The sequence below is a fragment of the Salvelinus namaycush genome, chromosome 30 (genome assembly GCF_016432855.1).
Source record: "Salvelinus namaycush isolate Seneca chromosome 30, SaNama_1.0, whole genome shotgun sequence".
Classification (NCBI taxonomy): Eukaryota; Metazoa; Chordata; class Actinopteri; order Salmoniformes; family Salmonidae; genus Salvelinus; species Salvelinus namaycush.
In genome coordinates, this window is record NC_052336.1 from 1,853,581 (window position 1) to 1,925,669 (window position 72,089).

The 72,089-nt window shown below is 45.5% G+C and overlaps 2 protein-coding genes across 2 annotated transcripts; both read right to left on the reverse strand.

Moving 5' to 3' along the window:
• Positions 1–3,610: 3,610 nt before the first annotated feature.
• Positions 3,611–58,914, reverse strand: LOC120024760 (vacuolar protein sorting-associated protein 13C-like). Its single transcript, XM_038969046.1, has 9 exons — positions 58,753–58,914; positions 54,069–54,112; positions 52,537–52,579; positions 29,954–30,049; positions 12,580–12,681; positions 4,581–4,693; positions 4,173–4,232; positions 4,002–4,061; positions 3,611–3,733 (listed from the first exon to the last, which is right to left on the reverse strand). Exons 1-9 carry the CDS (start codon positions 58,850–58,852, stop codon positions 3,611–3,613), a joined length of 741 nt encoding a protein of 246 aa, XP_038824974.1. The 5' UTR covers positions 58,853–58,914.
• Positions 58,915–60,138: 1,224 nt separating this feature from the next.
• LOC120025281 (C2 calcium-dependent domain-containing protein 4C-like) lies at positions 60,139–62,456 on the reverse strand. Its single transcript, XM_038969774.1, has 2 exons — positions 61,918–62,456; positions 60,139–61,610 (listed from the first exon to the last, which is right to left on the reverse strand). The coding sequence occupies exon 2, from the start codon at positions 61,581–61,583 to the stop codon at positions 60,180–60,182; it is 1,404 nt and encodes a 467-aa protein (XP_038825702.1). The 5' UTR covers positions 61,584–61,610; positions 61,918–62,456; the 3' UTR covers positions 60,139–60,179.
• Positions 62,457–72,089: the final 9,633 nt, after the last annotated feature.

A 72,089-nucleotide genomic window follows, 5' to 3' on the forward strand; every position in this document is an offset into this window, starting at 1 on the left:
ATTACCACTATCTCTTCCTGCTAAAGACAGTGGTTCATTTCCTGATAAAGACAGAGGTTCATTACCACTATCTCTTCCTAATAAAGACAGAGAGGTTCATTACCACTATCTCTTCCTGATAAAGACAGAGGTTCATTTCCTGATAAAGACAGAGGTTCATTACCACTATATCTTCCTAATAAAGACAGAGAGGTTCATTACCACTATCTCTTCCTAATAAAGACAGAGAGGTTCATTACCTCTTCCTGATAAAGACAGAAAGGTTCATTACCAGTATCTCTTCCTAATAAAGACAGAGAGGTTCATTACCAGTATATCTTCCTGATAAAGACAGAGAGGTTCATTACCACTATCTCTTCCTGATAAAGACAGAGAGGTTCATTACCACTATCTCTTCCTGATAAAGACAGAGAGGTTCATTACCACTATCTCTTCCTGATAAAGACAGAAAGGTTCATTACCACTATCTCTTCCTGATAAAGACAGTGGTTCATTTCCTGATAAAGACAGAGGTTCATTACCACTATCTCTTCCTAATAAGACAGAGAGGTTCATTACCAGTATTCCTGATAAGCAAGAGAGGTTCATTACCACTATCTCTTCCTGATAAAGACAGAAAGGTTCATTACCACTATCTCTTCCTGATAAAGACAGAGAGGTTCATTACCAGTATCTCTTCCTGATAAAGACAGAGAGGTTCATTACCACTATCTCTTCCTGATAAAGACAGAGAGGTTCATTTCCTGATAAAGACAGAGGTTCATTACCACTATATCTTCCTAATAAAGACAGAGAGGTTCATTACCACTATCTCTTCCTAATAAAGACAGAGAGGTTCATTACCTCTTCCTGATAAAGACAGAAAGGTTCATTACCAGTATCTCTTCCTAATAAAGACAGAGAGGTTCATTACCAGTATATCTTCCTGATAAAGACAGAGAGGTTCATTACCACTATCTCTTCCTGATAAAGACAGAGAGGTTCATTACCACTATCTCTTCCTGATAAAGACAGAGAGGTTCATTACCACTATCTCTTCTGATAAAGACAGAAAGGTTCATTACCACTATCTCTTCTGATAAAGACAGTGGTTCATTTCCTGATAAAGACAGAGGTCATTACCACTATCTCTTCCTAATAAAGACAGAGAGGTTCATTACCAGTATCTCTTCCTGATAAAGACAGAGAGGTTCATTACCACTATCTCTTCCTGATAAAGACAGAAAGGTTCATTACCACTATCTCTTCCTGATAAAGACAGAGAGGTTCATTACCAGTATCTCTTCCTGATAAAGACAGAGAGGTTCATTACCACTATCTCTTCCTAATAAAGACAGAGGTTCATTACCACTATCTCTTCCTGATAAAGACAGAGAGGTTCATTACCACTATCTCTTCCTGGTGAAGACAGAGAGGTTCATTACCAGTATATCTTCCTAATAAAGACAGAAAGGTTCATTACCACTATCTCTTCCTGATAAAGACAGAGAGGTTCATTTCCTGATAAAGACAGAGGTTCATTACCACTATATCTTCCTAATAAAGACAGAGAGGTTCATTACCACTATCTCTTCCTGATAAAGACAGAGAGGTTCATTACCACTATCTCTTCCTGATGAAGACAGAGAGGTTCATTACCAGTATATCTTCCTAATAAAGACAGAAAGGTTCATTACCACTATCTCTTCCTGATAAAGACAGAGAGGTTCATTTCCTGATAAAGACAGAGGTTCATTACCAGTATCTCTTCCTAATAAAGACAGAGAGGTTCATTACCAGTATATCTTCCTGATAAAGACAGAGAGGTTCATTACCACATCTCTTCCTGATAAAGACAGAGAGGTTCATTACCAGTATCTCTTCCTGATAAAGACAGAGGTTCATTACCACTATCTCTTCCTGATAAAGACAGAGAGGTTCATTACCAGTATCTCTTCCTGATAAAGACAGAGAGGTTCATTACCACTATCTCTCCTGATAAAGACAGAGAGGTTCATTACCACCATCTCTTCCTGATAAAGACAGAGAGGTTCATTACCACCATCTCTTCCTGATAAAGACAGAGAGGTTCATTACCACTATCTCTTCCTGATAAAGACAGAGAGGTTCATTACCACTATCTCTTCCTGATAAAGACAGAGAGGTTCATTACCACTATCTCTTCCTGATAAAGACAGAGAGGTTCATTACCACTATCTCTTCCTGATAAAGACAGAGAGGTTCATTACCACTATCTCTTCCTGATAAAGACAGAGGTTCATTACCACTATCTCTTCCTGATAAAGACAGTGGTTCATTTCCTGATAAAGACAGAGGTTCATTACCACTATCTCTTCCTAATAAAGACAGAGAGGTTCATTACCACTATCTCTTCCTAATAAAGACAGAGAGGTTCATTACCACTATCTCTTCCTGATAAAGACAGAGAGGTTCATTACCACTATCTCTTCCTGATAAAGACAGAGGTTCATTTCCTGATAAAGACAGAGGTTCATTACCACTATCTCTTCCTAATAAGACAGAGAGGTCATTACCACATTCTTCCTGATAAAGACAGAGGTTCATTACCACTATCTCTTCCTGATAAAGACAGAGAGGTTCATTACCACTATCTCTTCCTGATAAAGACAGAAAGGTTCATTACCACTATCTCTTCCTGATAAAGACAGTGGTTCATTTCCTGATAAAGACAGAGGTTCATTACCACTATCTCTTCCTAATAAAGACAGAGAGGTTCATTACCAGTATCTCTTCCTGATAAAGACAGAGAGGTTCATTACCACTATCTCTTCCTGATAAAGACAGAAAGGTTCATTACCACTATCTCTTCCTGATAAAGACAGAGAGGTTCATTACCAGTATCTCTTCCTGATAAAGACAGAGAGGTTCATTACCACTATCTCTTCCTAATAAAGACAGAGAGGTTCATTACCACTATCTCTTCCTGATAAAGACAGAGAGGTTCATTACCACTATCTCTTCCTGATAAAGACAGAGAGGTTCATTACCACTATCTCTTCCTGATAAAGACAGAGAGGTTCATTACCAGTATCTCTTCCTGATAAAGACAGAGAGGTTCATTACCACTATCTCTTCCTGATAAAGACAGAAAGGTTCATTACCAGTATCTCTTCCTGATAAAGACAGAGCGGTTCATTACCACTATCTCTTCCTGATAAAGACAGAGAGGTTCATTACCAGTATCTCTTCCTGATAAAGACAGAGAGGTTCATTACCAGTATCTCTTCATGATAAAGACAGAGAGGTTCATTACCACTATCTCTTCCTAATAAAGACAGAGAGGTTCATTACCACTATCTCTTCATGATAAAGACAGAGAGGTTCATTACCACTATCTCTTCATGATAAAGACAGAAAGGTTCATTACCAGTATCTCTTCCTGATAAAGACAGAGAGGTTCATTACCACCATCTCTTCCTGATAAAGACAGAGAGGTTCATTACCAGTATCTCTTCCTAATAAAGACAGAGAGGTTCATTACCACTATCTCTTCATGATAAAGACAGAGGTTCATTACCACTATCTCTTCCTGATAAAGACAGAGAGGTTCATTACCAGTATCTCTTCCTGATAAAGACAGAGAGGTTCATTACCAGTATATCTTCCTGATAAAGACAGAGAGGTTCATTACCAGTATCTCTTCCCAGGAGCCTTTATAGAAGATGGGGCTGTTGACGTTCCAGTAGGCACACAGACATTCTAAACGGCCCAGCTGGAAACAGAGAGAGGACAGGAAGTCAACAGAGAGAGGACAGGAAGTCAACTGGGCACTGGGTCATATCAACAATGTCACCCCGACGTTACAAATCAACAACATACAGCACAGCTTTGCCCTGAAATCGGTTAGGCCTTCCATGAAGCAGCTGTGTGAGCCACAGAACTATGTGCCTACAGTGGCAGTGTTACCTTGGAGCAGAATGACAAGAGATCCTAACAATATCGACATGTATTCATTTAACGCTCCACAAACCGGTCGTTACCTTGTAGATGATTCTGGCTGCCTCGTTCAGAATACACCCCTTCCAGTTCTCATCGGTCGTCTACAAACAAAAATCACAAGACAAATGAACGAGCAGAATGACATATCAGAAAGACTCATCACGTCTTGTCAACCAGTGTGTGTGTGTGTGTGTGTGTGTGTGTGTGTGTACCTGTAGACTCAGCTCAGCCAGGGTGACTCCCATAGAGACGGGCTGCTGGGGGTCTAATATCTGGAACACACAAACCATAGAGACAATCACACAACGTCCCATAATGCACTGGGAGACAGGAAGAACTAGGAAAGGATGTGAGGAAATGAGACAAGGAGACAAAAATAGTAAGTGAGGAAAGGAGACAAGGAGAGGATGTGAGGAGAGGAGTTGAGGGGACAAGGAGAGACAGTGACGAGAGGAGATGCGGAAAGGAGACAAGGATATGAGGTGAGGAGAAAAAAAGAGAGGTGAGGAAAGGAGATGAGGAAAGATGAGGAGAGGCAGTGAGGAGAAGACAGGGAAAGGAGACAAAGAGAGAGGGGGCTGTGAGAGGAGGAGTATTGTCCCCCAGCTCTAGAAACTAACATCGTCCTCATATCTGATATGGATGCTGGTGATCTTGACTTGTAGGTTCTTGATGACTTGCGTGGCCAGCTTCTCAGCAAACGTGTCCTTCTTCTCATCTTTCTGAGGCTTTTCTGAAATGACCAGAACAAGCTACTCAGGCAGCTGATAATGACCAGAACAAGCCACTCAGGGCAGCTGATAATGACCAGAACAAGCTACTCAGGCAGCTGATAATGACCAGAACAAGCCACTCAGGCAGCCGATAATGACCAGAACAAGCTACTCAGGCAGCCGATAATGACCAGAACAAGCCACTCAGGCAGCCGATAATGACCAGAAAAGCACTCAGGCAGCCGTATGACCAAAGCTACTCAGGCAGCCGATAATGACCAGAACAAGCTACTCAGGCAGCCGATAATGACCAGAACAAGCTACTCAGGCAGCCGATAATGACCAGAACAAGCTACTCAGGCAGCCGATAATGACCAGAACAAGCTACTCAGGCAGCTGATAATGACCAGAACAAGCTCCTCAGGCAGCTGATAATGACCAGAACAAGCTCCTCAGGCAGCTGATAATGACCAGAACAAGCTCCTCAGGCAGCTGATAATGACCAGAACAAGCTCCTCAGGCAGCTGATAATGACCAGAACAAGCTACTCAGGCAGCTGATAATGACCAGAACAAGCCACTCAGGCAGCTGATAATGACCAGAACAAGCCACTCAGGAAAGCTGATAATGACCAGAACAAGCTACTCAGGCAGCTGATAATGACCAGAACAAGCTACTCAGGCAGCTGATAATGACCAGAACAAGCCACTCAGGCAGCTGATAATGACCAGAACAAGCCACTCAGGCAGCTGATAATGACCAGAACAAGCCACTCAGGCAGCTGATAATGACCAGAACAAGCCACTCAGGGCAGCTGATAATGACCAGAACAAGCCACTCAGGCAGCTGATAATGACCAGAACAAGCCACTCAGGCAGCTGATAATGACCAGAACAAGCCACTCAGGCAGCTGATAATGACCAGAACAAGCCACTCAGGCAGCTGATAATGACCAGAACAAGCCACTCAGGCAGCTGATAATGACCAGAACAAGCCACTCAGGCAGCTGATAATGACCAGAACAAGCCACTCAGGCAGCTGATAATGACCAGAACAAGCCACTCAGGCAGCTGATAATGACCAGAACAAGCCACTCAGGCAGCTGATAATGACCAGAACAAGCCACTCAGGCAGCTGATAATGACCAGAACAAGCTACTCAGGCAGCTGATAATGACCAGAACAAGCTACTCAGGCAGCTGATAATGACCAGAACAAGCTACTCAGGCAGCTGATAATGACCAGAACAAGCTACTCAGGCAGCTGATAATGACCAGAACAAGCTACTCAGGCAGCTGATAATGACCAGAACAAGCTACTCAGGCAGCTGATAATGACCAGAACAAGCTACTCAGGCAGCTGATAATGACCAGAACAAGCTACTCAGGCAGCTGATAATGACCAGAACAAGCTACTCAGGCAGCTGATAATGACCAGAACAAGCTACTCAGGCAGCTGATAATGACCAGAACAAGCTACTCAGGCAGCTGATAATGACCAGAACAAGCTACTCAGGCAGCTGATAATGACCAGAACAAGCTACTCAGGCAGCTGATAATGACCAGAACAAGCTACTCAGGCAGCTGATAATGACCAGAACAAGCCACTCAGGCAGCCGATAATGACCAGAACAAGCTACTCAGGCAGCCGATAATGACCAGAACAAGCCACTCAGGCAGCTGATAATGACCAGAACAAGCTACTCAGGCAGCTGATAATGACCAGAACAAGCTACTCAGGCAGCTGATAATGACCAGAACAAGCCACTCAGGCAGCTGATAATGACCAGAACAAGCTACTCAGGTAGCTGATAATGACCAGAACAAGCTACTCAGGCAGCTGATAATGACCAGAACAAGCCACTCAGGCAGCTGATAATGACCAGAACAAGCTACTCAGGCAGCTGATAATGACCAGAACAAGCTACTCAGGCAGCTGATAATGACCAGAACAAGCTACTCAGGCAGCTGATAATGACCAGAACAAGCTACTCAGGCAGCTGATAATGACCAGAACAAGCTACTCAGGCAGCTGATAATGACCAGAACAAGCTACTCAGGTAGCTGATAATGACCAGAACAAGCTACTCAGGCAGCTGATAACGTGTACTGGTTGAAATCCACACAAGTCATTGGAAGATTTAAGAGGATGTCTTTTGGTCAATACTACTGTCACAACACACAATCACATTGACGATCACAATCACTTGAATGCGCACAATCACGCAACACACGTACCTACCTTGTTTGTTATCATGCCGTTTTAAAGATTTTAGACTCTTGAAGCCTTTTTTGTGTTTTTTAATCTTAAATCCTTGATGATTAACGCAGCATTAACAGAGGAATAGCTGTTAGTGGACAGTCAGAACAACAGAGACATGACAACCAGACATCAGAGCATGCAGAATAGGTTGATGACAAACAACAGTGACAACCAGACATCAGAGCAGGCAGAATAGGTTGATGACAAACAACAGTGACAACCAGACATCAGAGCAGGCAGAATAGGTTGATGACAAACAACAGTGACAACCAGACATCAGAACTGGTTGCCTGGCTGGTCCACTACAGAACAGAACCTAAGGCCTGGCTGGTCCACTACAGAACAGAACCTAATGCCTGGCTGGTCCACTACAGAACATAACCTAAGGCCTGGCTGGTCCACTACAGAACATAACCTAATGCCTGGCTGGTCCACTACAGAACAGAACCTAAGGCCTGGCTGGTCCACTACAGAACAGAACCTAATGCCTGGCTGGTCCACTACAGAACATAACCTAATGCCTGGCTGGTCCACTACAGAACATAACCTAAGGCCTGGCTGGTCCACTACAGAACATAACCTAATGCCTGGCTGGTCCACTACAGAACAGAACCTAAGGCCTGGCTGGTCCACTACAGAACAGAACCTAAGGCCTGGCTGGTCCACTACAGAACATAACCTAATGCCTGGCTGGTCCACTACAGAACATAACCTAAGGCCTGGCTGGTCCACTACAGAACATAACCTAATGCCTGGCTGGTCCACTACAGAACATAACCTAATGCCTGGCTGGTCCACTACAGAACATAACCTAATGCCTGGCTGGTCCACTACAGAACATAACCTAATGCCTGGCTGGTCCACTACAGAACATAACCTAATGCCTGGCTGGTCCGCTACAGAACATAACCTAATACCTGGCTGGTCCACTACAGAACATAACCTAAGGCCTGGCTGGTCCACTACAGAACAGAACCTAAGGCCTGGCTGGTCCACTACAGAACAGCACCTAAGGCCTGGCTGGTCCACTACAGAACAGAACCTAATGCCTGGCTGGTCCACTACAGAACATAACCTAAGGCCTGGCTGGTCCACTACAGAACATAACCTAAGGCCTGGCTGGTCCACTACAGAACAGAACCTAAGGCCTGGCTGGTCCACTACAGAACAGAACCTAAGGCCTGGCTGGTCCACTACAGAACAGAACTTAAGGCCTGGCTGGTCCACTACAGAACAGAACCTAAGGCCTGGCTGGTCCACTACAGAACAGCACCTAATGCCTGGCTGGTCCACTACAGAACATAACCTAAGGCCTGGCTGGTCCACTACAGAACAGAACCTAAGGCCTGTCTGGTCCACTACAGAAACTAATACCTGGCTGGTCCACTACAGTACAGAACAGAACCTAAGGCCTGGCTGGTCCACTACAGAACCTAATGCCTGGCTGGTCCACTACAGTACAGTACAGAACCTAATGCCTGGCTGGTCCACTACAGAACAGAACCTAATGCCTGGCTGGTCCACTACAGAACAAAACCTAATGCCTGACTAGTTCACTACAGTACAGAACAGTACCTAATGCCAGGCTGGTCCACTACAGAACAGAACTTAATGCCTGGCCAGTCTACTACAGTACAGAACCTAATGCCTGGCTGGTCCACTACAGAACAGAACCTAATGCCTGGCTGGTCCACTACAGAACAGAACCTAATGCCTGGCTGGTCCACTACAGAACAGAACCTAATGCCTGACTAGTCCACTACAGAACATAACCTAATGCCTGGCTGGTCCACTACAGAACCTAATGACTGGCTGGTCCGCTACAGAACAGAACCTAATGCCTGGCTGGTCCACTACAGAACAGAACCTAATGCCTGGCTGGTCCACTACATAACAGAACCTAATACCTGGCTGGTCCACTACATAACCTAATACCTGGCTGGACCACTACAGAACAGAACCTACCATGCTGAGGCTCCTTATACACAACACTTTCCAGATTAAACAGCAGCTCTCCCGTCTGAGAGTCTACGTGTCCCGTGAGGTGAGCAGCACAAATTAAACAGTAGAGAGAGAGAGTAGTGGTCAGATTAAATACACCATCAGCAGGACAAGGTAAACAGTAGAGAGAGAGAGTAGTGGTCAGACTAAATACACCATCAGCAGGACAAGGTAAACAGTAGAGAGAGAGAGTAGTGGTCAGACTAAATACACCATCAGCAGGACAAGGTAAACAGTAGAGAGAGAGAGCAGTGGTCAGATTAAATACACCATCAGCAGGACAAGGTAAACAGTAGAGAGAGAGAGCAGTGGTCAGATTAAATACACCATCAGCAGGACAAGGTAAACAGTAGAGAGAGAGAGCAGTGGTCAGATTAAATACACCATCAGCAGGACAAGGTAAACAGTAGAGAGAGAGAGCAGTGGTCAGACTAAATACACCATCAGCAGCACAAGGTAAACAGTAGAGAGAGAGAGTAGTGGTCAGATTAAATACACCATCAGCAGGACAAGGTAAACAGTAGAGAGAGAGAGCAGTGGTCAGATTAAATACACCATCAGCAGGACAAGGTAAACAGTAGAGAGAGAGTAGTGGTCAGATTAAATACACCATCAGCAGGACAAGGTAAACAGTAGAGAGAGAGAGTAGTGGTCAGACTAAATACACCATCAGCAGGACAAGGTAAACAGTAGAGAGAGAGAGCAGTGGTCAGATTAAATACACCATCAGCAGGACAAGGTAAACAGTAGAGAGAGAGTAGTGGTCAGACTAAATACACCATCAGCAGGACAAGGTAAACAGTAGAGAGAGAGAGTAGTGGTCAGATTAAATACACCATCAGCAGGACAAGGTAAACAGTAGAGAGAGAGTGTAGTGGTCAGACTAAATACACCATCAGCAGGACAAGGTAAACAGTAGAGAGAGAGAGTAGTGGTCAGATTAAATACACCATCAGCAGGACAAGGTAAACAGTAGAGAGAGAGAGAGTAGTGGTCAGATTAAATACACCATCAGCAGGACAAGGTAAACAGTAGAGAGAGAGTGTAGTGGTCAGACTAAATACACCATCAGCAAGACAAGGTAAACAGTAGAGAGAGAGAGTAGTGGTCAGACTAAATACACCATCAGCAGGACAAGGTAAACAGTAGAGAGAGAGAGTAGTGGTCAGATTAAATACACCATCAGCAGGACAAGGTAAACAGTAGAGAGAGAGAGTAGTGGTCAGATTAAATACACCATCAGCAGGACAAGGTAAACAGTAGAGAGAGAGAGAGTAGTGGTCAGATTAAATACACCATCAGCAGGACAAGGTAAACAGTAGAGAGAGAGAGAGTAGTGGTCAGATTAAATACACCATCAGCAGGACAAGGTAAACAGTAGAGAGAGAGTAGTGGTCAGATTAAATACACCATCAGCAGGACAAGGTAAACAGTAGAGAGAGAGAGAGTAGTGGTCAGATTAAATACACCATCAGCAGGACAAGGTAAACAGTAGAGAGAGAGAGAGCAGTGGTCAGATTAAATACACCATCAGCAGGACAAGGTAAACAGTAGAGAGAGAGAGTAGTGGTCAGACTAAATACACCATCAGCAGGACAAGGTAAACAGTAGAGAGAGAGAGCAGTGGTCAGATTAAATACACCATCAGCAGGACAAGGTAAACAGTAGAGAGAGAGAGTAGTGGTCAGATTAAAGACACCATCAGCAGGACAAGGTAAACAGTAGAGAGAGAGTGTAGTGGTCAGACTAAATACACCATCAGCAGGACAAGGTAAACAGTAGAGAGAGAGAGTAGTGGTCAGATTAAATACACCATCAGCAGGACAAGGTAAACAGTAGAGAGAGAGAGTAGTGGTCAGATTAAATACACCATCAGCAGGACAAGGTAAACAGTAGAGAGAGAGAGTAGTGGTCAGATTAAATACACCATCAGCAGGACAAGGTAAACAGTAGAGAGAGAGAGTAGTGGTCAGATTAAATACACCATCAGCAGGACAAGGTAAACAGTAGAGAGAGAGTAGTGGTCAGATTAAATACACCATCAGCAGCACAAGGTAAACAGTAGAGAGAGAGAGCAGTGGTCAGATTAAATACACCATCAGCAGGACAAGGTAAACAGTAGAGAGAGAGAGTAGTGGTCAGATTAAATACACCATCAGCAGGACAAGGTAAACAGTAGAGAGAGAGAGCAGTGGTCAGACTAAATACACCATCAGCAGGACAAGGTAAACAGTAGAGAGAGAGAGCAGTGGTCAGATTAAATACACCATCAGCAGGACAAGGTAAACAGTAGAGAGAGAGAGTAGTGGTCAGATTAAATACACCATCAGCAGGACAAGGTAAACAGTAGAGAGAGAGAGAGTAGTGGTCAGATTAAATACACCATCAGCAGGACAAGGTAAACAGTAGAGAGAGAGAGAGTAGTGGTCAGACTAAATACACCATCAGCAGGACAAGGTAAACAGTAGAGAGAGAGAGTAGTGGTCAGACTAAATACACCATCAGCAGGACAAGGTAAACAGTAGAGAGAGAGAGCAGTGGTCAGATTAAATACAACATCAGCAGGACAAGGTAAACAGTAGAGAGAGAGAGTAGTGGTCAGATTAAATACACCATCAGCAGGACAAGGTAAACAGTAGAGAGAGAGAGCAGTGGTCAGACTAAATACACCATCAGCAGGACAAGGTAAACAGTAGAGAGAGAGAGTAGTGGTCAGATTAAATACACCATCAGCAGGACAAGGTAAACAGTAGAGAGAGAGAGTAGTGGTCAGATTAAATACACCATCAGCAGGACAAGGTAAACAGTAGAGAGAGAGAGAGTAGTGGTCAGATTAAATACACCATCAGCAGGACAAGGTAAACAGTAGAGAGAGAGTAGTGGTCAGACTAAATACACCATCAGCAGGACAAGGTAAACAGTAGAGAGAGAGAGTAGTGGTCAGATTAAATACACCATCAGCAGCACAAGGTAAACAGTAGAGAGAGAGAGTAGTGGTCAGACTAAATACACCATCAGCAGCACAAGGTAAACAGTAGAGAGAGAGAGTAGTGGTCAGACTAAATACACCATCAGCAGGACAAGGTAAACAGTAGAGAGAGAGAGTAGTGGTCAGATTAAATACACAATCAGCAGGACAAGGTAAACAGTAGAGAGAGAGAGTAGTGGTCAGATTAAATACACCATCAGCAGGACAAGGTAAACAGTAGAGAGAGAGAGCAGTGGTCAGATTAAATACACCATCAGCAGGACAAGGTAAACAGTAGAGAGAGAGAGAGTAGTGGTCAGATTAAATACACCATCAGCAGGACAAGGTAAACAGTAGAGAGAGAGAGTAGTGGTCAGATTAAAGACACCATCAGCAGGACAAGGTAAACAGTAGAGAGAGAACCCTAGTCCACTAGTTTAACTCCCGCCTCCTCACCTCTGTGATGTCAGTCCACTAGTTTAACTCCTGTCTCCTCACCTCACCTCTGTGGTGTCAGTCCACTAGTTTAACTCCTGTCTCCTCACCTCTGTGATGTCAGTCCACTAGTTTAACTCCCGCCTCCTCACCTCTGTGATGTCAGTCCACTAGTTTAACTCCTGTCTCCTCACCTCACCTCTGTGGTGTCAGTCCACTAGTTTAACTCCTGTCTCCTCACCTCTGCGAGCAGCCATCAGTAGCGCCTCCTCAATGCGCTGCAGCTCCTTCTGCTTGGCCTCCTGCTGGTAACGCTCCTCCTTCGCGGCGTCATACTTTATCGCTTTGAAACAACACAACATGGACATAGTTAATAAACACAACGGGTGTTGGAATTACAATATTCAGGGCTTCAGGTGATGTTTGGTCCTTAAATCACTTTGAAACAACACAACATGGACATAGTTAATAAACACAACGGGTGTTGGAATTACAATATTCAGGGCTTCAGGTGATGTTTGGTCCTTAAATCACTTTGAAACAACACAACATGGACATAGTTAATAAACACAACGGGTGTTGGAATTACAATATTCAGGGCTTCAGGTGATGTTTGGTCCTTAAATCACTTTGAAACAACACAACATGGACATAGTTAATAAACACAACGGGTGTTGGAATTACAATATTCAGGGCTTCAGGTGATGTTTGGTCCTTAAATCACTTTGAAACAACACAACATGGACATAGTTAATAAACACAACGGGTGTTGGAATTACAATATTCAGGGCTTCAGGTGATGTTTGGTCCTTAAATCACTTTGAAACAACACAACATGGACATAGTTAATAAACACAACGGGTGTTGGAATTACAATATTCAGGGCTTCAGGTGATGTTTGGTCCTTAAATCACTTTGAACAAGACAACATGACAACCTAGTGGATACACACAGAACTGTTGATAGAACAAGACAACATGGCAACCTAGTGGATACACACAGAACTGTTGATAGAACAAGACAACATGACAACCTAGTGGATACACACAGAACTGTTGATAGAACAAGACAACATGACAACCTAGTGGATACACACAGAACTGTTGATAGAACATGACAACATGACAACCTAGTGGATACACATAGAACTGTTGATAGAACAAGACAACATGACAACCTAGTGGATACACATATAACTGTTGAAAGAACAAGACAACATGACAACCTAGTGGATACACATAGAACTGTTGATAGAACAAGACAACATGACAACCTAGTGGATACACATATAACTGTTGATAGAACAAGACAACATGACAACCTAGTGGATACACATATAACTGTTGATAGAACAAGACAACATGACTACACATAGAACTGTTGATAGAACAAGACAACATGACAACCTAGTGGATACATACAGAACTGTTGATGGAACAAGACAACATGACAACCTAGTGGATACACACAGAACTGTTGAAAGAACAAGACAACATGACAACCTAGTGGATACACATAGAACTGTTGATAGAACAAGACAACATGACTACCTAGTGGATACACACAGAACTGTTGAAAGAACAAGACAACATGACAACCTAGTGGATACACACAGAACTGTTGATAGAACAAGACAACATGACAACCTAGTGGATACACATAGAACTGTTGATAGAACAAGACAACATGACAACCTAGTGGATACACACAGAACTGTTGATAGAACAAGACAACATGACTAGCTAGTGGATACACACAGAACTGTTGATAGAACAAGACAACCTAGTGGATACACACAGAACTGTTGATAGAACAAGACAACATGACTAGCTAGTGGATACACATAGAACTGTTGATAGAACAAGACAACATGACAACCTAGTGGATACACACAGAACTGTTGAAAGAACAAGACAACATGACAACCTAGTGGATACACATAGAACTGTTGATAGAACAAGACAACATGACTACACATAGAACTGTTGATAGAACAAGACAACATGACAACCTAGTAGATACATACAGAACTGTTGATAGAACAAGACAACATGACTAGCTAGTGGATACACACAGAACTGTTGATAGAACAAGACAACATGACTAGCTAGTGGATACACACAGAACTGTTGATAGAACAAGACAACATGACAACCTAGTGGATACACACAGAACTGCTGATAGAACAAGACACCATGACAACCTAGTGGATACACACAGAACTGTTGATAGAACAAGACAACATGACTAGCTAGTGGATACACACAGAACTGTTGATAGAACAAGACAACATGACTAGCTAGTGGATACACACAGAACTGTTGATAGAACAAGACAACATGACAACCTAGTGGATACACACAGAACTGCTGATAGAACAAGACAACATGACTACACATAGAACTGTTGATAGAACAAGACAACATGACAACCTAGTGGACACACACAGAACTGTTGATAGAACAAGACAACATGACTAGCTAGTGGATACACACAGAACTGTTGATAGAACAAGACAACATGACTAGCTAGTGGATACACACAGAACTGTTGATAGAACAAGACAACATGACTAGCTAGTGGATACACACAGAACTGTTGATAGAACAAGACAACATGACAACCTAGTGGATACACACAGAACTGTTGATAGAACAAGACAACATGACTAGCTAGTGGATACACACAGAACTGTTGATAGAACAAGACAACATGACAACCTAGTGGATACACACAGAACTGTTGATAGAACAAGACAACATGACTAGCTAGTGGATACACACAGAACTGTTGATAGAACAAGACAACATGACTAGCTAGTGGATACACACAGAACTGCTGATAGAACAAGACAACATGACAACCTAGTGGATACACACAGAACTGCTGATAGAACAAGACAACATAGTGGACACACACAGAACTGTTGATAGAACAAGACAACATGACTAGCTAGTGGATACACACAGAACTGCTGATAGAACAAGACAACATGACTACACATAGAACAAGACAACATGACAATCTAGTGGATACACACAGAACTGTTGATAGAACAAGACAACATGACAACCTAGTGGATACACACAGAACTGCTGATAGTAACATACATACAGTACAGTTCTGGAAAACAGTTCAGTTAACCTGCTGTTGGCATTTCAACATGCAGAGCTTTAGTTACATGTTGGACTGTGTGGATTGAACCATGGATAGACTATAGGCTTACTTTCACTGTATGAACCCAGATTAAGTTTAGTCCTAGATTTAAGAGGTGTGTTTTTTTGTCCAGGAAAATGTTGATCTTGGTCTGGGAAACCATCCCAAAAATAAGAAGAGACTTGCTTGGGCCGAGAAACATGAGCAATGGACATTAGACAAAATTTGAGATTTTTGGTTCCAACCGGCGTGTCTTTGTGAGACGCAAAGTAGGTGAACGGATGATCTCCGCATGTGTGGTTCCCAGCGTGAAGCATGGAGGAGGAGGTGCGATGGTGTGGAGGTTCTTTGCTGGGGACACGGTCTGTGATTTATTTAGAATTCAAGGTACACTTAACCAGCATGGCTACCACAGCATTCTGCAGCGATACGCCATCCCATCTGATTTGCACTTACTGGGACTATCATTTGTTTTTCAATTTCCCAAAACACCTCCAGGCTGTGTAAAGGGCTATTTGACCAAGAAGGAGAGTGATGGAGTGCTGCATCAGATGACCTGGCCTCCACAATCACCTGACCTCAACCCAACAAGTGCTCAGCATATGTGGTAACTGTTGGAAAAGCAAGACTGTTGGAAAAGCATTCCAGGTGACTACCTCACAAAGGTGGTTGAGAGAATGACAAGAGTGTGCAAAGCTGTCCCCCCCAGGACAGTATTACAGTGGGGGGGGAAAGTATTTAGTCAGCCACCAATTGTGCAAGTTCTCCCACTTAAAAAGATGAGAGAGGCCAGTAATTTTCATCATAGGTACACTTCAACTATGACAGACAAAATGAGAAGAAAAAAAATCCAGAAAATCATATTGTAGGATTTTTAATGAATTGATTTGCAAATTATGGTGGAAAATAAGTACTCCCAGTTCTGAGGAGGCCCATTGTTCTATGCACTATGACATACATCCTCCCAGTTCTGAGGTCATTGTTCTATTCACTATGACATACATCCTCCCAGTTCTGAGGAGGCCCATTGTTCTATTCACAATGACATACATCCTCTAGGTTCTGAGGAGGCCCATTGTTCTATTCACTATGACATACATCCTCCCAGTTCTGAGGTCATTGTTCTATTCACTATGACATACATCCTCTAGGTTCTGAGGAGGCCCATTGTTCTATTCACTATGACATACATCCTCCCAGTTCTGAGGAGGCCCATTGTTCTATTCACTATGACATACATCCTCTAGGTTCTGAGGAGGCCCATTGTTCTATTCACTATGACATACATCCTCTAGGTTCTGAGGAGGCCCATTGTTCTATTCACTATGACATACATCCTCTAGGTTCTGAGGAGGCCCATTGTTCTATTCACTATGACATACATCCTCTAGGTTCTGAGGAGGCCCATTGTTCTATTCACTATGACATACATCCTCTAGGTTGAGGAGGCCCATTGTTCTATTCACTATGACATACATCCTCTAGGTTCTGAGGAGGCCCATTGTTCTATTCACTATGACATACATCCTCTAGGTTCTGAGGAGGCCCATTGTTCTATTCACTATGACATACATCCTCTAGGTTCTGAGGAGGCCCATTGTTCTATTCACTATGACATACATCCTCTAGGTTCTGAGGAGGCCCATTGTTCTATTCACTATGACATACATCCTCCCAGTTCTGAGGTCATTGTTCTATTCACTATGACATACATCCTCTAGGTTCTGAGGAGGCCCATTGTTCTATTCACTATGACATACATCCTCTAGGTTCTGAGGAGGCCCATTGTTCTATTCACTATGACATACATCCTCTAGGTTCTGAGGAGGCCCATTGTTCTATTCACTATGACATACATCCTCTAGGTTCTGAGGAGGCCCATTGTTCTATTCACTATGACATACATCCTCTAGGTTCTGAGGAGGCCCATTGTTCTATTCACTATGACATACATCCTCTAGGTTCTGAGGAGGCCCATTGTTCTATTCACTATGACATACATCCTCTAGGTTCTGAGGAGACCCATTGTTCTATTCACTATGACATACATCCTCTAGGTTCTGAGGAGGCCCATTGTTCTATTCACTATGACATACATCCTCTAGGTTCTGAGGAGGCCCATTGTTCTATTCACTATGACATACATCCTCTAGGTTCTGAGGAGGCCCATTGTTCTATTCACTATGACATACATCCTCTAGGTTCTGAGGAGGCCCATTGTTCTATTCACTATGACATACATCCTCTAGGTTCTGAGGAGGCCCATTGTTCTATTCACTATGACATACATCCTCTAGGTTCTGAGGAGGCTCAACTGAGTCACAAATTCACAGGTAACAGATTTCAATCCAGTAGCTATTTGTTGCTTTTTTCAGGTTTTTGCTCTCAAAGTGACACTTTATTTTATAGAAAAATAGAATGTTCTAAGTTTATAACAATGCTTAAACCACATCGGGAGACCACTTTTGACTTCTGGGAAAATCAAAGTTTTTTTATTTTAAATTCAAGTGTGCAGGCACCTAATACTGTTGTTTGGTTAGTGGGGTTTCTGTAGCGCACTTGAGATGGAGTATGCAAAACAAAATGGCTACCGGATTGATGCAAATAATCATGATATCATTCTGCCAGGTGGGAAGAGGCTTATTTGTATCTAGTTAACCTTTAATTGAGAAGGTTTTTGGGAAAGCCTTTCCATCATCCAGAAGACGGTTCGGTCCATTATTAGCATCGCTATATTTTTCCTCCTCCTTAATTGTTTGAAACTTGGACAAAATCCCACAATAGAAACGCAAAGCCAGGCCTCCTGAGTGGCGCAGTGGTCTAAGGCACAGCATCGCAGTGCTAGCTGTTCCACTAGAGACTCTGGGTTCGAGTCCAGGCTCCTGTCGCCGCCCGCCGTGACCGCGAGACCCATTGGGGCGGCGCACAATTGGTCCAGCGTCGACCGGGTTTGGCCGGCAGGGATGCCCTTGTACCATCGCGCACTAGCGACTCCTGTGGCGGGCCGGGCGCACGCTGACACGGTCGCCAGGTGTACGGTGTTTCCTCCGATACATTGGTGCGGCTGACTTCCGGGTTAAGTGGGCATTGTGTCAAGAAGCAGTGCGGCTTGGTTGGGTTGTGTTTCGGAGGACGCACAGCTCTCGACCTTCGCCTCTCCCGAGTCCGTACGGGAGTTGCAGCGATGAGACAAGACATGACATTGATAATCCCAGTCATATTATCAACCCATGATAGTTGTTGATAATCCCAGTCATATTAACAACCCATGATAGTTGTTGATAATCCCAGTCATATTAACAACCCATGATAGTTGTTGATAATCCCAGTCATATTAGCATCCCATGATAGTTGTTGATAATCCCAGTCATATTAACAACCCATGATAGTTGTTGATAATCCCAGTCATATTAACAACCCATGATAGTTGTTGATAATCCCAGTCATATTAGTTGTTGATAATCCCAGTCATATTAGTTGTTGATAATCCCAGTCATATTAACAACCCATGATAGTTGTTGATAATCCCAGTCATATTAACAACCCATGATAGTTGTTGATAATCCCAGTCATATTAGCAACCCATGATAGTTGTTGATAATCCCAGTCATATTAGCATCCCATGATAGTTGTTGATAATCCCAGTCATATTAGTTGTTGATAATCCCAGTCATATTAGTTGTTGATAATCCCAGTCATATTAGCAACCCATGATAGTTGTTGATAATCCCAGTCATATTAGCATCCCATGATAGTTGTTGATAATCCCAGTCATATTAGTTGTTGATAATCCCAGTCATATTAGTTGTTGATAATCCCAGTCATATTAGTTGTTGATAATCCCAGTCATATTAACAACCCATGATAGTTGTTGATAATCCCAGTCATATTAACAACCCATGATAGTTGTTGATAATCCCAGTCATATTAGTTGTTGATAATCCCAGTCATATTAGTTGTTGATAATCCCAGTCATATTAGTTGTTGATAATCCCAGTCATATTAACAACCCGTGATAGTTGTTGCATCTTTAGATCTCCCCTCGTTCTATACTCTAACAGATGTTTCCATCTCTGTCCATGAAACCGTGTTTTCCCGGCTAAATGCATTCTGGAACATGTGCGTGTAGTCCTACCGCCGTGTGCACTTCGCTGTGCATAAAATGTGAATAAATAATAGTTTAGCAGCATTTTAAGATAAAACATTCTGATGTGTTTCATCAGACGTATTAATTGATACAGTGTTTACCTCCACTACGCTACTTTGAAATGTCAATGTGGAGGCTATATACAGGGGGTACCAGTACAGTCAAATGTGGAGGCTATATACAGGGTATTACGGTACAGAGTCAATGTGGAGGCTATATACAGGGTATTACGGTACAGAGTCAATGTGGAGGCTATATACAGGGTATTACGGTACAGAGTCAATGTGGAGGCTATATACAGGGTATTACGGTACAGAGTCAATGTGGAGGCTATATACAGGGGGTACCAGTACAGTCAAATGTGGAGGCTATATACAGGGTATTACGGTACAGAGTCAATGTGGAGGCTATATACAGGGTATTACGGTACAGAGTCAATGTGGAGGCTATATACAGGGTATTACGGTACAGAGTCAATGTGGAGGCTATATACAGGGTATTACGGTACAGAGTCAATGTGGAGGCTATATACAGGGGGTACCAGTACAGTCAAATGTGGAGGCTATATACAGGGGGTACCGGTACAGAGTCAATGTGGAGGCTATATACAGGGGTACCGGTACAGAGTCAATGTGGAGGCTATATACAGGGGGTACTGGTACAGAGTCAATGTGGAGGCTATATACAGGGGGTACCGGTACAGAGTCAATGTGGAGGCTATATACAGGGGGTACCGGTACAGAGTCAATGTGGAGGCTATATACAGGGTATTACGGTACAGAGTCAATGTGGAGGCTATATACAGGGGGTACCGGTACAGTCAAATGTGGAGGCTATATACAGGGTATTACGGTACAGAGTCAATGTGGAGGCTATATACAGGGTATTACGGTACAGAGTCAATGTGGAGGCTATATACAGGGTATTACGGTACAGAGTCAATGTGGAGGCTATATACAGGGTATTACGGTACAGAGTCAATGTGGAGGCTATATACAGGGTATTACGGTACAGAGTCAATGTGGAGGCTATATACAGGGGGTACCAGTACAGTCAAATGTGGAGGCTATATACAGGGTATTACGGTACAGAGTCAATGTGGAGGCTATATACAGGTTATTACGGTACAGAGTCAATGTGGAGGCTATATACAGGGTATTACGGTACAGAGTCAATGTGGAGGCTATATACAGGGTATTACGGTACAGAGTCAATGTGGAGGCTATATACAGGGGGTACCAGTACAGTCAAATGTGGAGGCTATATACAGGGGGTACCGGTACAGAGTCAATGTGGAGGCTATATACAGGGGTACCGGTACAGAGTCAATGTGGAGGCTATATACAGGGGGTACTGGTACAGAGTCAATGTGGAGGCTATATACAGGGGGTACTGGTACAGAGTCAATGTGGAGGCTATATACAGGGGGTACCGGTACAGAGTCAATGTGGAGGCTATATACAGGGTATTACGGTATAGAGTCAATGTACATGTAGGTTGAGTTATTATTGAATGTAGAGCTGTTAAAGTGGCTATGCACAGATTATAACAGAGAGTAGTAGGGGGGGGGGGGGGGGGGGGGGGGGGGGGGGGGTGCAAATAGTTTAGGTAGCCATTTGATTAGCTGTTCAGGAGTCTTATGGCTTGGGGGTAGAAGCTGTTTAGAAGCCTCTCGGACCTAGACTTGGCGCTCCGGTACCGCTTGCCGTGCGCTAGCAGAGAGACAAGTCTATGACTAGAGTGGCTGGAGTCTTTGACGATTTTTAGGGCCTTCCTCTGACGCCGCCTGGTATAGAGGTCCTGGATGGTAGGAAGCTGGATGGCACTACATGGTCAAAAGTATGTGGACACCCCTTCAAATTTGTGGATTTGGCTATTTCAGCCACCCTTCGGTGCTGACAGGTGTATAAAATCGAGCACACAGCCATGCAATCTCCATAGGTAAACAATGGCAGTAGAATGGCCTTACTGAAGAGCTCAGTGACTTTCAACATGGCACCGTCATAGGATACCACCTTTGCAACAAGTCTGTTCATCAAATTTCTACCCTGCTAGAGCTGCACCGTTCAACTGCAAGTGCTGTTATTGTGAAGTGGAAACGTCTAGGAGCAACAACGGCTCAGCCGTGAAGTGGTAGGCCACACAAGCTCACAGAACAGGACCGCTGAGTGCTGATGCACGTAGCGCGTAAAAATTGTCTGTCCTCGGTTGCAACACTCCACTACAGAGTTCCAAACTGCCTCTGGAAGCAATGTCAGCAGAAGAACTGTTCATCGGGAGCTTCATGAAATGGGTTTCCATGGCCGAGCAGCAGCACACAAGCCTAAGATCACCATGTGCAATGCCAAGCGTCGGCTGGAGTGGTGTAAAGCTCGGCGCCATTGGACTCTGGAGCAGTGGAAACGATGAATCACGCTTCACCATCTGCCAGTCCAACGGACTAATCTGGGTTTGGCAGATGCCAGGAGAACGCTACCTGCCCGATTGCATAGTGCCAACTGTAAAGTTTGGTGGAGGAGGAATAATGGTCTGGGGCTGTTTTTCATCGTTCGGGCCCCTTAGTTCCAGTGAAGGGAAATCTTAGCTCTACAGCAAACAATTACATTATAGACGATTCTATGCTTCCAACTTTGTGGCAACAGTTTGGTGAAGGCCCTTTTCTGTTTCAGCATGACAATGCTCCCATGCACAAAGCGAGGTCCATAGAGAAATGGTTTGTTGAAATTGGTGTGAAAGAACATGACAGGCCTGCACAGAGCCCTGACCTCATCGAACCACTTTGGGATGAATTGGAACGCCGACTGTGAGCCAGGCCTAATCGCCGAACATCAGTGCCCGATATCACTAATGCTCTTGTGGCTGAATGGAAGCAAGTCCCTGCAGCAATGTTCCAACATCTAGTTGAAAGCCTTCCCAGAAGAGTGGAGGCTGTTATAGCAGCAATGTTCCAACATCTAGTGGAAAGCCTTCCCAGAAGAGTGGAGGCTGTTATAGCAGCAATGTTCCAACATCTAGTGGAAAGCCTTCCCAGAAGAGTGGAGGCTGTTATAGCAGCAATGTTCCAACATCTAGTGGAAAGCCTTCCCAGAAGAGTGGAGGCTGTTATAGCAGCAATGTTCCAACATCTAGTGGAAAGCCTTCCCAGAAGAGTGGAGGCTGTTATAGCAGCAATGTTCCAACATCTAGTGGAAAGCCTTCCCAGAAGAGTGGAGGCTGTTATAGCAGCAATGTTCCAACATCTAGTGGAAAGCCTTCCCAGAAGAGTGGAGGCTGTTATAGCAGCAATGTTCCAACATCTAGTGGAAAGCCTTACCAGAAGAGTGGAGGCTGTTATAGCAGCAATGTTCCAACATCTAGTGGAAAGCCTTCCCAGAAGAGTGGAGGCTGTTATAGCAGCAAAAGGGGGGGACCAACTCCATATTAATGCCCATGATTTTGGAATGAGATGTAGTGTACACCAGTATGGATCCACTTAACGGTATGGATTTTTACAATACGGTCTATAAAATGTATTTTGATACAGTGCTAAATAAATGAAACATTCTAGAAATTGGACTACTTTACTGTCAGTGTTGTCCTAGTTTGGTTTGAGTAGAAAACAATCAGAATGGAGAAAGCCCATTAAAACCCATTAGGATTTATATGTTGCCATCCAGGTGACACCTCATGAAGCTGGGAAAGAGAGAGGAAAATAATGAACAGAAGAGAGAGATGGGGTGAGAGACAGAGAGACAGAGACAAAGAGAGAGAGAGACAGAGAGAGAGAGAGAGAGGGGAGAGAGAGAGACAGTGTAATAGAAAGAGAAAAGGAGAGGGGGATTAGAGGAGAAAGCGAGATACAGGGAGAAAGAGAGAGGAGGGAGGGATAAAAGAGAGAGAGAGGGGGTGAAAGAAGAGGGAGGATAAAGAGGTAGAGAGAGAGAGGGGGAGAGAGAGAGAGACAGAGAGAGGGAGACCGAGAGAGAGACAGAGAGAGGGAGAGACAGAGAGAGAGAGAGAGAAAGGAGAGGGGGATACCTTGTCAGTTGTACAACTGAATGCATGCAACCGAAATGTGTCTTCTGCATTTAACCCAACCCCCTCTGAATCAGAGAGGTGTGGGGGGCTCGGGAGGCACAGAGAGGAGAGAGACAGAGGGGGATTAGAGAATAGAGATAGATAGAAAAGAGAGACAGAGAGAGAGAGAGAGAGAGAGAGAGAGAGAGAGAGAGAGAGAGAGAGAGAGAGAGAGAGAGAGATAGAAGAGAGAGAATGAGGGAGAAAGAGAGAGGAGGGGTGAAAGAAGGGGAGGGAGAGAGAAGGAGGAAGAGAGAAGGAGGGAGAGAGAAGGAGGGAGAGAGAAGGAAGGAGAGGATTAGAGAGAAAAAACTGCCAGACATTAATGCATTGATTTATCTCATAGAATAATATTTTTTAGATATTCTAAACAAGTTGACAGCCAATGGGATATTTTCTAATGAGTTCAGTGACCATTGTCCCGTTGCCTGCATAAGAGAGCCCTAATTATCGCTCAAGTATTATTACAAAGAGAAATGTTCTGAATTTTAATGAGCACATTTTTTGGTCTGAGCTGCGGTTGAGTGATGGGTGGGTTGTGTCAACTTTCTCTGACTCGGATCAGGCCCTTAATTGTTTTATTTCCCTGTTTAACTCTGTTTGCAGATAAACATGCGCCATACAAAAAGCTAAGGGTAAAAGATAGATCTAATCCTTGGTTCACGCATGAACTGTCTGAGAAAGAAATGTAGCTTGGGCTAAGGCTAGACTGACTGACTGATTCTCCATCTGATTGGCAGTACTCCAGACATTTGAGAAATGTGTCCATCTCTGGTTAGAAAATAAAAATCAACCAATTTCTTGAATTGTGTATCAGAGAGGCGTGGTAATCCAGCCAGCTTATTGAAATCTTTAAAACAAAACTCCACCACCCTCGTTGCCCCAGCAGGGTTTTATACAGCCTCTGGTCCCATTCTAGACTAAACGGAAATGTGTGGTGCTTTTAATAACCATTTTGCTTCAGCTGCCCACCTGTCTGAAAGGATAGTCTCTGAAAATGCATCCGATTCCACTAGAGGGAGTCCTTTAGTCACCTCAGAACAGACTGTACAGAACGATGCAGTAACAGACTCACAGACTTTATTTCCATTTCAACCATTTGATGTCTATGATGTATTAAGGGTTTTTGATAAAGATTGATGTTAAACAATCAAAAAGAGGCTGATTCACTTGATCCCTTCTTACTGCAGCTGTCTGCGCCACTTATGGCAGAACCACTGACCCATATTGTGTTTCTTGGCCGTCTTAAACAAATCTACTTTGTAACATACGTGGTTCTGGGCTTTAAATCCTTCTGACTGAGATAACTACCATGGTTCTGGGCTTTAAATCCTTCTGACTTAGATAACTACCATGGTTCTGGGCTTTAAATCCTTCTGACTGAGATAACTACCATGGTTCTGGGCTTTAAATCCTTCTGACTGAGATAACTAACATGGTTCTGGGCTTTAAATCCTTCTGACTTAGATAACTACCATGGTTCTGGGCATTAAATCCTTCTGACTGAGATAACTACCATGGTTCTGGGCATTAAATCCTTCTGACTGAGATAACTAACATGGTTCTGGGCTTTAAATCCTTCTGACTTAGATAACTACCATGGTTCTGGGCTTTAAATCCTTCTGACTGAGATAACTACCATGGTTCTGGGCTTTAAATCCTTCTGACTGAGATAACTAACATGGTTCTGGGCTTTAAATCCTTCTGACTTAGATAACTACCATGGTTCTGGGCATTAAATCCTTCTGACTGAGATAACTACCATGGTTCTGGGCATTAAATCCTTCTGACTGAGATAACTAACATGGTTCTGGGCTTTAAATCCTTCTGACTTAGATAACTAACATGGTTCTGGGCTTTAGATCCTTCTGACAACTACCATGGTTCTGGGATTTAAATCATTCTAACTTAGATAACTACCATGGTTCTGGGCTTTAGATCCTTCTAACTTAGATAACTACCATGGTTCTGGGCTTTAAATCCTTCTGACTTAGATAACTAACATGGTTCTGGGATTAAAAAAAGAAAAGAAGACTCCAGTACTGTCAGATATAGCGTTAAAATGTATTACATTTTCAGTTTGCATCCCAATATGTCCTCGTCCGACATAAAGGAGATCCTTCTGACTTAGATAACTACCATCCAATTTCCAAATGATCTTGCCTTTCCAAAGTTTTAGAATCCCTGGCCAACTCTCCGCTAAGAACTTTAACTTCTCACTCTATTTTTAAAATGTGCACCAGTCTGGTTTTAGACCCGGACATAGCACCGTATCAGCTGCTACTCTCCTTTTAGATGACACCAGTCTGGTTATAGACCCGGACATAGCACCGTATCAGCTGCTACTCTCCTTTTAGATGACACCAGTCTGGTTTTAGACCCGGACATAGCACCGTATCAGCTGCTACTCTCCTTTTAGATGACACCAGTCTGGTTTTAGACCCGGACATAGCACCGTATCAGCTGCTACTCTCCTTTTAGATGACACCAGTCTGGTTATAGACCCGGACATAGCACCGTATCAGCTGCTACTCTCCTTTTAGATGACACCAGTCTGGTTTTAGACCCGGACATAGCACCGTATCAGCTGCTACTCTCCTTTTAGATGACACCAGTCTGGTTTTAGACCCGGACATAGCACCGTATCAGCTGCTACTCTCCTTTTAGATGACACCAGTCTGGTTTTAGACCCGGACATAGCACCGTATCAGCTGCTACTCTCCTTTTAGATGACACCAGTCTGGTTATAGACCCGGACATAGCACCGTATCAGCTGCTACTCTCCTTTTAGATGACACCAGTCTGGTTTTAGACCCGGACATAGCACCGTATCAGCTGCTACTCTCCTTTTAGATGACACCAGTCTGGTTTTAGACCCGGACATAGCACCGTATCAGCTGCTACTCTCCTTTTAGATGACACCAGTCTGGTTTTAGACCCGGACATAGCACCGTATCAGCTGCTACTCTCCTTTTAGATGACACCAGTCTGGTTTTAGACCCGGACATAGCACCGTATCAGCTGCTACTCTCCTTTTAGATGACACCAGTCTGGTTTTAGACCCGGACATAGCACCGTATCAGCTGCTACTCTCCTTTTAGATGACACCAGTCTGGTTTTAGACCCGGACATAGCACCGTATCAGCTGCTACTCTCCTTTTAGATGACACCAGTCTGGTTATAGACCCGGACATAGCACCGTATCAGCTGCTACTCTCCTTTTAGATGACACCAGTCTGGTTTTAGACCCGGACATAGCACCGTATCAGCTGCTACTCTCCTTTTAGATGACACCAGTCTGGTTTTAGACCCGGACATAGCACCGTATCAGCTGCTACTCTCCTTTTAGATGACACCAGTCTGGTTTTAGACCCGGACATAGCACCGTATCAGCTGCTACTCTCCTTTTAGATGACACCAGTCTGGTTTTAGACCCGGACATAGCACCGTATCAGCTGCTACTCTCCTTTTAGATGACACCAGTCTGGTTATAGACCCGGACATAGCACCGTATCAGCTGCTACTCTCCTTTTAGATGACACCAGTCTGGTTTTAGACCCGGACATAGCACCGTATCAGCTGCTACTCTCCTTTTAGATGACACCAGTCTGGTTTTAGACCCGGACATAGCACCGTATCAGCTGCTACTCTCCTTTTAGATGACACCAGTCTGGTTTTAGACCCGGACATAGCACCGTATCAGCTGCTACTCTCCTTTTAGATGACACCAGTCTGGTTATAGACCCGGACATAGCACCGTATCAGCTGCTACTCTCCTTTTAGATGACACCAGTCTGGTTTTAGACCCGGACATAGCACCGTATCAGCTGCTACTCTCCTTTTAGATGACACCAGTCTGGTTATAGACCCGGACATAGCACCGTATCAGCTGCTACTCTCCTTTTAGATGACACCAGTCTGGTTTTAGACCCGGACATAGCACCGTATCAGCTGCTACTCTCCTTTTAGATGACACCAGTCTGGTTTTAGACCCGGACATAGCACCGTATCAGCTGCTACTCTCCTTTTAGATGACACCAGTCTGGTTTTAGACCCGGACATAGCACCGTATCAGCTGCTACTCTCCTTTTAGATGACACCAGTCTGGTTTTAGACCCGGACATAGCACCGTATCAGCTGCTACTCTCCTTTTAGATGACACCAGTCTGGTTATAGACCCGGACATAGCACCGTATCAGCTGCTACTCTCCTTTTAGATGACACCAGTCTGGTTTTAGACCCGGACATAGCACCGTATCAGCTGCTACTCTCCTTTTAGATGACACCAGTCTGGTTTTAGACCCGGACATAGCACCGTATCAGCTGCTACTCTCCTTTTAGATGACACCAGTCTGGTTTTAGACCCGGACATAGCACCGTATCAGCTGCTACTCTCCTTTTAGATGACACCAGTCTGGTTATAGACCCGGACATAGCACCGTATCAGCTGCTACTCTCCTTTTAGATGACACCAGTCTGGTTTTAGACCCGGACATAGCACCGTATCAGCTGCTACTCTCCTTTTAGATGACACCAGTCTGGTTTTAGACCCGGACATAGCACCGTATCAGCTGCTACTCTCCTTTTAGATGACACCAGTCTGGTTTTAGACCCGGACATAGCACCGTATCAGCTGCGACCGTCCGTTTAGATGATGTGTTAAATATGCATCACAGCATCCTGTACCAAAAAAGGTTGGCTGGTCCTCATTAAAAGTCATGTGGAACATTTCATTTCTCCCTTTTTGTTTACAAATCTCTCATGTTTCTTGAGGCATATCTTTATGCAAAAAAAACACATATGCTGATTGTTATTTTTCATGACTCAAAACAAGACACATGAAAAAAAAACATGAGAAACGTTTAAAACTTGCAGAAAGAAGACTTGTGTTTCAGACGGAAGTATAGAAGCAAAACACTAGTATAGACCCCTTAACAAACCAAGGATGTAAAACACTACCTGTCTGTTAGTAGATTAGAGCTGGTAATGGAAGTATAGACCCCTTAACAAACCAAGGATGTAAAACACTACCTGTCTGTTAGTAGATTAGAGCTGGTGTTTAATGGAAGTCTACAAATCAGAGGGACAGATAAAGACTAACGGATATACAGGTACCATATAACTGTCATTGTGTCAGTATCCGACTTAACTATTCATTTGATTTTGTAGACAAAAGTAAATCAAAAATGCGTTCTGAAGACAAAAACCTTGCCATCAAAACAGGTCCCCCCAAAAAAAACAGTCTGGAGAAGCTCAGAAGATTCCAGAATAAAACCACAATACAAACCATTGTAATACTACACACGACAGTACCAGTGTTAAATCATCAAGCTGAAACCACTAGCGGTATAGTCTGGTTCAGGGGAGATACTGGTCGTGCAGGCTTTTATTCTAGCCCATCACTACTGATTTAAATAAATCACATGAAGGTATTTCAGTCTGGGCCATGATTCGCTGATTCGGTCGTGTTACTGCAGGGCTGGAACGAAAGCCTGCACACCCAGAAGCTCTCTAGGACAGGAGTTGGAGAACCCAGTGTTAAACAAAGGAGAAAGAATACATCCACAGACTACAGAGAGAGAGAGAGACTTGATTGGTCTCAGTCCACCACCCTGAACCCAGACTGGAGGATCCTCTTACCATTGTATGGACATGTACGTAACTGAGACACAGCTGAAACACAGATAGCGCCATTGAAATATAGCTTCCTAAGGAGCTTTGCTGGCTGGAGGCCACAGTAACTCATTATAGTACAGGACAGTATTACAGTGGCATAAGCGTGTACAGGACAATATTACAGTGTCATAACAGTCCACAGGACAGTATTACAGTGTCACAAGTCTTATAAATCGAGTGTTACAAATCTCAAAGAGTGTTGTTATGAATCAATTCATGAGACTGGCATGTACTAGGGCTAGATGTAGGCCAACACTGAATCATTTAAAATCATTTGGAATCATTTATAATCATTTATAATCATTTATAATCATTTATAATCATTTATAATCATTTATAATCATTTATAATCATTTAGAATCATTTATAATCATTTAGAATCATTTGGAATCATTTGGAATCATTTGGAATCATTTGGAATTATTTGTATTCATTTATAATCATTTGGAATCATTTATAATCATTTATAATCACTTGGAATCACTTGGAATCATTTGGAATCATTTGGAATCATTTGGAATCATTTGGAATCATTTGGAGCCACAGAACAGAAAGATAGAGGGTATAAAAGGTTCCTTACTTGCTCCAGGAACCACCAGCAGATACAGACCATCTAACGTTGCAACTACAGCGTCACTGTACAAGTTCTTCCAAGGGATCTTCAACGTCAGCTTTCCTGAAAAACAACAAGATCCTCAAGTCAACGGGAAGTCAACGGGTAGTCAACGGGAAGTCAACGGGTAGTCAACGGGTAGTCAACGGGTAGTCAACGGGTAGTCAACGGGTAGTCAACGGGTAGTCAACGGGTAGTCAACGGGAAGTCAACGGGAAGTCAACGGGAAGTCAACGGGAAGTCAAGAGGATGCAATATCATCTGAGTTGTTTAATAACCTTACCTCATGGTATTCTGTATTGTCTAACTACAATATCATCTGAGTTATTTAATAACCTTACCTCATGGTATTCTGTATTGTCTAACTACAATAACATCTGAGTTATTTAATAACCTTACCTCATGGTATTCTGTATTGTCTAACTACAATAACATCTGAGTTATTTAATAACCTTACCTCATGGTATTCTGTATTGTCTAACTACAATATCATCTGAGTTATTTAATAACCTTACCTCATGGTATTCTGTATTGTCTAACTACAATAACATCTGAGTTATTTAATAACCTTACCTCATGGTATTCTGTATTGTCTAACTACAATATCATCTGAGTTATTTAACAGTCTTACCTCATGGTATTCTGTATTGTCTAACTACAATATCATCTGAGTTATTTAACAGTCTTACCTCATGGTATTCTGTATTGTCTAACTACAATATCATCTGAGTTATTTAACAGTCTTACCTCATGGTATTCTGTAGACTTGTCTAACTACAACCTATGCTATCTGATATACTGGTCTACCATATAAAGCTCGACTCAATTAATTCACGGTGGTTGTCGTTTGATTAGGTTGAGCCTTTGTGCTTCTGATCTATTGAATCTATGTCGTCTAAACCAAGAATAGTTGGCCCCATTTTTCTGTCTGAGCATCTTTTCCTTCCTAAAAACCCCGTTCAGTTCTCACGACACCGTCTTTCAGATGACAACCTACATAACAGCTGTGAAACAGACATTACCATCCGCACAGTGTCTGATGAACAGACTGACTAGACACCTTTTGAATGGCATCAAAAATCACTTTGCTGCGACTTGGGGGCGAAAACCTGAATAAAAAAAATATGTTTTATTAATTCCATTTACCGATAAAAAGCCCGACATTTTATTTTATTTATTTAACTAGGCAAGTCAGTTAAGAACAAAATGCACCTGTTGGATTTAGTTGGGGCCTAATTCAATGTGGGGCTAACACTGTGCTGCTGGTAATGAATCAAATAAACTTCAAAACATCTATTCATTAAAAATGGCAAAAACAGCTGTCACGTTCCTGACCTGTTTTTGTTAGTTTTGTATGTGTTAGTTGGTCAGGACGTGAGTTTGGGTGGGCAGTCTATGTTTTCTGTTTCTATGTTGGTTAATGGGTACCTAATATGGCTCTCAATTAGAGGCAGGTGTTTTTCATTTCCTCTGATTGAGAGTCATATTTAGGTAGGTGTTTTCACACTGTTTGTTGTGGGTGGTTGTCTCCTGTGTCTGTGTCTATGTTACACCATACGGGACTGTTTCGTGCGTTCGTCATTTTGTGTAGTCATTTTCCTGTTCGTGAGTTCTTCGTGTTTCATGTAAGTTCGTCGTCCAGGTCTGTCTACTCCGTTTGTTGTTTTTGTTAGTTTATAGTGAAGTTCGTGTTTTCGTCTTTTGCTTTAAATAAATCATATCATTATGTATTCACAACCCGCTGCATCTTGGTCGAATCACTACTCCTCCTCTTCGTATGAAGAGGAGGAGGAACACCGTTACAACAGCATCTATTTTCTATCAGGACTTATTAACTGTAGAGATAGGGGGGATTATTTATTTTGTATAAAGTTACAAAATCACAATATTATTTTGTTCCATTATTATATCATTACTTTGACTCAAAGTATCTATTTTAGTCCTAGGTATTGTTAGCTAGCGCTACCGGAGTCATAAAGCTTTTTTACTTCCTATAGCTTGGTCTCCATCTTCTTTTTACACTGAAGAAAAATATCTACGCAACATGTAAAGTGTTGGTCCCATGAAATGATCCCAGAAATGTTTCATACGCATAAAAAAAGCGTATTTCTCTCAAATGTTGTTGCACAAATTAGTTTATATCCCTGTTAGTGAGCATTTCTCCTTTGCCAAGATAATCCATACACCTGACAGGTGTGGCATATCAAGAAGCTGATTAAACAGCATGTTCAATACACAAGTGCACCTTGTGCTGGGGACAATAAAAGGCCACTCTAAAATGTTAATAATGTTTTTTATAATAACATAGTACATGCGATTGATTTTAAGAAATGTGGCTTAATTAATTTGATTAATATTATGGTGTTTCTATTCCGAGAAAGACGAAACCCTCATGGTTTCCGTTAGGATGGAATGGAAAATATGGCGCTGTACAACGTGACGGTCGGGAGTAGACTACAGCATAAGAGGACCGGAGGATTCTAATCTAATATCGAAGGGGTATAACATTTACACACCCTAAATGTAGTGTAACCAATACTAAATTTTGCCTATGGTAGGCCTACAGTATATCTAAAAAAAAAAGTTTTTTCCAATGACGTGACTCTCCGCAAATAATTACATTCAGAGGATTGGAGGATTCTATATTAATATCCAAAGGGCATTTTCCGTTAGGATCTGTGAGAATATCTAAGAGGCTTTTATATAATTCTAAATTAATTAATTAATTAATAATCACTTTGTTTAAAATCTCTTAAGGATCCGGCCCTTTAAAAAAATGTTTTGCCTAAAATCTACATACCCAGAAGGTTTTTAGTTTTTCTTGGAATAGAAACACCATAATATTAATCAAATTAATTAAGTACCAATTAAAAGTTTGGACACACTCACTCATTCCAGGATTATTCTTTATTTTGACTATTTTCTACATTGTAGAATAATAGTGAAGATATCAAATCTATGAAAAAACACATTTTGGAATCAGTTAAGAACAAATTCTTATTTACAATGACAGCCTACTCCTTTCTCCCCATCGGGGGAATTGAACCCTGGTCTCCCGCGGTCCCGCATTCTCTAGTACAGCCATTATTGAAGGTACTTGAGGTCACAGACATGGCCTGCTCTCCCTTATGTAAGGAATTAGACACTTTCCCATGTTTACTACAGTATGTACTATAGGCTATGTTTACTTGTCAGACTGCACAGTAGCCTAACAAACAAATGCAGGTGGCTTATATCTTCAGAATGCTTTATTATCCAAATGTAAAAGCATATACTGCTTTCGTTAATAAAATAATTATTAAAATACTCTTTCTAAATGCAGATGTTGATTTCGTTATGGATCCATAACGAATTATTATGGTAATAAATATCACTGATTTACAGAAATATCGGAAGAAATTGTTGCTTACTGGTTAAATACTTTTCAAAACACACTTGGTCACGTTGTACAGCGTCATTATGGCTATTAGCAGGGCTGTATTTTGGACTTTATAAATATTATTTTGACCTTTATTCAGATTACAATCACTCACTGTGTTTTTACATTTTTTTAAACGTAATAATCTCCAAAATATCAGTCTCTGCCCGTCTCACAGTGTTGTTAAACCTCTGGGCGGCGTGGACAGTTTCCCCAGTAGAGATATGAAGCATTTTAGGATTGTAGTAGTTTCTCTAATGTCATAAAAGGATTATCAGAGAAAGTGTCAGGTGAGGTCAGGAAAGACACTCGTCACCATAGACACAACTAGTTCTTAGAAGTAAAGGGAGAAAGCCCCTCGGACCACAGTCATTTGACTGGAACACTCATGGCCGAGGTACACCCAATATGGCCGCTGGTCAGCTCCACCCACCACGACCAGTTTCCTGGAATGGGGAAATCTCCGTTCTAGTCATTCTATGGGACAGAGAATCTACTCACAGCATGTCTCCCATTAGCGTCCATTAACATCTCCTCAATACACAACATTAGACCTCTGTCTGGGGAGGTGGAGGCGGGGACAAAGCCAAGGGCAGAGTTGAACAGTCTCTCAGAGTAGCCTATTTAGGTCATTTAATCTATAGGATCTAGTACGGGCCTGGGCTCCATACATTACTCACGTGATGTTTAAAAATGAGCCAAAAGGCTAAATCTATCCTAAAGTTAATACACAGGACCTGGAACAAGACTGCTTAATGTTAAACAACAACGGCTATAAGGGTTCTGATGCAGTGAGGATACAGCCTCTGTTGAGGATACAGCCTCTGTTGGGGTTTGTTTACAGAGAGAAAAGATGTGTTCTCATCACACACCGTCTCATCCAGAATGAGAGAAATGACCTCTGTTCTTCACATCTAGTTTACAGAGTAACCTGTTAGCTAGCTCTGTTCCTCACATCTAGTTTACAGGGTAACCTGTTAACTAGCTCTATTCTTCACATCTAGTTTACAGGGTAGAGTAACCTGTTAACTAGCTCTATTCTTCACATCTAGTTTACAGGGTAACCTGTTAACTAGCTCTATTCTTCACATCTAGTTTACAGGGTAACCTGTTAACTAGCTCTATTCTTCACATCTAGTTTACAGAGTAACCTGTTAACTAGCTCTATTCTTCACATCTAGTTTACAGGGTAGAGTAACCTGTTAACTAGCTCTATTCTACACATCTAGTTTACAGGGTAGAGTAACCTGTTAACTAGCTCTATTCTTCACATCTAGTTTACAGGGTAGAGTAACCTGTTAACTAGCTCTATTCTACACATCTAGTTTACAGGGTAGAGTAACCTGTTAACTAGCTCTATTCTTCACAACTAGTTTACAGGGTAGAGTAACCTGTTAACTAGCTCTATTCTTCACAACTAGTTTACAGGGTAGAGTAACCTGTTAACTAGCTCTATTCTTCACAACTAGTTTACAGGGTAGAGTAACCTGTTAACTAGCTCTATTCTTCACAACTAGTTTACAGGGTAGAGTAACCTGTTAACTAGCTCTATTCTTCACAACTAGTTTACAGGGTAGAGTAACCTGTTAACTAGCTCTATTCTTCACAACTAGTTTACAGGGTAGAGTAACCTGTTAACTAGCTCTATTCTTCACAACTAGTTTACAGGGTAGAGTAACCTGTTAACTAGCTCTATTCTTCACAACTAGTTTACAGGGTAGAGTAACCTGTTAACTAGCTCTATTCTTCACAACTAGTTTACAGGGTAGAGTAACCTGTTAACTAGCTCTATTCTTCACAACTAGTTTACAGGGTAGGGTAACCTGTTAACCTCTACCGACCACCAAACCCGGATCCGGGATCCCCCCCAGCATAATTGCTGACTAGCATAGCCTAGCCTAAAGTTACAGGGATATCATAAAAAAAATTGTTCATGAAATCACAAGTCCAAGACACCAAATGAAAGATACAGATCTTGTGATTCAAGCCGTCATCTCTGATTTGTAAAATGTTTTACAGGGAAGACACAATATGTAAATCTATTAGCTAACCACTGTTAGCAAAAGACAACAATTTTTTTACTCCACCATTTTCTTACTGCATCAGTAGCTATCACCAATTCGGCCAAATAAAGATATTGATAGCCACTAACCAAGAAAAAACCTCATCAGATGACAGTCTGATAACATATTTATTGTATAGGATAGGTTTTGTTAGAAAAATGTGCATATTTCAGGTATAACTCATAGTTTACAATTGCACCCACCATCACAACTCGACTAGAAAAAATACAGAGAGCAACGTGTCTTACCTAATTACTAATCATAAAACATTTCTTAAAAATACACAGCTCACAGCAATGGAAGACACAGATCTTGTGAATTCAGACAATATTTCAGATGTTCTAAGTGTTTTACAGCGAAAACACAATAAATCGTTATATTAGCATACCACATGTGCAAACGTTACCAGAGCATCGATTCAAGCCAAAGAGAGCGATAACGTAATCATCGCCAAAATATATTAATTTTTTCACTAACCTTCTCAGAATTCTTCCGATGACACTCCTGTAACATCATATTACAACATACATATAGAGTTTGTTCGAAAATGTGCATATTTAGCCACCAAAATCATGGTTAGACAATGACAAAAGTAGCCCAGCTGGTCAGAAAATGTCGTGCGCCATATTAGACAGTGATCTTGTCTCATGAAAAACTATTCATAAACTTGACTAAAAAAATATAAGTTGGACAGCTATCGAAAGACAAATTAGTTCTTAATGCAATCGCTGAATTACATTTCTAAAATTATCCTTACTGTGCAATACAGGGTTCGCCAAGCGAAGCTATACAAAACAAAATGGCGGAATATGCGTTTAAATTTTTTCGACAGAACAACGATTTATCATCTTAAATATTTCTTACTATGAGGTGATCTTCCATCAGAATCTTGGGCAATGTATCCTTTCTTGGGTCTAATCTTCTTTTGGTCGAAAGATGTCCTCTTGTCCGTCGAAATGCCCACTAACGTTCGACCGGGACCCCGAAACGTGCCCATCGCTTCAAAGTGCAACACAAAGAAATTCCTCAAAATCGCACTAAACGGATATAAATTGCTATAAAACGGTTCAAATTAACTACCTTATGATGTTTTTAACAACTATACCGAGTAAAAACATGACCGGAGAAATATTACTGGCTAAACAACCATTTGGAAGGAGGCAAGTCCGATGTCCATCTTGCGTCAGGCGCAGCCAGGGAAAGAATGCTAACTCCACGTTTTGGTGTTTTATAGTGGCTCTGATTGCGCAATCGACTCCATTCAAAGCGTCATCACGTACTGACATCCAGAGGAAGACGTAGGCAGTGTCTGTTTCTCCATAGCATTTACAGCGACTTTAAAACTGACCTGGGACCAGGGGCCAACATTTCTAAAATCTCAATCCCTATCAGGAAAAGTGCTGTAGAACGAGTTCTGTTTCACTTAGAGACAAAATTCCAACGGCTATAGAAACTAGAGAGTGTTTTCTATCCAATAATAATAATAATATGCATATTGTACGAGCAAGAATTGAGTAGGAAGCCGTTTAATCTGGAGCCCGATTTATGCTAAGTCGAAACAGCACCCCCTATATTGACAAGAAGGTAACCTGTTAACTAGCTCTATTCTTCACAACTAGTTTACAGGGTAGAGTAACCTGTTAACTAGCTCTATTCTTCACAACTAGTTTACAGGGTAGAGTAACCTGTTAACTAGCTCTATTCTTCACAACTAGTTTACAGGGTAGAGTAACCTGTTAACTAGCTCTATTCTTCACAACTAGTTTACAGGGTAGAGTAACCTGTTAACTAGCTCTATTCTTCACAACTAGTTTACAGGGTAGAGTTGTGCAACACCTGTTTGTTTGTGTGGGAACATATTCAGACACAAAGATGAACTCAGAACGCCACAGCTGGTACCAGAACGCCACAGCTGGTACCAGAACGCCACAGCTGGTACCAGAACGCCACAGCTGGTACCAGAACGCCACAGCTGGTACTAGAACGCCACAGCTGGTACCAGAACGCCACAGCTAACAAACAAACAAAGAGGTATTGCCCCTGTTCTGTCCATCCACGAGACATACTGCTAGAGGTGTTGGACCCTGTTCTGTCCATCCACGAGACATACTGCTAGAGGTGTTGGACCCTGTTCTGTCCATCCACGAGACATACTGCTAGAGGTGTTGGACCCTGTTCTGTCCATCCACGAGACATACTGCTAGAGGTGTTGCACCCTGTTCTGTCCATCCACGAGACATACTGCTAGAGGTGTTGGACCCTGTTCTGTCCATTCACGAGACATACTGCTAGAGGTGTTGCACCCTGTTCTGTCCATCCACGAGACATACTGCTAGAGGTGATGGACCCTGTTCTGTCCATCCACGAGACATACTGCTAGAGGTGTTGGACCCTGTTCTGTCCATCCACGAGACATACTGCTAGAGGTGTTGGACCCTGTTCTGTCCATCCACCAGACATACTGCTAGAGGTGTTGGACCCTGTTCTGTCCATCCACCAGACATACTGCTAGAGGTGTTGGACCCTGTTCTGTCCATCCACCAGACATACTGCTAGAGGTGTTGGACCCTGTTCTGTCCATCCACCAGACATACTGCTAGAGGTGTTGGACCCTGTTCTGTCCATCCACGAGACATACTGCTAGAGGTGTTGGACCCTGTTCTGTCCATCCACGAGACATACTGCTAGAGGTGTTGGACCCTGTTCTGGTCATCCATGAGACATACTGCTAGAGGTGTTGGACCCTGTTCTGTCCATCCACGAGACATACTGCTAGAGGTGTTGGACCCTGTTCTGGTCATCCACGAGACATACTGCTAGAGGTGTTGGACCCTGTTCTGTCCATCCACGAGACATACTGCTAGAGGTGTTGGACCCTGTTCTGTCCATCCACGAGACATACTGCTAGAGGTGTTGGACCCTGTTCTGTCCATCCACGAGACATACTGCTAGAGGTGTTGGACCCTGTTCTGTCTATCCACGAGACATACTGCTAGAGGTGTTGCTCTGTTCTGTCCATCCACGAGACATACTGCTAGAGGTGATGGACCCTGTTCTGTCCATCCACGAGACATACTGCTAGAGGTGTTGGACCCTGTTCTGTCCATCCACGAGACATACTGCTAGAGGTGTTGGACCCTGTTCTGTCCATCCACGAGACATACTGCTAGAGGTGTTGGACCCTGTTCTGTCCATCCACGAGACATACTGCTAGAGGTGTTGGACCCTGTTCTGTCCATCCACGAGACATACTGCTAGAGGTGTTGGACCCTGTTCTGTCCATCCACGAGACATACTGCTAGAGGTGTTGGACCCTGTTCTGTCCATCCACGAGACATACTGCTAGAGGTGTTGGACCCTGTTCTGTCCATCCACGAGACATACTGCTAGAGGTGTTGGACCCTGTTCTGTCCATCCACGAGACATACTGCTAGAGGTGTTGGACCCTGTTCTGTCCATCCACGAGACATACTGCTAGAGGTGTTGGACCCTGTTCTGTCTATCCACGAGACATACTGCTAGAGGTGTTGCTCTGTTCTGTCCATCCACGAGACATACTGCTAGAGGTGATGGACCCTGTTCTGTCCATCCACGAGACATACTGCTAGAGGTGTTGGACCCTGTTCTGTCCATCCACGAGACATACTGCTAGAGGTGTTGAACCCTGTTCTGTCCATCCACGAGACATACTGCTAGAGGTGTTGGACCCTGTTCTGTCCATCCACGAGACATACTGCTAGAGGTGTTGACCCCTGTTCTGTCCATCCACGAGACATACTGCTAGAGGTGATGGACCATGTTCTGTCCATCCACGAGACATACTGCTAGAGGTGTTGGACCCTGTTCTGTCCATCCACGAGACATACTGCTAGAGGTGTTGGACCCTGTTCTGTCCATCCACGAGACATACTGCTAGAGGTGTTGGACCCTGTTCTGTCCATCCACGAGACATACTGCTAGAGGTGTTGGACCCTGTTCTGTCCATCCACGAGACATACTGCTAGAGGTATTGACCCTGTTCTGTCCATCCACGAGACATACTGCTAGAGGTGTTGACCCCTGTTCTGTCCATCCACGAGACATACTGCTAGAGGTGTTGGACCCTGTTCTGTCCATCCACGAGACATACTGCTAGAGGTGTTGGACCCTGGTCTGTCCATCCACGAGACATACTGCTAGAGGTGTTGGACCCTGTTCTGTCCATCCACGAGACATACTGCTAGAGGTGTTGGACCCTGTTCTGTCCATCCACGAGACATACTGCTAGAGGTGTTGGACCCTGTTCTGTCCATCCACGAGACATACTGCTAGAGGTGTTGGACCCTGTTCTGTCCATCCACGAGACATACTGCTAGAGGTGATGGACCCTGTTCTGTCCATCCACGAGACATACTGCTAGAGGTGATGGACCTTGTTCTGTCCATCCACGAGACATACTGCCCTGTTCTGTCCATCCACGAGACATACTGCTAGAGGTGTTGGACCCTGTTCTGTCCATCCACGAGACATACTGCTAGAGGTGTTGACCCTGTTCTGTCCATCCACGAGACATACTGCTAGAGGTGTTGGACCCTGTTCTGTCCATCCACGAGACATACTGCTAGAGGTGTTGGACCCTGTTCTGTCCATCCACGAGACATACTGCTAGAGGTGTTGGACCCTGTTCTGTCCATCCACGAGACATACTGCTAGAGGTGTTGACCCCTGTTCTGTCCATCCACGAGACATACTGCTAGAGGTGTTGACCCCTGTTCTGTCCATCCACGAGACATACTGCTAGAGGTGTTGGACCCTGTTCTGTCCATCCACGAGACATACTGCTAGAGGTGTTGGACCCTGTTCTGTCCATCCACGAGACATACTGCTAGAGGTGTTGGACCCTGTTCTGTCCATCCACGAGTCATACTGCTAGAGGTGTTGGACCCTGTTCTGTCCATCCACGAGACATACTGCTAGAGGTGTTGGACCCTGTTCTGTCCATCCACGAGACATACTGCTAGAGGTGTTGGACCCTGTTCTGTCCATCCACGAGACATACTGCTAGAGGTGTTGGACCCTGTTCTGTCCATCCACGAGACATACTGCTAGAGGTGTTGGACCCTGTTCTGTCCATCCACGAGACATACTGCTAGAGGTGTTGGACCCTGTTCTGTCCATCCACGAGACATACTGCTAGAGGTGTTGGACCCTGTTCTGTCCATCCACGAGACATACTGCTAGAGGTGTTGGACCCTGTTCTGTCCATCCACGAGACATACTGCTAGAGGTGTTGACCCCTGTTCTGTCCATCCACGAGACATACTGCTAGAGGTGTTGGACCCTGTTCTGTCCATCCACGAGACATACTGCTAGAGGTGATGACCCCTGTTCTGTCCATCCACGAGACATACTGCTAGAGGTGTTGGACCCTGTTCTGTCCATCTACGAGACATACTGCTAGAGGTGTTGGACCCTGTTCTGTCCATCCACGAGACATACTGCTAGAGGTGATGACCCCTGTTCTGTCCATCCACGAGACATACTGCTAGAGGTATTGACCCCTGTACTGTCCATCCACGAGACATACTGCTAGAGGTGTTGGACCCTGTTCTGTCCATCCACGAGACATACTGCTAGAGGTGTTGGACCCTGTTCTGTCCATCCACGAGACATACTGCTAGAGGTGTTGGACCCTGTTCTGTCCATCCACGAGACATACTGCTAGAGGTGTTGGACCCTGTTCTGTCCATCCACGAGACATACTGCTAGAGGTGTTGGACCCTGTTCTGTCCATCCACGAGACATACTGCTAGAGGTGTTGGACCCTGTTCTGTCCATCCACGAGACATACTGCTAGAGGTGTTGGACCCTGTTCTGTCCATCCACGAGACATACTGCTAGAGGTGTTGGACCCTGTTCTGTCCATCCACGAGACATACTGCTAGAGGTGTTGGACCCTGTTCTGTCCATCCACGAGACATACTGCTAGAGGTGTTGGACCCTGTTCTGTCCATCCACGAGACATACTGCTAGAGGTGTTGGACCCTGTTCTGTCCATCCACGAGACATACTGCTAGAGGTGTTGGACCCTGTTCTGTCCATCCACGAGACATACTGCTAGAGGTGTTGGACCCTGTTCTGTCCATCCACGAGACATACTGCTAGAGGTGTTGGACCCTGTTCTGTCCATCCACGAGACATACTGCTAGAGGTGTTGGACCCTGTTCTGTCCATCCACGAGACATACTGCTAGAGGTGTTGGACCCTGTTCTGTCCATCCAAGAGACATACTGCTAGAGGTGTTGGACCCTGTTCTGTCCATCCACGAGACATACTGCTAGAGGTGTTGGACCCTGTTCTGTCCATCCACGAGACATACTGCTAGAGGTGTTGGACCCTGTTCTGTCCATCCACGAGACATACTGCTAGAGGTGTTGGGCTCTGTTCTGTCCATCCACGAGACATACTGCTAGAGGTGTTGGACCCCTGTTCTGTCCATCCACGAGACATACTGCTAGAGGTGTTGACCCCTGTTCTGTCCATCCACGAGACATACTGCTAGAGGTGTTGACCCTGTTCTGTCCATCCACGAGACATACTGCTAGAGGTGTTGGACCCTGTTCTGTCCATCCACGAGACATACTGCTAGAGGTGTTGGACCCTGTTCTGTCCATCCACGAGACATACTGCTAGAGGTGTTGGACCCTGTTCTGTCCATCCACGAGACATACTGCTAGAGGTGTTGGACCCTGTTCTGTCCATCCACGAGACATACTGCTAGAGGTGTTGGACCCTGTTCTGTCCATCCACGAGACATACTGCTAGAGGTGTTGGACCCTGTTCTGTCCATCCACGAGACATACTGCTAGAGGTGTTGGACCCTGTTCTGTCCATCCACGAGACATACTGCTAGAGGTGTTGGACCCTGTTCTGTCCATCCACGAGACATACTGCTAGAGGTGTTGGACCCTGTTCTGTCCATCCACGAGACATACTGCTAGAGGTGTTGGACCCTGTTCTGTCCATCCACGAGACATACTGCTAGAGGTGTTGGACCCTGTTCTGTCCATCCACGAGACATACTGCTAGAGGTGTTGGACCCTGTTCTGTCCATCCACGAGACATACTGCTAGAGGTGTTGGACCCTGTTCTGTCCATCCACGAGACATACTGCTAGAGGTGTTGGACCCTGTTCTGTCCATCCACGAGACATACTGCTAGAGGTGTTGGACCCTGTTCTGTCCATCCACGAGACATACTGCTAGAGGTGTTGGACCCTGTTCTGTCCATCCACGAGACATACTGCTAGAGGTGTTGGACCCTGTTCTGTCCATCCACGAGACATACTGCTAGAGGTGTTGGACCCTGTTCTGTCCATCCACGAGACATACTGCTAGAGGTGTTGGACCCTGTTCTGTCCATCCACGAGACATACTGCTAGAGGTGTTGGACCCTGTTCTGTCCATCCACGAGACATACTGCTAGAGGTGTTGGACCCTGTTCTGTCCATCCACGAGACATACTGCTAGAGGTGTTGGACCCTGTTCTGTCCATCCACGAGACATACTGCTAGAGGTGTTGGACCCTGTTCTGTCCATCCACGAGACATACTGCTAGAGGTGTTGGACCCTGTTCTGTCCATCCACGAGACATACTGCTAGAGGTGTTGACCCCTGTTCTGTCCATCCACGAGACATACTGCTAGAGGTGTTGGACCCTGTTCTGTCCATCCACGAGACATACTGCTAGAGGTGATGACCCCTGTTCTGTCCATCCACGAGACATACTGCTAGAGGTGTTGGACCCTGTTCTGTCCATCTACGAGACATACTGCTAGAGGTGTTGGACCCTGTTCTGTCCATCCACGAGACATACTGCTAGAGGTGATGACCCCTGTTCTGTCCATCCACGAGACATACTGCTAGAGGTATTGACCCCTGTACTGTCCATCCACGAGACATACTGCTAGAGGTGTTGGACCCTGTTCTGTCCATCCACGAGACATACTGCTAGAGGTGTTGGACCCTGTTCTGTCCATCCACGAGACATACTGCTAGAGGTGTTGGACCCTGTTCTGTCCATCCACGAGACATACTGCTAGAGGTGTTGGACCCTGTTCTGTCCATCCACGAGACATACTGCTAGAGGTGTTGGACCCTGTTCTGTCCATCCACGAGACATACTGCTAGAGGTGTTGGACCCTGTTCTGTCCATCCACGAGACATACTGCTAGAGGTGTTGGACCCTGTTCTGTCCATCCACGAGACATACTGCTAGAGGTGTTGGACCCTGTTCTGTCCATCCACGAGACATACTGCTAGAGGTGTTGGACCCTGTTCTGTCCATCCACGAGACATACTGCTAGAGGTGTTGGACCCTGTTCTGTCCATCCACGAGACATACTGCTAGAGGTGTTGACCCTGTTCTGTCCATCCACGAGACATACTGCTAGAGGTGTTGGACCCTGTTCTGTCCATCCACGAGACATACTGCTAGAGGTGTTGGACCCTGTTCTGTCCATCCACGAGACATACTGCTAGAGGTGTTGGACCCTGTTCTGTCCATCCAAGAGACATACTGCTAGAGGTGTTGGACCCTGTTCTGTCCATCCACGAGACATACTGCTAGAGGTGTTGGACCCTGTTCTGTCCATCCACGAGACATACTGCTAGAGGTGTTGGACCCTGTTCTGTCCATCCACGAGACATACTGCTAGAGGTGTTGGACTCTGTTCTGTCCATCCACGAGACATACTGCTAGAGGTGTTGGACCCCTGTTCTGTCCATCCACGAGACATACTGCTAGAGGTGTTGACCCCTGTTCTGTCCATCCACGAGACATACTGCTAGAGGTGTTGACCCTGTTCTGTCCATCCACGAGACATACTGCTAGAGGTGTTGGACCCTGTTCTGTCCATCCACGAGACATACTGCTAGAGGTGTTGGACCCTGTTCTGTCCATCCACGAGACATACTGCTAGAGGTGTTGGACCCTGTTCTGTCCATCCACGAGACATACTGCTAGAGGTGTTGGACCCTGTTCTGTCCATCCACGAGACATACTGCTAGAGGTGTTGGACCCTGTTCTGTCCATCCACGAGACATACTGCTAGAGGTGTTGGACCCTGTTCTGTCCATCCACGAGACATACTGCTAGAGGTGTTGGACCCTGTTCTGTCCATCCACGAGACATACTGCTAGAGGTGTTGGACCCTGTTCTGTCCATCCACGAGACATACTGCTAGAGGTGTTGGACCCTGTTCTGTCCATCCACGAGACATACTGCTAGAGGTGTTGGACCCTGTTCTGTCCATCCACGAGACATACTGCTAGAGGTGTTGGACCCTGTTCTGTCCATCCACGAGACATACTGCTAGAGGTGTTGGAACCTGTTCTGTCCATCCACGAGACATACTGCTAGAGGTGTTGGACCCTGTTCTGTCCATCCACGAGACATACTGCTAGAGGTGTTGGACCCTGTTCTGTCCATCCACGAGACATACTGCTAGAGGTGTTGGACCCTGTTCTGTCCATCCACGAGACATACTGCTAGAGGTGTTGGACCCTGTTCTGTCCATCCACGAGACATACTGCTAGAGGTGTTGGACCCTGTTCTGTCCATCCACGAGACATACTGCTAGAGGTGTTGGACCCCGTTCTGTCCATCCACGAGACATACTGCTAGAGGTGTTGGACCCCGTTCTGTCCATCCACGAGACATACTGCTAGAGGTGTTGGACCCTGTTCTGTCCATCCACGAGACATACTGCTAGAGGTGTTGGACCCTGTTCTGTCCATCCACGAGACATACTGCTAGAGGTGTTGGACCCTGTTCTGTCCATCCACGAGACATACTGCTAGAGGTGTTGGAACCTGTTCTGTCCATCCACGAGACATACTGCTAGAGGTGTTGGAACCTGTTCTGTCCATCCACGAGACATACTGCTAGAGGTGTTGGACCCTGTTCTGTCCATCCACGAGACATACTGCTAGAGGTGTTGGACCCTGTTCTGTCCATCCACGAGACATACTGCTAGAGGTGTTGGACCCTGTTCTGTCCATCCACGAGACATACTGCTAGAGGTGTTGGACCCTGTTCTGTCCATCCACGAGACATACTGCTAGAGGTGTTGACCCCTGTTCTGTCCATCCACGAGACATACTGCTAGAGGTGTTGGACCCCGTTCTGTCCATCCACGAGACATACTGCTAGAGGTGTTGGACCCTGTTCTGTCCATCCACGAGACATACTGCTAGAGGTGTTGGACCCTGTTCTGTCCATCCACGAGACATACTGCTAGAGGTGTTGGACCCTGTTCTGTCCATCCACGAGACATACTGCTAGAGGTGTTGACCCCTGTTCTGTCCATCCACGAGACATACTGCTAGAGGTGATGGACCATGTTCTGTCCATCCACGAGACATACTGCTAGAGGTGTTGGACCCTGTTCTGTCCATCCACGAGACATACTGCTAGAGGTGTTGGACCCTGTTCTGTCCATCCACGAGACATACTGCTAGAGGTGTTGGACCCTGTTCTGTCCATCCACGAGACATACTGCTAGAGGTGTTGGACCCTGTTCTGTCCATCCACGAGACATACTGCTAGAGGTATTGACCCTGTTCTGTCCATCCACGAGACATACTGCTAGAGGTGTTGACCCCTGTTCTGTCCATCCACGAGACATACTGCTAGAGGTGTTGGACCCTGTTCTGTCCATCCACGAGACATACTGCTAGAGGTGTTGGACCCTGGTCTGTCCATCCACGAGACATACTGCTAGAGGTGTTGGACCCTGTTCTGTCCATCCACGAGACATACTGCTAGAGGTGTTGGACCCTGTTCTGTCCATCCACGAGACATACTGCTAGAGGTGTTGGACCCTGTTCTGTCCATCCACGAGACATACTGCTAGAGGTGTTGGACCCTGTTCTGTCCATCCACGAGACATACTGCTAGAGGTGATGGACCCTGTTCTGTCCATCCACGAGACATACTGCTAGAGGTGATGGACCTTGTTCTGTCCATCCACGAGACATACTGCCCTGTTCTGTCCATCCACGAGACATACTGCTAGAGGTGTTGGACCCTGTTCTGTCCATCCACGAGACATACTGCTAGAGGTGTTGACCCTGTTCTGTCCATCCACGAGACATACTGCTAGAGGTGTTGGACCCTGTTCTGTCCATCCACGAGACATACTGCTAGAGGTGTTGGACCCTGTTCTGTCCATCCACGAGACATACTGCTAGAGGTGTTGGACCCTGTTCTGTCCATCCACGAGACATACTGCTAGAGGTGTTGACCCCTGTTCTGTCCATCCACGAGACATACTGCTAGAGGTGTTGACCCCTGCTCTGTCCATCCACGAGACATACTGCTAGAGGTGTTGGACCCTGTTCTGTCCATCCACGAGACATACTGCTAGAGGTGTTGGACCCTGTTCTGTCCATCCACGAGACATACTGCTAGAGGTGTTGGACCCTGTTCTGTCCATCCACGAGTCATACTGCTAGAGGTGTTGGACCCTGTTCTGTCCATCCACGAGACATACTGCTAGAGGTGTTGGACCCTGTTCTGTCCATCCACGAGACATACTGCTAGAGGTGTTGGACCCTGTTCTGTCCATCCACGAGACATACTGCTAGAGGTGTTGGACCCTGTTCTGTCCATCCACGAGACATACTGCTAGAGGTGTTGGACCCTGTTCTGTCCATCCACGAGACATACTGCTAGAGGTGTTGGACCCTGTTCTGTCCATCCACGAGACATACTGCTAGAGGTGTTGGACCCTGTTCTGTCCATCCACGAGACATACTGCTAGAGGTGTTGGACCCTGTTCTGTCCATCCACGAGACATACTGCTAGAGGTGTTGACCCCTGTTCTGTCCATCCACGAGACATACTGCTAGAGGTGTTGGACCCTGTTCTGTCCATCCACGAGACATACTGCTAGAGGTGATGACCCCTGTTCTGTCCATCCACGAGACATACTGCTAGAGGTGTTGGACCCTGTTCTGTCCATCTACGAGACATACTGCTAGAGGTGTTGGACCCTGTTCTGTCCATCCACGAGACATACTGCTAGAGGTGATGACCCCTGTTCTGTCCATCCACGAGACATACTGCTAGAGGTATTGACCCCTGTACTGTCCATCCACGAGACATACTGCTAGAGGTGTTGGACCCTGTTCTGTCCATCCACGAGACATACTGCTAGAGGTGTTGGACCCTGTTCTGTCCATCCACGAGACATACTGCTAGAGGTGTTGGACCCTGTTCTGTCCATCCACGAGACATACTGCTAGAGGTGTTGGACCCTGTTCTGTCCATCCACGAGACATACTGCTAGAGGTGTTGGACCCTGTTCTGTCCATCCACGAGACATACTGCTAGAGGTGTTGGACCCTGTTCTGTCCATCCACGAGACATACTGCTAGAGGTGTTGGACCCTGTTCTGTCCATCCACGAGACATACTGCTAGAGGTGTTGGACCCTGTTCTGTCCATCCACGAGACATACTGCTAGAGGTGTTGGACCCTGTTCTGTCCATCCACGAGACATACTGCTAGAGGTGTTGACCCTGTTCTGTCCATCCACGAGACATACTGCTAGAGGTGTTGACCCTGTTCTGTCCATCCACGAGACATACTGCTAGAGGTGTTGGACCCTGTTCTGTCCATCCACGAGACATACTGCTAGAGGTATTGACCCCTGTTCTGTCCATCCACGAGACATACTGCTAGAGGTGTTGGAACCTGTTCTGTCCATCCACGAGACATACTGCTAGAGGTGTTGGACCCTGTTCTGTCCATCCACGAGACATACTGCTAGAGGTGATGGACCCTGTTCTGTCCATCCACGAGACATACTGCTAGAGGTATTGACCCCTGTTCTGTCCATCCACGAGACATACTGCTAGAGGTGTTGGACCCCTGTTCTGTCCATCCACGAGACATACTGCTAGAGGTGTTGGACCCCTGTTCTGTCCATCCACGAGACATACTGCTAGAGGTGTTGGAACCTGTTCTGTCCATCCACGAGACATACTGCTAGAGGTATTGACCCCTGTTCTGTCCATCCACGAGACATACTGCTAGAGGTGTTGGACCCCTGTTCTGTCCATCCACGAGACATACTGCTAGAGGTGTTGGACCCCTGTTCTGTCCATCCACGAGACATACTGCTAGAGGTGTTGGAACCTGTTCTGTCCATCCACGAGACATACTGCTAGAGGTGTTGGACCCTGTTCTGTCCATCCACGAGACATACTGCTAGAGGTGTTGGACCCTGTTCTGTCCATCCACGAGACATACTGCTAGAGGTGTTGGACCCTGTTCTGTCCATCCACGAGACATACTGCTAGAGGTGTTGGACCCTGTTCTGTCCATCCACGAGACATACTGCTAGAGGTGTTGGACCCTGTTCTGTCCATCCACGAGACATACTGCTAGAGGTGTTGGACCCTGTTCTGTCCATCCACGAGACATACTGCTAGAGGTGTTGGACCCTGTTCTGTCCATCCACTAGACATACTGCTAGAGGTGTTGGACCCTGTTCTGTCCATCCACGAGACATACTGCTAGAGGTGTTGGACCCTGTTCTGTCCATCCACGAGACATACTGCTAGAGGTGTTGGACCCTGTTCTGTCCATCCACGAGACATACTGCTAGAGGTGTTGGACCCTGTTCTGTCCATCCACGAGACATACTGCTAGAGGTGTTGACCCTGTTCTGTCCATCCACGAGACATACTGCTAGAGGTGTTGGACCCTGTTCTGTCCATCCACGAGACATACTGCTAGAGGTGTTGGACCCTGTTCTGTCCATCCACGAGACATACTGCTAGAGGTGTTGGACCCTGTTCTGTCCATCCACGAGACATACTGCTAGAGGTGTTGGACCCTGTTCTGTCCATCCACGAGACATACTGCTAGAGGTGTTGGACCCTGTTCTGTCCATCCACGAGACATACTGCTAGAGGTGTTGGACCCTGTTCTGTCCATCCACGAGACATACTGCTAGAGGTGTTGGACCCTGTTCTGTCCATCCACGAGACATACTGCTAGAGGTGTTGGACCCCTGTTCTGTCCATCCACGAGACATACTGCTAGAGGTGTTGACCCCTGTTCTGTCCATCCACGAGACATACTGCTAGAGGTGTTGACCCTGTTCTGTCCATCCACGAGACATACTGCTAGAGGTGTTGGACCCTGTTCTGTCCATCCACGAGACATACTGCTAGAGGTGTTGGACCCTGTTCTGTCCATCCACGAGACATACTGCTAGAGGTGTTGGACCCTGTTCTGTCCATCCACGAGACATACTGCTAGAGGTGTTGGACCCTGTTCTGTCCATCCACGAGACATACTGCTAGAGGTGTTGGACCCTGTTCTGGTCATCCATGAGACATACTGCTAGAGGTGTTGGACCCTGTCCATCCACGAGACATACTGCTAGAGGTGTTGGACCCTGTCCATCCACGAGACATACTGCTAGAGGTGTTGGACCCTGTTCTGTCCATCCACGAGACATACTGCTAGAGGTGTTGGACCCTGTTCTGTCCATCCACGAGACATACTGCTAGAGGTGTTGGACCCTGTTCTGTCCATCCACGAGACATACTGCTAGTCTAGGGCACTGCATCTCATTGCTTGAGGAGTCACTACAGACACCCTGGTTCGAATCCAGGCTGTATCACAACCGGCCGTGTTTGGGAATCCCATAGGGCGGCACACAATTGGTCCAGCGTCGTCTGGGTTTGGCCGGTGTAGGCCATTATTGTAAATAAGAATTTGTTCTTAACTGACTTGCATCGTTAAATAAAGGTTACATTTAAAATGTTTAAAAGTAAATGGCAGTGCAAACAAAAGTAACTAGATTTTACATTTTAGTTCACAGTTCTAAGCTACGAGGTGTAAATTGTGTGCTGCCCTGCCGGTTGTGATACAGCCTGGAATCGAACCAGGGTCTGTAGTGACACCTCTAGCACTGAGATGCAGTGCCTTAGACCGCTGAGCCACTCGGGAGCCCATTGCTCTGCAACATTGCCTCAAAATTGCTAGTCCATCTTCAGCTTTAGTTTAGTGTGCATCCAAAATGGCATCCTAATTCCTACCTAGTACAGTACTTTAGACCAGACCCCAATGGGGCCCCATGTCTAAAGTAGTGCACTACAAAGGGCATAGGGTGCCATTTGGGATGCAGACAGAGTCCACTTCTCGTCAGTGAAATACCACTGGAGTTGGAGTGACTCAGTGAAGTGAAAGAGACCAACGTAACGACTCTGGAGAAATACACATACAGACCATTTACACACATCACTGACCAATCCTCAAACAACAGCCATATCACACTCTGTTCTCATCACAGTCTCTCTACTGAGACACAGGGGCTGCTGGGTAGGTAGCTAGACTCTGTTCTCATCACAGTCTCTCTACTGAGACACAGGGGCTGCTGGGTAGGTAACTAGACTCTGTTCTCATCACAGTCTCTCTACTGAGACACAGGGGCTGCTGGGTAGGTAACTAGACTCTGTTCTCATCACAGTCTCTCTACTGAGACACAGGGGCTGCTGGGTAGGTAGCTAGACTCTCATCACAGTCTCTCTACTGAGACACAGGGGCTGCTGGGTAGGTAGCTAGACTCTGTTCTCATCACAGTCTCTCCACTGAGACACAGGGGCTGCTGGGTAGGTAACTAGACTCTCATCACAGTCTCTCTACTGAGACACAGGGGCTGCTGGGTAGGTAGCTAGACTCTGTTCTCATCACAGTCTCTCTACTGAGACACAGGGGCTGCTGGGTAGGTAGCTAGACTCATCACAGTCTCTCTACTGAGACACAGGGGCTGCTGGGTAGGTAACTAGACTCATCACAGTCTCTCTACTGAGACACAGGGGCTGCTGGGTAGGTAGCTAGACTATATTCTCATCACAGTCTCTCTACTGAGACACAGGGGCTGCTGGGTAGGTAACTAGACTATGTTCTCATCACAGTCTCTCTACTGAGACACAGGGGCTGCTGGGTAGGTAGCTAGACTCTGTTCTCATCACAGTCTCTCTACTGAGACACAGGGGCTGCTGGGTAGGTAGCTAGACTCTGTTCTCTGTTCTCATCACAGTCTCTCTACTGAGACACAGGGGCTGCTGGGTAGGTAACTAGACTCTGTTCTCATCACAGTCTCTCTACTGAGACACAGGGGCTGCTGGGTAGGTAACTAGACTCTGTTCTCATCACAGTCTCTCTACTGAGACACAGGGGCTGCTGGGTAGGTAGCTAGACTCTCATCACAGTCTCTCTACTGAGACACAGGGGCTGCTGGGTAGGTAACTAGACTCTGTTCTCATCACAGTCTCTCTACTGAGACACAGGGGCTGCTGGGTAGGTAACTAGACTCTGTTCTCATCACAGTCTCTCCACTGAGACACAGGGGCTGCTGGGTAGGTAGCTAGACTCTGTTCTCATCACAGTCTCTCTACTGAGACACAGGGGCTGCTGGGTAGGTAGCTAGACTCTGTTCTCATCACAGTCTCTCTACTGAGACACAGGGGCTGCTGGGTAGGTAACTAGACTCTGTTCTCATCACAGTCTCTCCACTGAGACACAGGGGCTGCTGGGTAGGTAACTAGACTCTGTTCTCATCACAGTCTCTCCACTGAGACACAGGGGCTGCTGGGTAGGTAACTAGACTCTGTTCTCATCACAGTCTCTCTACTGAGACACAGGGGCTGCTGGGTAGGTAACTAGACTCTCATCACAGTCTCTCTACTGAGACACAGGGGCTGCTGGGTAGGTAGCTAGACTCTGTTCTCATCACAGTCTCTCCACTGAGACACAGGGGCTGCTGGGTAGGTAACTAGACTCTGTTCTCATCACAGTCTCTCTAGTGAGACACAGGGGCTGCTGGGTAGGTAGCTAGACTGTTCTCATCACAGTCTCTCTACTGAGACACAGGGGCTGCTGGGTAGGTAGCTATTGAGTTGTCGTGCTACTACAGTCTGTTCTCTACAGCAGTCAACTTGAGAAAACAACATGAAGAAAATAAATAAGAGTGTTGTGAACTGTGGAGGGGCTGCCGCCGGTACTCACCAATCTGACCAGCTTTCACTTTAAACGGAACATCCAGCTCACTCTGCAACAGAAATAACAGAAATCAACATCATTAGACCAGTAACATACATGTCTTTTAAGATGAGTCACTTGAATGGAAGCTAAAGGAGACAGTGGAAGATTATAGACATTCTGAGAGGAACGTGGGTCTCCTGGCAGAGCAGCAGACACTCCAACACTGTGTCCTAACTTCTATCACACCTCTACTGGTTCAACACTACAGCCCTGACCACCAGGCTTCAACACTACAGCCCTGACCACCAGGCTTCACCCTCCAACTCTGGTTCAACACTACAGCCCTGACCACCAGGCTTCACCCTCCAACTCTGGTTCAACACTACAGCCCTGACCACCAGGCTTCAACACTACAGCCCTGACCACCAGGCTTCAACACTACAGCCCTGACCACCATTCTCTGTACAGTGTCTATAGTTGATATAATGATTACACTACTGTCTCCTTGAACAACATGTGAGTTGCTGTAGTGGAAAAGGTCAGCCATCAACATCATGTATCATTAATGTATGGAAAACAGTCAAGTATAGGCTACATCAATGATTCAGAACCGGACCTAGTCTACGACAGGCCTGAGGTATAGGCTACATCAATGATTCAGAACCGGACCTAGTCTACGACAGGCCTGAGGTATAGGCTACATCAATGATTCAGAACCAGACCTAGTCTACGACAGGCCTGAGGTATAGGCTACATCAATGATTCAGAACCTGACCTAGTCTACGACAGGCCTCTGTGAGGTGAGGACAATAGGGGTGGATCAGAACCAGGCCTAGTCTACTACAGGCCTCTGTGAGGTGAGGACAATAGGGATGGATCAGAACCAGACCTAGTCTACTACAGGCCTCTGTGAGGTGAGGACAATAGGGATGGATCAGAACCAGACCTAGTCTACTACAGGCCTCTGTGAGGTGAGGACAATAGGGATGGATCAGAACCAGACCTAGTCTACTACAGGCCTCTGAGAGGGGGGGACAACAGGGATGGATCAGAACCAGACCTAGTCTACTACAGGCCTCTGTGAGGTGAGGACAATAGGGATGGATCAGAACCAGACCTAGTCTACTACAGGCCTCTGTGAGGTGAGGACAATAGGGATGGATCAGAACCAGACCTAGTCTACGACAGGCCCCTGTGAGGTGATGACAATAGGGATGGATCAGAACCAGACCTAGTCTACGACAGGCCTCTGTGAGGTGAGGACAATAGGGATGGATCAGAACCAGACCTAGTCTACTACAGGCCTCTGTGAGGTGAGGACAATAGGGATGGATCAGAACCAGACCTAGTCTACGACAGGCCCCTGTGAGGTGATGACAATAGGGATGGATCAGAACCAGACCTAGTCTACGACAGGCCTCTGTGAGGTGAGGACAATAGGGATGGATCAGAACCAGACCTAGTCTACTACAGGCCTCTGTGAGGTGAGGACAATAGGGGTGGATGCCTGGAAAGTAAAATAACCTGTTGATGACAATAAAGTAATGAATACTTACCAAAGCATTTTCTTTAACTTTCAAGTTTTCCAGAACAACATTGCCTGGACAGAAGATGAGAGAAAACACAAGTTAATAGTGATACTAGAACGGGTACACTAGTTACAGGAAGTCTGCTTGATGCGTACACTAGTTACAGGAAGTCTGCTTGGTGCGTACACTAGTTACAGGAAGTCTACTTGATGCGTACACTAGTTACAGGAAGTCTGCTGGATGCGTACACTAGTTACAGGAAGTCTGCTGGATGCGTACACTAGTTACAGGAAGTCTGCTGGATGCGTACACTAGTTACAGGAAGTCTGCTGGATGCGTACACTAGTTACAGGAAGTCTGCTTGATGCGTACACTACTTACAGGAAGTCTGCTTGATGCGTACACTAGTTACAGGAAGTCTGCTTGGTGCGTACACTAGTTACAGGAAGTCTGCTTGGTGCGTACACTAGTTACAGGAAGTCTGCTTGGTGCGTACACTAGTTACAGGAAGTCTGCTTGGTGCGTACACTAGTTACAGGAAGTCTGCTTGGTGCGTACACTAGTTACAGGAAGTCTGCTTGGTGCGTACACTAGTTACAGGAAGTCTGCTTGATGCGTACACTAGTTACAGGAAGTCTGCTGGATGCGTACACTAGTTACAGGAAGTCTGCTGGATGCGTACACTAGTTACAGGAAGTCTGCTGGATGCGTACACTAGTTACAGGAAGTCTGCTGGATGCGTACACTAGTTACAGGAAGTCTGCTGGATGTGTACACTAGTTACAGGAAGTCTGCTTCATGTGTGCACTAGTTACAGGAAGTCTGCTTCATGTGTGCACTAGTTACAGGAAGTCTGCTTCATGTGTACACTAGTTACAGGAAGTCTACTGGATGTGTACACTAGTTACAGGAAGTCTGCTGGATGCGTACACTAGTTACAGGAAGTCTGCTGGATGCGTACACTAGTTACAGGAAGTCTACTGGATGTGTACACTAGTTACAGGAAGTCTACTGGATGTGTACACTAGTTACAGGAAGTCTACTGGATGTGTACACTAGTTACAGGAAGTCTGCTTGATGCGTACACTAGTTACAGGAAGTCTGCTGGATGCGTACACTAGTTACAGGAAGTCTGCTGGATGTGTACACTAGTTACAGGAAGTCTGCTTCATGTGTGCACTAGTTACAGGAAGTCTGCTTGACTTACAGCTAGCAGAGTAGATTCAGACAATTATCAACTGTGTGTGTCGACCAGGGTGTCAGGTTTCTTTCATTGGGCTACTACAAAACGGTCAGTCATGGGGGTTATATAGCCTGGGCCTAACAGGAAGTTACACAACCATGCCTGGTGGTTATATAGCCTGGGCCTAACAGGAAGTTACACAACCATGCCTGGTGGTTATATAGCCTGGGCCTAACAGGAAGTTACACAACCATGCCTGGTGGTTATATAGCCTGGGCCAAACAGGAAGTTAAACAACCATGCCTGGTGGTTATATAGCCTGGACCTAACAGGAAGTTGAACAACCATGCCTGGTGGTTATATAGCCTAGACCTAACAGGAAGTTACACAACCATGCCTGGTGGTTATATAGCCTGGGCCTAACAGGAAGTTATACAACCATGCCTGGTGGTTATATAGCCTGGACCTAACAGGAAGTTGAACAACCATGCCTGGTGGTTATATAGCCTAGACCTAACAGGAAGTTACACAACCATGCCTGGTGGTTATATAGCCTGGGCCTAACAGGAAGTTATACAACCATGCCTGGTGGTTATATAGCCTGGGCCTAACAGGAAGTTACACAACCATGCCTGGTGGTTATATAGCCTGGGCCTAACAGGAAGTTACACAACCATGCCTGGTGACCCTAACCCTGACCCTAACCCTGACCCTAACCCTGACCCTAACACTAACTGTAAGGTGATCTAGCTCTGACAGGTAACCGTCATGTACCTTGGGAAAATAACCCAGGCCAAAAAAACAACCAAGCCTCCCACGTCAAGGTGTGACACAGCAGTCATGGTGTTGTGAGGTAAAGTGAGCTTGCTTTGAGATGGAACAGTCATGTCATATGATCATAATCTCTTCAGAATATGTTGTTGATAGACTCTGTACTCCATTCACATATCTATTGTTAAAACGTAGGCCTTTTCCATCAATGATTGAATTTAACAACATCAATTGAATTTTAGTGTAGAGCTTAGATATTAACCTGGATAAACACTAGCGTGGTCAAAACAATGACCTTATCTGACCTTTGGGCAATTAATCAAGGACCAAGGGTAAACTAACCTCTGGTATAAAACCACAACAGCAGAAAGCCTAAATGGAAGACTTCCTTAGTGAAACAGACAGATCAACAGACCATACAGTAGGTCACAACCAACAGACCTAACATTTAATCATGAATCAAAATCAAATGTATTTATATAGCCCTTCTTACATCAGCTGATATCTCAAAGTGCTGTACAGAAACCCCCAGCCTAAAACCCCAAACAGCAAGCAATGCAGGTGTAGAAGCACGGTGGCTAGGGAAAAACTCCCTAGAAAAGGCCAAAACCTAGAGAGGAACCAGGATATGAGGGGCTATGAAGCTCTGTATAGGGCCTAGTCGACGGTTGACACACATGATACAATAACTATGCCTACAGAGAAGAAACAGGACTAGAATGGAATCTGTTAGTACTGTTTGGTATTTGTAGTAAGGGTTTTCCCTGTATGAGCCTATATCACAACGCAATACTAAAAAAACTAAAATGGTGCTGCCGGCTATCTTTGGTCTTACTAGGACATATGACACTTATGCAAATGTTATACTGTTATCTGGCTTCAACGTTCCAAAGATATTGGCTAGGCTAGTACCCTGGGCTACCCATGACAAACATAAGAGTCCTGTCTAGCTCAGGAATCATAGATTCTGACTACTGTATTAATCCAACTACTGTATTAACCCTGGCGGCGTCAGGTCTGGAGTGCAAACATGTGACAAAGATCCTACCCTCCTACCTCGTCCGCCATCTCTCAACACTCAGATGACGGGGAGAGGATGACAGGTACGGCCGAGGCCATAACATTCACAATGGTTTCTGCCAGGTATTATAGTGACGGTGGGTGTGGACGCTGTTACCTGCCTAGAGACTTACTGCAGTATCCTGAACGTCCTTCATAGCAAACATTGCAGTGACAACTCAAACTCAGTCAGTACTTTCTTCATGTCAGTTTGCCAGGATCAAAATGTTGATTGTTATAGGCCTACTCTTTCACCAGCTGTGTTGACAGCTGTATGTGTGACTAAATGTTTATATTTCACATTCTAATGTATACCCTAGCTAGGTAAATACTATCTAGTTTTGCAACTAACTGTGGCTTATCCTGGGCACAGTCTGTTTCTGCTCTCTTGCCAACTCCTTATTGAATGGTCATGCCATTGGCTTGACAATGATAGCAATGGAATTGGCAAGAGCACAAAAATATCTGGGACCTGGCTAGTAAAGTATACATCTGGGCCCAGGCTAGCAAAGTATAGATCTGGGCCCAGGCTAGCAAAGTATAGATCTGGGCCCAGGCTAGTAAAGTATAGATCTGGGACCAGGCTAGTAAAGTATAGATCTGGGCCCAGGCTAGTAAAGTATACATCTGGGCCCAGGCTAGTAAAGTATACATCTGGGCCCAGGCTAGTAAAGTATACATCTGGGCCCAGGCTAGCAAAGTATAGATCTGGGCCCAGGCTAGCAAAGTATAGATCTGGGCCCAGGCTAGCAAAGTATAGATCTGGGCCCAGGCTAGCAAAGTATAGATCTGGGCCCAGGCTAGCAAAGTATAGATCTGGGCCCAGGCTAGCAAAGTATAGATCTGGGCCCAGGCTAGCAAAGTATAGATCTGGGCCCAGGCTAGCAAAGTATAGATCTGGGCCCAGGCTAGTAAAGTATAGATCTGGGCCCAGGCTAGTAAAGTATAGATCAGGGACCAGGCTAGTAAAGTATAGGATATGGCAAGAGCACAAACAGATCTGGGACCAGGCTAGTAAAGTATATGGCAAGAGCACAAACAGATCTGGGACCAGGCTAGTAAAGTATAGGATATGGCTAATAGAAAATTTGCCACTTCACTCAAGAGATCCACACTGAGAGAAAGCCATCAACTGGAAACTGGTTGATGCCTTAGTTCCTGACCAGATCGTACCATCTTGATTTACCAGTCCGCTCAGTCCTGTATGCATTCATTGTTGTGAAGACAGATCAGTTAGACATTAGACTGTGTCCAGCAAGAAACAACTGGGATTAATGCATGTTTGTTTATGTCTATGTCTGCATGTTGTACCCATATAATAATAGATAACTAATAAAATGTAGGCTAAGCCTGACAAAACATAAGGTTTGTGTATGGAAGCCCATTTATGCAATGCCAGATCAAAATAAATATGTTCGCTGTGTGGCCCCAGTCAGTGACTTGCTAGGCACACAACGCGTACCCAAGGCTCCTACAACATGTCGATATCATTACAGGGAGGTTTACAAAACCTTTTGTCGTAGACTGGGTAACGTTAGCATCATATCCCAAAGACTGGTTATAGCTAGCTAGCTAGTTAGCATTAGGGCTTGTTTGTTTAAAATGCTGACAGCTAACCTAGCCACACTAGCATTCCTTGCACTGTATAGGTTAGCAGCGCTTGAACTGTCATTCCAACCTCTTGTTCGTTTCACTTACCTCCCCAAATGCCAATCTTCAACTGGGACTTGTCGAGGTTTTCCACATAGTCTCCGATGAACCTATTCAGGAGATCACTGACCATAGATTCAAAAACCATTGTTGAACTTCGTGGCTAACACCACCCTTGTTGATGAGTAAATGCTACGGTGTCAAAATTATCCCGTGATCTTCCGTGTGAACGCCTTTCCGTAGCAAGATGACAAGAGCTTAATTAATATGAAAGTGATTCGCTCTGCGATCGACTAGTAATGTAGCCAATCGACTAGTCATGCCTGTACACAGTGACAGCCAGTGGCGTCAAATTATTTGATTTTGAATTAACTGTATGTACAAATAACACAGGTGTGATCATGTAAAAAAAAATGTATTGTGGCCAGAATGAAATCATTGAATGACTTTCAAACATGAGGGAATGTAGCCCTCTGGACCATATCTATTAACTATATTTTGGTAGCGTCATCTTTGACAAGGTTAACCATTTGCTTTAGCCTTCTCATCATAGGCGTATGGGCTCCACTGCTGATTAGAGAGGGGGCTCAATGTAATTGTAATGTATTTGTTAAATAAAAGCTTTCCCAATTAATTAAATGTATATAATAAAATGTAATCTGAATGCTCTTAAATATTATTTTCTATAGGTTTTAAAGCAGGTCCAAGTCATTCTTCTTCTTCTTTAAATACACTTTCCCATTCATGTTGTCATGTATTTAAATGGTTTAAAATGAGGAAACTATTATAATTATTTGTGTGTTGTATGGGGGGAGAAAGAACGAATTATGTCACTGCACATTCCTCTGCTCAGACATTGCTGGCGCCTGACAGATCTTACAACGTCTGGATAGGTATTTTACTCATCAGCTAACCACATCACATGTTCTAGCAATCTGCCAGTCGATGAGACACAGTCGATGACGTAGCAGGCAGCCAGTGGTTGATGCATCAACGTCTGAGAAAAGGTATAAAATAAAATAAGCAACCTCTTCCAAGATCAAACGCCTGCACACATTGTATTGTTTCCATTTATGGACCAAATCTAATCATGAATTCGATTCCTAATCCTTCCTTATGTCGATGTAGGCCGTTGTGTCGACGGCCCTGCAATTGCAGCTCTTGAAATAGACCAGTGGAGGCTGCTGAGGGGAGGACGGCTCATAAATGTCTGGAACAGAGCAAATGGAATGGCACCAAACACACGGAAACCAAACACTCATTCCGCTCCAGCCATTGCCACGAGCCCGTCCTCCCCAATTAAGGTACCACCAACCTCCTGTGAAATAAACTGTCTCTGAATACTGTCACACTTTAGTAGGACAAGACTCAAAACAATCCGATAGTTTTTTTTTTTTACGTTGATTTAATAAATATGTAGCAGTATAAAAAGTCAAAAAATATTTCTTATATACATTCAAGCCAATCAATAATTTTTACATAGATAATAAACTTTTCAGCAAAATCTCACAGTCTCCCAAAATATAGTCCCTTTTCATGGAGGCCATTTTGTTGACAACTTTGAACCGCAGCGACCGGCAGCAGATGTCTTCCTGTGAGATACCATAGAAGAAGAAATCCTCGTTGAAGACGGGGTTCCTGCTCCTCTTAATTACCGCGCTGCGTTGCTTCTGAATCTTCCCCGGTAACAGACAGATACTGATGCTGCAGTTGATGCTCTTAGGATCCACAGAGATCGCATACAGTCCCTCAGCACTGATCAACCTCACTCTGAGTCTCTGGTTGTCTAGGCAGTACTCTGCTGAGAGCCGTAGTGCCCCCTCTCTACCTACAGGAAGTAGACTCTCCTTCGTGACCCTCTCTCTGTGGAGGACGAGGTCTATGGGGAAGATAGCAGGGGGAGCCAGGGTGAAGGCACTGGGAAGGGGTTCTACTAATCCAGCATCAGAGGCCCTTCGGATGATATTGGGGCTGTTGTCCGTGGAGCTGCCTTCATCCGTGGACAGAGAGTTGTTCCTGGAGAGCATAGCTTTTCTCATAGTCCGGGACAGCAGTCTGTCGTGGCTCAGGGCTTTGAGCAGGGAGGACTTGGGAGGCGGCCTGGCCAGGAGAGGGGAGCTGAAGGGGGAGGACTCGGCGGAGGAGGTGGTGTCACTGTCCAGGGTGCTCTGTCTCTGGAGAGCCACCAGCCTGGAGCCTCCAGGAGACAGCCTGCTGGTGGTCAGCTTGGTGAGGCTGAAGGAAGATGACGGGGAGTGGGGTAGAGGTGAGGTTCTGGAGGAGTAAGTTTTGAAGCGGCCGCGAGGCCCGGGAGAGGCAGCGATCAGGGGGAGGGGGCAGGCGTTGGGGTGGCTGTGGAACAGAGACTCTTTCCTCCGGGTGTGGGGGCTCTCCAGGAGGGTACAGAAACCGTAGCAGGTCTGGACCTTGGCCAGGTGGGGCAGGGAGAGAGCTGCTTGGCTCTGGGGGTCAGCGTTGGTACTCTCCTCATCACTGAAGCCCTGGTCGTATGGAGTCTCGTCCACGCTCTCTACCTGGATGAGGGTTGGATGAGTGTTGATGAAGGGTTCTCTCACTGTTACCTCCATCTCCGGGCTGCTGCCCTTCTCAGGTGAAAAGGACACCTTTCCAACAGGGCTAGTTTTACTCCAGTCCACTGTCTTTAGCTCCTGCTGTGGCGAGATCTTCGGTGGGATGCAGAACTCAGGGATAGTATTCGGAGTGATGACGTTAGGACACAGAGAGATCGTTTTCCTTCCTTTCTCCCGAGATGTGCTCTCTCCCAACACGATGTCTGAGATGTGGAGGCTGTACTCCGCTATTGGCAGCAGAAGGCTGTTTTTGGCCACTGAAACACGGATCTGTTCAACGACCCACATTACACGAGCTCTGTCAGGATCACAGCTCTGGAGAAAGACAAGGAAGAAACATTCACAGTTTGGTCTGATCACAGGCAACTTTTCAAAACCCATAAACACAAGCAATAAAGGCTACAACTTTTCAAAACCAAAAATTGCAAAGCCAATTCTCCCTCATTATGTAATATTTGAATTAAATTCAGTTTCTTATTCAATTCAATGAATTGAAATAATAATACATGTGTCCTGTTACAGGGATAGTTGACTACAAAATGATTTTTACTGTATAGGAAATGACCTTGAATGTAAGAGCACATTCAAGCCTGGTCCTTTGACTCCCTGCGGTTATAGTCACCTGTTACACTATCAGTGTCAGTCTACCTCCAGAGAGTGTCAGGCTCAGTCTCCCTCCTGTAGGATCCTCCTGTGGTATCTTCCTGTAGGATCCTCCTGTAGTATCTTCCTGTAGGCTCCTCCTGTAGGATCCTCCTGTAGTATCTTCCTTTAGGATCCTCCTGTAGTATCCTACTGTTGTATCTTCCTGTAGTATCCTCCTGTAGTATCCTCCTGTAGGATCCTCCTGTAGTATCCAGTGTGAGTGTGATGCTATAGGAGACAGCCAAGCTGGTTAAATAGGGCTGTGGATCTGGGCGGCGGTCACTGCTGTTAAGAAGATCCTCCCTCTCTGCCTTGGTCATCCATTTACACAGCAGGCTTTTCTCTCTGGTCATCCCTTCACAGACAGGCCAGCCCAGCAGGCTGTTCACATGGAAACACACAGCAACCAATGCCACGATACTGCACCCTGGGGTCAGCACATGGGAATATCAGCTGGACCATGAACAGACACACCACAGAGACATGGGAGAGACCACAGTCAGACCAGACACACCACAGAGACCACAGCCAGACCAGACACACCACAGAGACCACAGACAGACACACCACAGAGACATGGGAGACACCACAGCCAGACCAGACACACAACAGAGACCACAGCCAGACTAGACACACCACAGAGACATGGGAGAGACCACAGACAGACCAGACACACCACAGAGACATGAGAGACACCACAGCCAGACCGGACACACCACAGAGACATGGGAGAGACCACAGTCAGACCAGACACACCACAGAGACATGGGAGACACCACAGCCAGACCAGACACACCACAGAGACCACAGCCAGACACACCACAAAGACATGGGAGACACCACAGCCAGACCAGACACACCACAGAGACCACAGCCAGACCAGACACACCACAGAGACATGGGAGAGACCACAGCCAGACCAGACACACCACAGAGACCACAGCCAGACCAGACACACCACAGAGACCACAGCCAGACCATACACACCACAGAGACATGGGAGAGACCACAGTCAGACCAGACACACCACAGAGACATGAGAGACACCACAGCCAGACCAGACACACCACAGAGACCACAGCCAGACTAGACACACCACAGAGACATGGGAGACACCACAGCCAGACCAGACACACCACGGAGACATGGGAGACACCACAGCCAGACCAGACACACCACAGAGACATGGGAGACACCACAGCCAGACAAGACACACCACAGAGACCACAGCCAGACCAGACACACCACAGAGACATGGGAGACACCACAGCCAGACCAGACACACCATAGAGACATGGGAGAGACCACAGCCAGACCGGACACACCACAGAGACATGGGAGAGACCACAGTCAGACCAGACACACCATAGAGACATGGGAGACACCACAGCCAGACCAGACACACCACAGAGACCACAGCCAGACCAGACACACCACAGAGACATGGGAGACACCACAGCCAGACCAGACACACCACAGAGACATGGGAGAGACCACAGCCAGACCAGACACACCACAGAGACATGGGAGAGACCACAGTCAGACCAGACACACCATAGAGACATGGGAGAGACCACAGCCAGACCAGACACACCACAGAGACCACAGCCAGACCAGACACACCACAGAGACATGGGAGACACCACAGCCAGACCAGACACACCATAGAGACATGGGAGAGACCACAGCCAGACCAGACACACCACAGAGACCACAGCCAGACCAGACACACCACAGAGACATGGGAGAGACCACAGCCAGACCAGACACACCACAGAGACCACAGCCAGACCAGACACACCACAGAGACCACAGCCAGACCATACACACCACAGAGACCACAGCCAGACCAGACACACCACAGAGACCACAGCCAGACCAGACACACCACAGAGACCACAGCCAGACCAGACACACCACAGAGACATGGGAGAGACCACAGCCAGACCAGACACACCACAGAGACCACAGCCAGACCAGACACACCACAGAGACCACAGCCAGACCAGACACACCACAGAGACCACAGCCAGACACACCACAAAGACATGGGAGACACCACAGCCAGACCAGACACACCACAGAGACCACAGCCAGACCAGACACACCACAGAGACATGGGAGAGACCACAGCCAGACCAGACACACCACAGAGACCACAGCCAGACCAGACACACCACAGAGACCACAGCCAGACCAGACACACCACAGAGACCACAGCCAGACCAGACACACCACAGAGACCACAGCCAGACCAGACACACCACAGAGACCACAGCCAGACCAGACACACCACAGAGACATGGGAGATACCACAGCCAGACCAGACACACCACAGAGACCACAGCCAGACCAGACACACCACAGAGACATGGGAGAGACCACAGCCAGACCAGACACACCACAGAGACATGGGAGAGACCACAGTCAGACCAGACACACCATAGAGACATGGGAGAGACCACAGCCAGACCAGACACACCACAGAGACCACAGCCAGACCAGACACACCACAGAGACATGGGAGACACCACAGCCAGACCAGACACACCATAGAGACATGGGAGAGACCACAGCCAGACCAGACACACCACAGAGACCACAGCCAGACCAGACACACCACAGAGACATGGGAGAGACCACAGCCAGACCAGACACACCACAGAGACCACAGCCAGACCAGACACACCACGGAGACCACAGCCAGACCATACACACCACAGAGACCACAGCCAGACCAGACACACCACAGAGACCACAGCCAGACCAGACACACCACAGAGACCACAGCCAGACCAGACACACCACAGAGACATGGGAGAGACCACAGCCAGACCAGACACACCACAGAGACCACAGCCAGACCAGACACACCACAGAGACCACAGCCAGACCAGACACACCACAGAGACCACAGCCAGACACACCACAAAGACATGGGAGACACCACAGCCAGACCAGACACACCACAGAGACCACAGCCAGACCAGACACACCACAGAGACATGGGAGAGACCACAGCCAGACCAGACACACCACAGAGACCACAGCCAGACCAGACACACCACAGAGACCACAGCCAGACCAGACACACCACAGAGACCACAGCCAGACCAGACACACCACAGAGACCACAGCCAGACCAGACACACCACAGAGACCACAGCCAGACCAGACACACCACAGAGACATGGGAGATACCACAGCCAGACCAGACACACCACAGAGACCACAGCCAGACCAGACACACCACAGAGACATGGGAGAGACCACAGCCAGACCAGACACACCACAGAGACCACAGCCAGACCAGACACACCACAGAGACCACAGCCAGACCATACACACCACAGAGACATGGGAGAGACCACAGCCAGACAAGACACACCACAGAGACATGGGAGAGACCACAGCCAGACCGGACACACCACAGAGACATGGGAGAGACCACAGTCAGACCAGACACACCACAGAGACATGGGAGACACCACAGCCAGACCAGACACACCACAGAGACCACAGCCAGACACACCACAAAGACATGGGAGACACCACAGCCAGACCAGACACACCACAGAGACCACAGCCAGACCAGACACACCACAGAGACATGGGAGAGACCACAGCCAGACCAGACACACCACAGAGACCACAGCCAGACCAGACACACCACAGAGACCACAGCCAGACCAGACACACCACAGAGACCACAGCCAGACCAGACACACCACAGAGACCACAGCCAGATCAGACACACCACAGAGACCACAGCCAGACCAGACACACCACAGGGACGTGGGAGAGACCACAGCCAGACCAGACACACCACAGAGACCACAGCCAGACCAGACACACCACAGAGACCACAGCCAGACCAGACACACCACAGAGACCACAGCCAGACCAGACACACCACAGAGACTACAGCCAGACCAGACACACCACAGAGACCACAGCCAGACCAGACACACCACAGAGACGTGGGAGAGACCACAGCCAGACCAGACACACCACAGAGACCACAGCCAGACCAGACACACCACAGAGACGTGGGAGACACCACAGAGACATGGGAGAGACCACAGTCAGACCAGACACACCACAGAGACCACAGCCAGACCAGACACACCACAGACACCACAGCCAGACCAGACACACCACAGAGACCACAGCCAGACCAGGCACACCACAGAGACATGGAAGAGACTTTCCTTTTTGCCGATCCCACTTTTGACTGGACTGTTCTTCCTGAGACCTAAAGTTTCCGGAAGCTTCTGCCAATGTGTGGGATTCTCTACCTTACGCACAGTCTCTGTACAGCTACTGTTCCTCGGGCAGATGGTGCTCGTTTCATAAAGTTATATCAAAGCTAAATCAATGTGTGCACGATCACAACATAGTGATAGTATTATATATTACAGAACAGAATTTAATGGTATAGAATAACGTTCATGTAAGAGACATAAAACACCATCTCATTTCTTATGACGTTTTAGGATGATTGTACAAATGGTCACATTTTTCTCTCATCAAATTAAGTCAAATTAAATTGTATTTGTCACATGAACCGACATACAGTGAAATGCTTTCTTATAGAGCCCTTCCCAACGACACAGTGTAAAACAAACAAAAATAACAACAACAAGATAAATATAATACACAACAATAGAGATATATACAGGAAGTACTAGATCGATGTGGAGCAATATACAGGAAGTACCAGGTCAATGTGGAGCTATGTACAGGAAGTACCAGATCAATGTGGAGCAATATACAGGAAGTACCAGGTCAATGTGGAGCTATATACAGGAAGTATCAGATCAATGTGGAGCTATATACAGGAAGTACCAGATCAATGTGGAGCTATATACAGGAAGTACCAGATCAATGTGGAGCTATATACAGGAAGTACCAGATCAATGTAGAGCTATATACAGGAAGTACCAGATCAATGTAGAGCTATATACAGGAAGTACCAGATCAATGTGGAGCTATATACAGGGAGTACCAGTACCAGATCACTGTGGAGATATATACAGGGAGTACCAGATCACTGTGGAGCTATATACAGGAAGTACCAGATCAATGTGGAGCTATATACAGGGAGTACCAGGTCAATGTGGAGCTATATACAGGGAGTACCAGTACCATATCAATGTGGAGCTATATACAGGGAGTACCAGTACCAGATCACTGTGGAGATATATACAGGGAGTACCAGATCACTGTGGAGCTATATACAGGAAGTACCAGGTCAATGTGGAGCTATATACAGGGAGTACCAGTACCAGATCAATGTGGAGCTATATACAGGGAGTACCAGTACCAGATCAATGTGGAGGTATATACAGGGAGTACCAGATCAATGTGGAGCTATATACAGGAAGTACCAGATCAATGTGGAGCTATATACAGGAAGTACCAGATCAATGTGGAGCTATATACAGGAAGTACCAGATCAATGTGGAGCTATATACAGGGAGTACCAGATCAATGTGGAGCTATATACAGGGAGTACCAGATCAATGTGGAGCTATATACAGGGAGTACCAGATCAATGTGGAGCTATATACAGGGAGTACCAGATCAATGTGGAGCTATATACAGGGAGTACCAGATCAATGTGGAGCTATATACAGGGAGTACCAGATCAATGTGGAGCTATATACAGGGAGTACCAGTACCAGATCAATGTGGAGCTATGTACAGGAAGTACCAGGTCAATGTGGAGCTATATACAGGAAGTACCAGATCAATGTGGAGCTATATACAGGAAGTACCAGATCAATGTGGAGCTATATACAGGAAGTACCAGATCAATGTGGAGCTATATACAGGGAGTACCAGATCAATGTGGAGCTATATCCAGGGAGTACCAGTACCAGGTCAATGTGGAGCTATATACAGGAAGTACCAGATCAATGTGGAGCTATATACAGGAAGTACCAGTACCAGATCAATGTGGAGCTATATACAGGGAGTACCAGATCAATGTGGAGCTATATACAGGGAGTACCAGTACCAGGTCAATGTGGAGCTATATACAGGGAGTACCAGATCAATGTAGAGCTATATACAGGAAGTACCAGATCAATGTAGAGCTATATACAGGAAGTACCAGATCAATGTGGAGCTATATACAGGGAGTACCAGATCAATGTGGAGCTATATACAGGGAGTACCAGTACCAGATCACTGTGGAGATATATACAGGGAGTACCAGATCAATGTGGAGCTATATACAGGAAGTACCAGATCACTGTGGAGCTATATACAGGAAGTACCAGATCAATGTGGAGCTATATACAGGGAGTACCAGGTCAATGTGGAGCTATATACAGGGAGTACCAGTACCAGATCAATGTGGAGCTATATACAGGGAGTACCAGTACCAGATCAATGTGGAGGTATATACAGGGAGTACCAGATCAATGTGGAGCTATATACAGGAAGTACCAGATCAATGTGGAGCTATATACAGGAAGTACCAGATCAATGTGGAGCTATATACAGGAAGTACCAGATCAATGTGGAGCTATATACAGGGAGTACCAGATCAATGTGGAGCTATATACAGGAAGTACCAGATCACTGTGGAGCTATATACAGGGAGTACCAGATCAATGTGGAGCTATATACAGGAAGTACCAGTACCAGATCAATGTGGAGGTATATACAGGGAGTACCAGATCAATGTGGAGCTATATACAGGAAGTACCAGATCAATGTGGAGCTATATACAGGAAGTACCAGATCAATGTGGAGCTATATACAGGAAGTACCAGATCAATGTGGAGCTATATACAGGAAGTACCAGATCAATGTGGAGCTATATACAGGGAGTACCAGATCAATGTGGAGCTATATCCAGGGAGTACCAGTACCAGATCAATGTGGAGGTATATACAGGGAGTACCAGATCAATGTGGAGCTATATACAGGAAGTACCAGATCAATGTGGAGCTATATACAGGAAGTACCAGATCAATGTGGAGCTATATACAGGAAGTACCAGATCACTGTGGAGCTATATACAGGGAGTACCAGTACCAGATCAATGTGGAGGTATATACAGGGAGTACCAGATCAATGTGGAGCTATATACAGGAAGTACCAGATCAATGTGGAGCTATATACAGGAAGTACCAGATCAATGTGGAGCTATATACAGGAAGTACCAGATCAATGTGGAGCTATATACAGGAAGTACCAGATCAATGTGGAGCTATATACAGGGAGTACCAGATCAATGTAGAGCTATATACAGGAAGTACCAGATCAATGTGGAGCTATATCCAGGGAGTACCAGTACCAGATCAATGTGGAGCTATGTACAGGAAGTACCAGGTCAATGTGGAGCTATATACAGGAAGTACCAGATCAATGTGGAGCTATATACAGGAAGTACCAGATCAATGTGGAGCTATATACAGGAAGTACCAGATCAATGTGGAGCTATATACAGGAAGTACCAGATCAATGTGGAGCTATATACAGGGAGTACCAGATCAATGTGGAGCTATATCCAGGGAGTACCAGTACCAGGTCAATGTGGAGCTATATACAGGAAGTACCAGATCAATGTGGAGCTATATACAGGAAGTACCAGTACCAGATCAATGTGGAGCTATATACAGGGAGTACCAGATCAATGTGGAGCTATATACAGGGAGTACCAGTACCAGGTCAATGTGGAGCTATATACAGGGAGTACCAGATCAATGTGGAGCTATATACAGGGAGTACCAGTACCAGATCAATGTGGAGCTATATACAGGGAGTACCAGATCACTGTGGAGCTATATACAGGGAGTACCAGATCAATGTGGAGCTATATACAGGGAGTACCAGTACCAGATCAATGTGGAGCTATATACAGGGAGTACCAGGTCAATGTGGAGCTATATACAGGGAGTACCAGATCAATGTGGAGCTATATACAGGGAGTACAATTTATTTTTCCTTTAACTTGGCATGTCAGTTATGAACAAATTCTTATTTTCAATGATGGTCTAGGAACAGTGTCTTGTTCAGGGGCAGAACGACAGATTTGTACCTTGTCATCTCAGGGATTTGAACTTGCAACCTTACTGTTACTAGTCCAACGCTCTAACCACTAGGCTACCCTGCCACCATCAATGTGGAGCTATATACAGGAAGTACCAGTACCAGATCAATGTGGAGAAATATACAGGAAGTACCAGTACCAGATCAATGTGGAGCTATATACAGGGAGTACCAGATCAATGTGGAGCTATATACAGGGAGTACCAGATCAATGTGGAGCTATATACAGGGAGTACCAGATCAATGTGGAGCTATATACAGGGAGTACCAGTACCAGATCACTGTGGAGATATATACAGGAAGTACCAGTACCAGATCACTGTGGAGATATATACAGGAAGTACCAGATCACTGTGGAGATATATACAGGAAGTACCAGATCAATGTGGAGATATATACAGGAAGTACCAGTACCAGATCACTGTGGAGATATATACAGGAAGTACCAGATCACTGTGGAGATATATACAGGAAGTACCAGATCAATGTGGAGCTATATACAGGAAGTACCAGATCAATGTGGAGCTATATACAGGGAGTACCAGATCAATGTGGAGCTATATACAGGAAGTACCAGATCAATGTGGAGATATATACAGGAAGTACCAGTACCAGATCACTGTGGAGATATATACAGGAAGTACCAGATCACTGTGGAGATATATACAGGAAGTACCAGATCAATGTGGAGCTATATACAGGGAGTACCAGATCAATGTGGAGCTATATACAGGAAGTACCAGATCAATGTGGAGCTATATACAGGGAGTACCAGATCAATGTGGAGCTATATACAGGGAGTACCAGATCAATGTGGAGCTATATACAGGGAGTACCAGATCAATGTGGAGCTATATACAGGAAGTACCAGATCAATGTGGAGCTATATACAGGGAGTACCAGATCAATGTGGAGCTATATACAGGGAGTACCAGATCAATGTGCAGCTATATACAGGAAGTACCACTACCAGATCAATGTAGAGCTATATACAGGAAGTACCAGATCAATGTGGAGATATATACAGGAAGTACCAGTACCAGATCACTGTGGAGATATATACAGGAAGTACCAGATCAATGTAGAGCTATATACAGGGAGTACCAGTACCAGATCCATGTGCAGAGGTACGAGCTTTTTGATGTCAATATTTACACGAAGGCAGGGTGAAGTGACTAGACATCAGGATAGATAATAATAAGGTATTTGAGGTAGATATGTACATGAAGGCAGGGTAAAGTGACTAGACATCAGGATAGATAATAATAAGGTATTAGAGGTAGATATGTACATGAAGGCAGGGTGAAGTGACTAGACATCAGGATAGATAATAATAAGGTATTTGAGGTAGATATGTACATGAAGGCAGGGTAAAGTGACTAGACATCAGGATAGATAATAATAAGGTATTTGAGGTAGATATGTACATGAAGGCAGGGTAAAGTGACTAGACATCAGGATAGATAATAATAAGGTATTTGAGGTAGATATATACATGAAGGCAGGGTAAAGTGACTAGGCATCAGGATAGATAATAATAAGGTATTTGAGGTAGATATGTACATGAAGGCAGGGTAAAGTGACTAGACATCAGGATAGATAATAATAAGGTATTTGAGGTAGATATGTACATGAAGGCAGGGTAAAGTGACTAGACATCAGTATAGATAATAATATAGTATTAGAGGTTATTAGAGGTAGATATGTACATGCAGAACACCGACACATTCAAGGGTTTTTCTTTATTTTTACTATTTTCTACATTGTAGAATAATAGTGAAGACATCAAAACTATGAAATAACACATATGGAATAATGTAGTAACCAAATCATCAAATATTTTCAGCCAGCGAATGGCTGTGGATTGTCTGCATTCTTTGTAAGGAATGTTGGCATATTGACAGTTAACTTGAAAAGTTAATGGAATCATTCCACTTAAAACTGGGTCATGGCTAGAAGAGATCCAGCTTTTGTCAAATTAAAGTCAAATTTGTCTTTTCGTATCAGGTTAGGAGAATTTAGGCAGCAGGTTAGGATAATTAATGTATCAGGTTCGGATAATTATGTTAAAGTTAAGAAAGG

Excerpts from the sequence above, each read along its gene's own strand:
- LOC120025281 (XM_038969774.1), bottom strand. The coding sequence starts at position 61,583 with ATGTGGGTCGTTGAACAGATCCGTGTTTCAGTGGCCAAAAACAGCCTT.
- LOC120024760 (XM_038969046.1), bottom strand. The coding sequence starts at position 58,852 with ATGGTTTTTGAATCTATGGTCAGTGATCTCCTGAATAGGTTCATCGGA. Across the intron at positions 4,062-4,172 it reads TGGCTGAGCTGAGTCTACAG|ACGACCGATGAGAACTGGAA; the intron begins GTACACACACAC and ends TTTTGTTTGTAG. Across the intron at positions 3,734-4,001 it reads CAGCCAGAATCATCTACAAG|CTGGGCCGTTTAGAATGTCT; the intron begins GTAACGACCGGT and ends CTCTGTTTCCAG.